A 71,890-nucleotide genomic window follows, 5' to 3' on the forward strand; every position below is an offset into this window, starting at 1 on the left:
CCATGATTGTACCACAGCACTTCAGCCTGGGTGAGATAGCAAGATACTGTCTCTAAAAAAAAAAGCAAAAAAAAAAAAAAATCGGCTGAAGTCACCAAAGTGGTAGATATTAGAAACCAAAGTAGTGAGTTGTGCAACAAATATATAGAAATTCCTTTTCTTCATTTTTCTTTTTTTTTTTGAGATGGAGTCTCACTCTGTCACCCAGACTGGAGTGTAATGGGTTGATCTTGGCTCACTGCAACCTCCGCCACCGGATTCAAGAAATTCTCCTGCCTCAGCCTCCCAAGTAACTGGGATTACAGGTGCGCACTACCACACTCAGCTAATTTTTGTATTTTTAGTAGAGATGGGGTTTTGCCATGTTGGCCAGGCTGGTCTCGAACTCTTGAGCTCAAGTGATCCACCCACGTTGGCCTACCCTTCCTTCTTACACCAAGAATATAAAAGAGTTGAAGAAATTGGAGACAGAGGCAGAAAGAAAATTTTGGGAGACAGGTGTGATGTGAATCCCACTTTCCTTCAGGGGAAGGGGTGAAAGAGCTTCACTGCAAGGCAAAGGAGAAGGCTATGCAGGGCCCACTCTGACAGCTCAAGATATGTCCCCTGCGGCGTAGAATCTAAAGGTCAGAAATTAGGCTGGGCCACTGCTGAGGATGAGGCCAAGCAAAGGAGGCTGATTAAGAACAAGCCCACACGCCAAAACTGGCCATGACAAAGGATGTGTGACTGCCTCCCATGCATAAGAGGGAGGCCATGCCTGAGAGGGAGCTGGAATGGCGCTGTGGCGACTTAGACCTGGAGGACTGATGTGTCCTTAGCAGAGTGACACTGGAGATGACCACCAGGTGCCTAGGAGCCGTTGAAGGAACAGGTAGCCAGGGTGGAGACACATAGACCTAGATCAAAGTTATTGCAAGTGAGGGCTCTCCCAAGAACCATTAAGTGCCCACAAGAGTGACAGCTGTGAAGAGTTGCCAGCTACAAAGAGTGTGAAGCCATCTAACCACAGGAAGGAAATTTTCTGTCCTCTTCCTCTCTTGTTCCTTCCACTCCCGGAAGGGTTGGAAACCAATGACTAAGTGGGAGAAAGAAAAAAGGGTTCACTTTCCCTGGGTGCAGGGTTTCTGCCTAGAATATGTCCTGTCTGCGATTACAAATAGAAGACTTACTTTTGAATGGAGATTGAAGTTTTGGTTGCTACCATACACTGGACATTCACATTTAAAATTGGGATTGTCTTTTGTGATTTAAAGTAACCATCTAGGCTGGTCGCAGTGGCTCACGCCTGTAATCCCAACACTCTGGGAGGCCGAAGCAGGCGGATCACTTGAGACTAGAAGTTTGAGACCAACCTGGCCAATACAGCGACACCCCATCTCTACCAAAAAATACAAAAATTAGCCGGGCGTGGTGGTGGGTGCCTGTAATCCCAGCTACTGGGGAGGCTGAGGCACAAGAACCACTTGAACCCAGGAGGTAGAGGTTGCAGTGAGCCGAGATCACACCATTGTACTCCAGACTGGGTGGTAGAGTAAGGCTCGGTCTCAAAAAAAAAAAAAAAAAAGGCCAGGAGTGGTGGCTTATGCCTGTAATCCCAGCACATTGGGAGGCCAAGGCAGGAGGATCACGAGGTCAGGAGTTTGAGATCAGCCTGGCCAACATGGTGAAACCCTGTCTCCACTATAAATACAAAAATTAGCCGGGAGTGGTGACATGCACCTGTAGTCCCAGCTACTTGAGAGGCTGAGGCAGGAGAATCGCTTGAACCCAGGAGGTGGAGGTTGCAGTGGGCCAAGATCATGCCATTCATTGCACTCCAGCTTGGGCAACAGAGTGAGACTGTCTCAAAATAAATAAGTAAATAAATAAAATAAAAATAAATAAATGAAATAAAGTAAAACAACCATCTAACTTTTTATTACTGACAAGTGTCCAGAAAAGCTATGAGACCATCCAAATGGACATCCAAGGCAAAGAAGAGAAACTAGCCCCCTTTATTTAATAAGTAAATAGAGGGGCTGAGGAGATGAGAATAACGTTGTTTTTCTGGCTACTCCTGTTCACACAAGTCAAGAGGAGAGGGATGCCTATAAGCAGCACAATAAAAAACACAGATTTTGGAAACAAAGAGAATTGAGTTTGTAATGTGGCTCTGCTGCTTCCCAGCTATGAGGCCTCAGGTTGATAATATATGTTCTCTGAGTCTGTTTTCTCCATTGGAAAATGCAGCTAGTTAAGCATATCTCTCAGGGTTATTTGGAAGGACTAAACTAGGTAACATTTGGAAAAAGACTTAAAAACATATTGGTTTTCTTCCTTTCTCCCCTTTGTCATAGGATGCTGTGGTTGGCTGGTCGGCCTGGATAAGCCAGGGAAGACTTCCTGCAGGTGGTGACTCTTGACACTGTCTTCCTCAAAGGACGAAAGAGAAGCAGATTGGCAGAGGTGGATCCTGGGGTGCTCCAGACAAAAGCAAGAGATGACTGGGGTTGGCAGATGAAATGCAGGATCCCCAAATTAAAGTTGAATTTCAGATAAACCACAAATAATTTTTTAGTAGAAAAAATGTTTGAGATCTACTGATACTAAAAAGTCATTGTTTACCTAAAATTCACATGTAATTAAGTGTCCTTTTTTTTTTTTTTTTGACACAGGTCCCATTCTCTTGCCAGGCTGGAATGCAGTAGTGCAATCTCAGCTCACTGCAACCTCCACCTCCAGGGTTCAAGCGATTCTTCTGTCTCAGCCTCCCGAGTAGCTGGAACTACAGGCGCTCGCCACCACGCCCAGCTAATTTTTGTATTTTTAGTAGAGAAGGGTTTCACCATGTTGGTCAGGAAGGTCTCGATATCTTTTTTTTTTTTTTTTTTTTTTTGAGACGGAGTTTCGCTCATTACCCAGGCTGGAGTGCAATGGCGCGATCTCAGCTCACCGCAACCTCCGCCTCCTGGGTTCAGGCAATTCTCCTGCCTCAGCCTCCTGAGTAGCTGGGATTACAGGCACGCACCACCGTGCCCAGCTAGTTTTATGTATTTTTAGTAGAGACGGGGTTTCACCATGTTGACCAGGATGGTCTCGATCTCTTGACCTCGTGATCCACCCGCCTCGGCCTCCCAAAGTGCTGGGATTACAGGCTTGAGCCACCGCGCCCGGCCAGGTCTCGATATCTTGACCTCGTGATCCGCCTGTGAGCCACCGCGCCCAGCCCTGAGTGTGGTGTTGTTTTTTTTTTTTTTTAAGACGGAGTTTCACTCTTGTTACCCAGGCTACAGTGCAGTGGCGCAATCTCGGCTCACCGCAACCTCCGTCTCCTGGGTTCAAGCAATTCTCCTGCCTCAGCCTCCCGAGTAGCTGGGACTACAGGCGTGCGCCACCATGCCCAGCTAATTTTTGTATTTTTAGTAGAGACGGGGTTTCACCATGTTGACCAGGATGGTCTCGATCTCTTGACCTCGTGATCCACCCGTCTCGGCCTCCCAAAGTGCTGGAATTATAGGCGTGAGCCACCGCGCCCGGCCGTGTGCTGTATTTTTACTTGCTCAATCTAGCAACCGTGAATGAGACAGAATTGGACTGCTTGGCTACAGTGGAGAGAATGGGCTGAGTGGCACACAATAGGACAAGTCTGATCCTTGTATCTATTTTTCTAGCTGTTTCGCAGGGTTCTAGTTGAGAGGCAGTGACTAAAGCTGCAGTATTGAGAAATTCAGTTAGACTGAGTTGAATTGAGAAGCTCTGAGCCATTTACACACAGAGCAAGCGGGCTGTGGAGGCTGGGCCCTTCGGACAACAGCTCTCCCAGCAGGTTGGCATCCTTTTATGCCTGGAAGCAGAGGAATGGATGACCTCAGAAAGGGCTTAGAAAGAAAGGCAGGCAAGTTTCTCCCAGTGCCTGCCCTACTGCCTTTTCAGGCCCAGCCAGGCCCTGGTTCCCCTGCCTGTTTAAAGAGGTAGAAAGGCACAGGGCAGAAAAACAAGATCCCGCAGCAGCAGCCCCTCATGGGGGAGGTGGGTGCAGGCTGAACGCTGACTAGGCCCTTTGCTTTGTACCCATTCTGCTTATTCCCACACAACAAAAGTGCTGCTCAGCCGCCTGGCCAGCTCCATTGTGCTCTTACCACAAAGTGCTGAGTCCAAGGGCTTCCCTGGCCCCATGACCTCACTCCCTCCCCACCGGCCTAGAGGCAAGGCCCGGGAGTCCAAGCCATCCACAAAATTCCATTAAGCATCTACGCTACTTGGCATGTAGCCCTGGTGTCCAGAAGCCCACAGTTCAAACTGCCCAGGTTACATTTGGGGAGCTGTCACGGTCCTCTTAATGTCAGACATCACCCCCAAAACTAAGAGTGCACCCCACTGGACAGCCAGTTGTCCCACTCAGTTGCACAATGAGTGTGCAGGCTGAGAATACGGTTTGCAATCTGTGTCCCCAATAGATCCATGCCCTTTAGAAAACTAGACTGACAGAATACACTGCTAAAAGTAAATAAAGAAGCATATCGGAAAACAAGAAAAATAAAGTGAATGTGGTCCAAATTCAAAGGAAACATTTTTTACCTGAATTTTTTTCTAAAATCTGTGCTGCTTGCTCCCACTTGTCTCTATGAAAATCTGGCAAAAAATGGTGTTTGACTTGGCAAAATCAGTAATGCAATTACAATGTGGCGATGAGTTCTGAGTACCTGGCTTTGCCCTAAACCCCTTTATTTCTCTTCATCTGATAGCAGTGGTTAAGGTAGGTATTATCATCCTACTTCATGCCAGGAGGAAACAAGATGGGCTTCGCAGTCAGGTAGACAGGTACTGAAGTTCCTGCTAGGTTCTCTGGCCCAGAACGTGGCCTCTCAGAACCTCAGTTAGCTCATCCATAAAATGGGTATTCTTATGATCTACTTCACAGCACTGTGGTGAGGATTACAATGGCACTGTCTGGTTTTGCAGTCCATGCTCAGTAAGCTATAGTTACCACTAATAAGGATGAACAGGAGTGACCCAAACCCAGCCTAGGAGAAGGGACTCCAAGCTGGTCACTCCCTTCATTCCCACTCCTTGAGTGGATCTGCTCTAACATTCCTGGAATGAGATGGGGCTGGGGGCTGCAGCAAGGGAAGCAGCAGTGCCAGACAATCAGAGAAGGAATCCCCTAACTCGGTTAAAAACTATACTGAGTTGATATTTAGAAGGCTTGGTGGTCAGTACCGGAGACCTGAGAATCCTCAATCTTTCGGGACTTACAGTGATTGAGAAAAGTGGATTGGGGCCAGATGAGGAATTATGACTCCAGGAATGTTTGATGGATATTTGTAAATTGTTTGCACAATAACCCTGATTCCCACCCAACCCCACTACAATTCTGCGGATGTGTCTTTGGGCTTTTCCATCAAACATAAAAGCCCCACTTCTCTGCAAAAATTAAAAATTAGCTAACTTGGTCTCCATGTACTAACAATTCAGTAGGATGTAAAGCCCCGCATTACGATGCTGATAGTATGTAAAGCACAAGCACGCCAGCTGTGACTGGGGTGAGAAGGCCAAACTCAGCTGGGTGCTCCTAGCAATAAGGACTATGCCACCAGAATCACAAAACCCAGTCATTCATTCATTCAAAATATACTTATTGAGCTAGAAGTTATGTTTAGAGCCAAAGAAACAATGAACTAGGCGGGGTGCAGTAGCTCAAGCTTGTAACCCCAGCACTTTGGGAGGCTGAGGCCAGTGAATCCCTTGAGTCCAGGAGTTCAAGACCTGCCTGGTTAACATGGAGAAATCCTGTCTCTGCAAACAAATACAAAAATTACCCAGGCGTGATGGTGCACACCTATTATCTCAGCTACCTGGGAGGCTGAGGTGGGAGGATCGCTTGAGCCTGGGAGGTGGAGGTTGCAGTGAGCCATGATCATGCCCCTGCACTCCAGCCTGGGCGACAGAGTGAGACCATGTCTAAATTTAAAAAAAGAGAAAGAAAAAAACCCAATGAACTAGATAGATGAGGCCCTTACCCTTATAGAGCATGGAGCCTAGTGGAAGAATTAGATAGGTAAACAATCAGTTTTATTTATTTATTTAATTTTATTTAATTTTATTATTATTATTTTTTTTTAGACGGAGTTTCGCTCTTGTTACCCAGGCTGGAGTGCAATGGCGTGATCTCGGCTCGCCGCAACCTCTGCCTCCTGGGTTCAGGCAATTCTCCTGCCTCAGCCTCCTGAGTAGCTGGGATTACAGGCACGCGCCCCCATGCCCAGCTAATTTTTTGTATTTTTAGTAGAGATGGGGTTTCACCATGTTGACCAGGATGGTCTCAATCTCTTGACCTCGTGATCCACCCGCCTCGGCCTCCCAAAGAACTGGGATTACAGGCATGAGCCACCACGCCCGGCCCTAATTTTATTTTTTTTTGAGATGGAGTCTCACTCTGTCGCCCAGGCTGGAGTGCAGTGGTATGCTCTCGGCTCCCTGCAAGCTCCGCCTCCCGGGTTCAAGCAATTCTCCTGCCTCAGACTCCTCAATAGCTGGGACTACAGGCACCTGCCACCACATCCAGGGTAATTTTTGTATTTTTAGTAGAGACAGGGCTTCGCCATGTTAGCCAGGCTGGTCTCGAACTCCTAACCTCAGGTGATCTGCTCATCTCAGCCTCCCAAAGTACTGGGATTACAAGCATGAGCCACTGCGCCTGGCCAGTTTTATTTTTTAAAATCACTTTAATAGAAAATAAGTTCTCAATGTTCAAATTTTAAAGATTACAGAAAAATATACTATGAAAAGTCTTGTCATGTCTGAGCCGCAAGTGCCTCAGTTCCCTCCCGACCCTTGGAAACCAGTATTTCTAGTTCCTACAGCAATTTATACAGTATGATCAATGTGATCTCGTGTAACTGGAAAAGCACAGGATGCCATGAGGACACACCGTGAGGCCTAAGCCAGTCTAAGAGTAGATGATTGAAAAAAAATGAGCAAATGAGTGTTTCCCGAAGACCTCAATTCTGGAGAGGAAAGAAAGGAGGAAGGGAAGGGAAGTGAAAGGAAAGAAGAATCACTAGCCATAGACAGCCAGTGCTTTAAGCCCTAGCACAGCCAGCAGGTTGCCAGAACATGCTACGATAACAAGAGCAGCTCTGTCCCCTGCCAGCCATCCGTCCAGACATCACAAATTAATCAAGGCATCAGAAGCATCCTTGGGGGATGTGCCATGCTTAGCATCAGACTTATATGTCTAGAGCAAGTTTGTTCAACAGGCAGCCTGTGGCAGGACAGCTCTGAATGCATCCCAACAACTTAATAAACTTTCTCAAAACATTATGAGATTTTTTTTGCAATTTTTTTTTTGAGACGGAGTCTCACTCTGTTGTCCAGGCGGAAGTACAGTGGCACGATCTCAACTCACTGCAACCTCCACCTCCTGGGTTCTACCAATTCTGCCTCAGCCTCCCCAGTAGCTGAGGCTACAGGCGTATGCCACCATGCCCAACTAATTTTTTTTTTTTTTTTTTTTTCTAGTAGAGTTGGGGTTTCACTGTCTTAGCCAGGATGGTCTCGATCTCCTGACCTCATGATCTGCCCACCTTGGCTTTCCAAAGTGCTGGGATTACAAGCATGAGCTACCACGCCTGGCCTTCTTTTTTTTTTTTTTTTTTTAAGTTCATCGGCTGTTGTTCAGTGTTAGTATATTTTATGTGTGGCCCAAGATAAATAATTCTTCTTCTAATGTGGCCCAGGAAACCCAAAAAATTGGACACCCCTGGTCTAGAACATTCTGCCCAAATCTGCAAATACTTGAATACATACCCGACCTCACTCTCTGATTTTTGGTTCTGAAAAGAAGAGGCACTGATGAAACTTAAGTCAGGGGCTGCAGAGATTGCAGAGGGATTGGGAGAACTTTCTTCTTCTCTCCAAGCTGCTATGACATTTTCTTTTTTTAATTTATTTTTTATTTATTTATTTTTTTGAGACATCTGGTTTCCAAGACATTTTCAATAGTATCTGTCACTAAAACGACAGTAGGGGAAGGAATCACCAGCCTACAATGTATCAGGCAGATATTCTCTCTATTTTTTTATTTTTATTTTTATTTTATTTATTTATTTATTTTTTGAGATGCAGTTTCGCTCTTGTTACCCAGGCTGGAGTGCAATGGCATGATCTCGGCTCACTGCAACCTCTGCCTCCTGGGTTCAGGCAATTCTCCTGCCTCAGCCTCCTGAGTAGCTGGGATTACAGACAAGCGCCACCATGCCCAGCTAATTTTTTGTATTTTTAGTAGAGACGGGGTTTCACCATGTTGACCAGGATGGTCTCAATCTCTTGACCTCGTGATCCACCCGCCTCGGCCTCCCAAAGTGCTGGGATTACAGGCGTGAGCCACTGTGCCCGGCCTATTCTCTCTATTTTTGAGGTTGAGAGAGGCTGAGTGACTTGCTTTAAATCTCCTAGCAGGGAAGCTGGGATTTCAACCCACATCTGCCTGGCTCAAAGCCCTCCACATCCATTGCAGCCTCTTGCTTCTCACAATATCTGTGATGCTTGAAGAACACATCTTCTCCTTCAGAGCCCCTGGGGAGGCCCACGATTCCCCTACTTTACCCTCAAGTGTCCCCAAGTTTCTGGGAGAAGTCATTTTACCCTTTAAGTTACCTTGGGCCTGTGAGATTTCCAAAGACCTAAAACAATACATTAAAACCCCAAACTTGACCAGGCATGGTGGCTCATATCTGTAATCCCAGCACTTTGGGAGGCCGAAGTGGGTGGATCACTTGAGGTCAGGAGTTCGAGACCAGCCTGGCCAACATGGTGAAAACCAGTCTCTACTAAAAATACAAAAAAAGTAGCTGGGTGTGGTAACAGGTTCCTGTAACCCCAGCCACTCAGGAGACTGAGGCAGGAGAATCACTTGAACCTGGGAGGCAGAGGTCACAGTGAGCCGAGATCATGCCACTGCACTCCAGCCTGGGCGACAGAGCAAGACTCCATCTCAAAAAGAAAAAAAAAAATGGTTTTGAAGGTGTAGATGGCGGGAATTCTCGCCCCTGGCCTGGGTGAGCTAGAGGGGAGAAGCAAGAACATCTAGGTCCCTATCACCGCTTGCCTAGACAACTTCACAGGGAAGCCCCTGGGAATCTGAGATGGAGCAGGTGAACCCTTTACATCTAGATGGTGAGTCCAAAGGAGATATTCAGAGGGTTGCCTTCTTCCCCTTCCTACTGCTGCCCAAAGATTACTCGCAGGTTGAAAGAGCCCTTTCCTCCTGGAACTGATGTGGGACATGGGCTGTTTGGGAGCAGAATGGTGAAAGCAATTAACATTGAAGACAAAGGGACAGACAGCCAAGATCATTTGAGGAGGAAAAATTGCTTCATTTCTAGGCTCCTTCCCCTTTCGAAACAGATAACTTGCATTCATCATATGCTCAGTGTTTATATGCAGAACTGCAGTTTAGCCAGGGAGGTCTCTTTCCTCTCCTGGAATTTTTTTGGGCCATTTCTGCATTACTCCTGAGGGAGGGCCAGTGCAGGGTAGTGACTTTGGGGTTGGTTAGAACTGGGTTTGAGTCTTGGCTCTGCCGTTATTAATATTGTGACCTTAGGCAAGTCACTTGATTGTTCTCCGTCTCAGTTTTTTCATCTGGAAAACGGAGGTGAAAACGGCACTGTTGTGGTGGTTGTGGAAAAGTATTTAATTCAAACTTTTCAAGTAAAAATATTTAGCACATGTCTAATATATAGGAATTATTCAACAAAAGGTTTAATTCTTTTAAAAAACCCTAAAGTTGGTGGGGGCACAGTGACTCACGCCTGTAATCCCAGCACTTTGGGAGGCTGAGGTGGGTGGATCACCTGAGGTCAGGAGTTTGAGGCCAGCCTGGCCAACATGGTGAAACCATGTCTCTATTAAAAAATAAATTTTTTTTTTAAAAACCCCTAAAGTTATGCTCCAAAATTTTAAAAGAAAATTGCAAAGTTAAAATGAATATTTAATAAAATAGCTACAGAGAGACTCATGTCTGCTAGTCAACTATAATTGAAGCCAACTCTTACATAGTTATATATAAATACAACATAATAAAGATTCCCAAGAATACAATGAACCGTTTTTTTTCTCAATAGAGTTCAGAATTATAATAATTCCTTCACATTTTTTAACAACAAGAAATGTATATCCTGTATGGAAGTGAGGTGCATTTTGATGTGTTTGATATGACATGGGGTCTCCCAGGGTCTTAGGAAGATCCTAAGGTGGTGTGAGGAATCTGGGGAAGGACAAGAGACAAATTCTCATGGCAGAGACCTCTGCCCTCACCCCCTAGCTGCTCTGAGATTAAGACTATAGCAGCCAAGGCCTGCAGCAGCCAGCCATGCCCGTAACAGTGGGGCCTCTCTGGATTTCTGTATCTCTGGTTTAAACAAAGACCTGAGGGATGCCTGCCCAGCAAGCTGAGCCACCAAAGCTCTGGGGATCAGGGGGAACAAAGACAGAGGGAAAGCAGAGTGCTGACAGGGCCAGAGGCCAGAGGCCGCAGGGCTATAAAGAGGGAGGCCACAGAGCAAGTGGCACCAGATGGAGACCCAGACTGTGCAGCAGGAGCTGGGTGAGTAAGGCCCTCAGGGTGCCCTTGCCCTTCTTCTCCTTGCCCTGCAGAGACATGCCCAGGAGAGGGCTCAGTTCTCCTGCCTACTGTGTAGAGCCTTCTAGGGTAGCTGGAGAAGAGTAGGGAACTCTGGGGGAAGGCAGCCTTCTCTTGTCATGTCAAGAGGAGTCACTTATATAGTAATAACCACTGCCCTAGCAACCAAGGCTGGGGGTGGGCATGGGCCCCCAAGAAATGAGCACGGAGAAGGTATGGGGGCAGGACCAGGAAAATGTTGCTTATTCAGATATTCCGAATGGAAAGATATATTACAGAGTTTACACACATCATTCCTGGGCCCGATACCAGCCAGATGGAGGGCCATGAATATCTTTCCTAAGTCAAGAAACCTGATACACAGATACACACCGGCCTGTCTTCCCTCTTCCCTTCCTCCCCGCTCTTTTCCTTCCTCTTTCTTGCTCCTGTCCTTCTTTTTTTTTAACTCATCTTACCATCTTTACTGTCTACCTAACCTCTATGAGCCTCAGTATCCTCATGTGTAAAATGGGGATAATGATCATTCTTAATTCATAGGCTTTGTGTGAAGATTAAATGGTGAATGCATGTAAAGCATTTAAAACAGGGCTGGATGTGTAGATAGCCATTGTTGAATGGTAACTATTATAACTCTTTTCTGTTGTTTTTTTTTTTTTCCTAGACAGAGTCTTGCTCTGTCTCCCAGGCTAGAGTGCAATGGTGCAATCTTGGGTCACTGAAACCTCTGCCTCCCGGTTCAAGTGATTCTCCTGCCTCACCCTCCCGAGTAGCTGGGATTACAGGCAACTGCCACCATGCCCAGCTAATTTTTGTGTTTTTTAGCAGAGACAGAGTTTCGCCATGTTGGCGAGGATGGTCTGAAACACCAGATCTCAGGTGATCCACCCACCTCGGCCTCCCAAAGTGCTGGGATTACAGGCATAAGATACCACGCCCGGCCTATAACTCTTTTCTTCTTCACTTTCCTTCAAGAAGTCTTTTCCAATGTCCCCCCATCCCCCATCCCAACATGTGCTTAGCACGTGGCTATACCAATCCCCCAGAAGACCCAGGCCTTGCCACTGAGGTGCTCACCAAGACATTCAACCAGAACACAGATTGGTACTGTGAAGAGTGCTAAAAATCAAGAAAGAAAGCAAGTGGCTGTGGGCTGGAGAAGGCAGGAAAGTCTCTGAGGAGGCAAGGTCAAGGCTGGGTAGGATCTAAGAGATAGAAAAGCAGAAAGGAGCCAGATGAAGATGAGACCATGAAGGGTTACGAGGGAGTTTGGGGCTTGGGAATCCTGGCATAGCTGGCTGTTTGGCCAGTCACATGAGGGGTCTGGCTTAGGTGGTTGCCAAAGAGTTTCTACTGCGGACAGAGGCAATACTGTCACCTGGAAGCAAATGAGAGGACAGGGTCACAATGCTTGTCAGTGCTTTACCTGCATGATTGTTTCTGATCCTTACAATAACTCTGCATGTTGAAGCTCTACCAATGGAAAAATTGAGGCTCAGGCTGGGCGCGGTGGCTCACATCTGTAATCCCAACACTTTGGGAGGCTGATGTGGGTGGATCACTTGAGGTCAGGAGTTCAAGACCAGCCTGGCCAACATAGTGAAACCCCATCTCTACTAAAAATACAAAAACTAGCTGGGCACGGTGGTGTGTGCCTATAGTCCCAGCTACTTGGGAGGCTGAGGCGGAGGATCACTTGACCCTGGGAGGTAGAGGTTGCAGTGAGGTGAGATTACACTATTGCACTCCAGCCTGGGAGACAGAGCAAGAGCCTGTCTCAAAACAGCAACAACAGGCCAGGCGCGGTGGTTCATGCCTGTAATCCTCTGGGAGGCCGAGGCAGGCGGATTGCCTGAGCTCAGGAGTTCAAGACCAGCCTGGGCAACATGGTGAAACCCTCTCTTTACTAAAAATACCAAAAAAAAAAAAAAAAAAAAAATTAGCCAGGTGTGGCGGCATGTGCCTGTAGTCCCAACTACTCAGGAGGCTGGGGCAGAAGAATTGCTTGAAACTGAGAGGCGGAGGTTGCAGTGAGCTGAGATTGCGCCACTGCACTCCAGCCTGGGCGACAGAGCGAGACTGTCTTCAAAAGCAGCAACAACAACAAACCCCTGAGGTTCAGCTAGTGAGTGACAGAGCCAGAATTCCAACCAAAGTCTGTCTTGCACACTTCAAGTCTCCTTTACCTTTCGAGGTATTTTCTCACCTCACCCTCCTCCCCAGAGGCCATATCACTTGGGTGTGCTCTATCTTCCAGAAACCCTTCCAACCACCAAGATGGCTCAGACCAACCCTACGCCGGGGTCCCTGGGGCCATGGAAGGTAAGCCTACCCACATCACGTCCAACAGGGCAGGGGTGAGATGTTGCACAGAGCAGGCCCCAGGCCTGCGCTCATCCATGAGGCAGTGACCAACCAGTAAAATCCCAGTCTGTAGGGGAAGGGTCCACACAAGCTCCAGGTGCTGTCAAAGGAAGGATCTCTAGGATGTCCCATTGGACAAAGGAAGGATGACTCTGGACACCAATGATGGGTGGGAGATGATATCTAGTTTCCTAACTCCTTTCTCCTCCCCACTGCTACAATCATCTTAAAATACAGCAGCCCAGCAAAGACTATGTCCATGGAGAAAATGAGGGCCCATAAAGAGATTTACTACTAGATCCTAAATATATCACTGGACTCAGCCTCCCAGCCTGAGGTTGGCTTTAACCATTGGCCAAAGTGGCTGATCCTCAGACCTCTCACTGGCCTCTCCCCAACACTCCCCACTCCCCTTTTGGGTCAACTCTGAGGCCACCTCACGGCTTTGGGAGTGGTCCTCTGGCCAGGCCCATGAGCCAGGTTTTAGTTCAAAGTACAAAAAGGGTTGACCACAACTCTCCTTTACACTCTAGGTTTCTATAGAAGGTGTGTCTGGAGAAGCTAAGAATCTATAGGAAGCTCCTCAGACTCCTAGAATCCTGGCCTCTGGGCCATGCTTATGAAGGAACTGTGGTGGAATAGGAATCCGTAAGTCCTTGGCCTGTCCATTGGTCTAGCTATTATCCTTGGCAGACCATTCCTATCATAAACCATTCCCTCCTCCACCTCATCCCTAGTCTGGGCATATGAACACCAACTAGTGGCATTAATTCAAACCCCTTCCTGCCCTGTCTACTCTGGAAGAGACCTCATCAGACATCCCAGGCTACAGCTGGTGACAGAAAACACAGTCAGACACAAGTTAAGGTGCTGAGTTGGGCCTGTTTTTTCTGACGTACCAGGTTCTAGCTCTCTTGAGCCATTCAATCCCATTTCAGATAACCATCTATGATCAGGAGAACTTTCAGGGCAAGAGGATGGAGTTCACCAGCTCCTGCCCAAACGTCTCTGAGCACAGTTTTGATAATGTCCGGTCCCTCAAGGTGGAAAGTGGCGCGTGAGTATGGACCTCTGCAGAACTGCAGCCCCTTATTTCAGGTCCCTTCAGACATGGGACCACAGGGTGGGGAGAGGGGAAGAGAGATGTTCCTCTAGGCTCTAATCATTTCTTGGAGAGAGGCCTCGAAAGAAATCACTACACGTGTAATTCAGTAAGCCAAAGCTAGAAGGAACGTGAGGTTCTCAGTGGCTTGGTACTAGATTTTGGGGAGTGGAAAAAGAAATACATACAATGAGGTGGGGCAATGGCAGTAATCAGAGTTTTGTTTCTGGAGCTCACAGGTTACTACCTAGGGTGCCCTCAGAACAGCCACAAGATCCTTGAGTTTTTCTTGCCTGCAGAAAATCGGTAGAGAAGAATTTGTCAAGTGGTGTGGCTGCCTCTTTATGGCTAACTCTCCTCCTGCATGTCCCAGAGCAGACACTGTTAGCTAATTTCTCTATGAAAAATGAAACCTCAACCCCACGACTCCAGAGACATGTTAGTTCCTGATTCATCTTTCAGGCAGTTTCTTGTTGATGGTTAATCTTGGTGAGGGAGACCCTCTCATTTCTGTCTTCTGACTCTTGGCAGGGTAAGCCTTTATCATTAGCCTGAAAACACCTAAGGAAAAGACTCGCCCTTGACCTAGGCAGAACTGGCCTTACATGTGAATAGGCTTCCACAAGTTGCTTGCCACCAAAATCAAGCTCTTCAGTCCTTTAAAACAAGTAATACTTTAAGGTGTCATCACTGAGACCCAATTGTTAAAAACTAAGCTGAGTGTTTCAATAAATTAAGCATAGGTAATGGGCCACTAGGAGAAAGAACTCGCAAGTCATAGGAAAAAAGAGACTAGTAACCCATCAGTTGCCTGTTCATCCCTGTGCTTTCTTAGGAAAAAGCCAACACATTTGGCTTGAGTCAAAGCAATAGTCCAGGGGTGTCCAATCTTTTGGCTTCCTTGGGCCACACTGGAAGAATTATCTTGGGCCACATATAAAATACACTAACGATAGCTGAGGAGCTAACAACAACAACAAGCTCATAATGTTTTGAGAAAGTTTATAAATTTGTGTTGGGCTGCATTCAAAGCTGTCTTGGGCCACATGCAGCCCTTGGCCCACGGGTTGGACAAGCTTTCAATAGTCAGTTATTAGATCCTGAACCAGGTAGAGAATAGGTGACTTGAAGAAAAAGAAAAAACATTTTTTTTTTTTTTGAGACAAGATGTCACTCTGTTGCCCAGGCTGCAGTGCAGTGGCGTGATCACGGCTCACTGCAGCCGCCACCTCCCAGGCTCAAGCGACCCTCCCCGCTCAGTCCCCTGAATAGCTGGGTCTGTAGGTGTGCACCACTACGCCTGGCTAACTTTTGAGTTTTGTAGATAGGCTTTCACCATGTTTCCCAGGCTGGTCTCGAACTTATGGGCTCAAGAGATCCGCTTGCCTTGGCCTCCTGAAGTGTTGGGACTACAGGCATGAGCCACCACACCCAGCCAGGAAATAGAATTTTAGATTGACTTTGCTAATACACTCCACTCAGACCAGTGAAGTAGATAGACCGTTTCAGTGATAATCCAAAAACAAATTATCACATTCACAAACCTGCTTAGTATAGCTGTCAATGAATTCCCCACCTCTTGTGATAAATTACTTTGCACAGCTCTACTGGGATTGGCTTGGTATTTTACCCCACTTATCTAAAACGAAAGATGCCTTCTCCCCAAGGCCATATAGGCTTTGAACACCATGAACAAACAACACTACATGTCTTTGGCAGCTGGATTGGTTATGAGCATACCAGCTTCTGTGGGCAACAGTTTATCCTGGAGAGAGGAGAATACCCTCGCTGGGATGCCTGGAGTGGGAGTAATGCCTACCACATTGAGCGTCTCATGTCCTTCCGCCCCATCTGTTCAGCTGTGAGTCTCTGAAATTTCCACTTCTGTGCATATGAGGGATGGGACAAGAGGGTGTGGACAGACTGACATTCATGTTATTTCTCATCAGTTATGCTGATTGTGGCAGGAAAAAAGAGAAAAAAAAAAAAAAGAAAACATTGCTTTCTCTTCTAAGCCTATTTGATTTTTCTGCACCAAGTGGTATTTCCCTTAAGCTAAAAGTAAGAGTCTTACAGGTGGCAATAAGTTGATACTCAAGAGCCTAGTAAACTTGCGAAACACGAGTAAATGAGTAAAAGTGCTTACCCTGTAGTAAAAAGTAAATCCTTACTGAGCAGTGTTTGAGGGGGAAAAAAAAAGAAAGAAAAAGAAATCCTTGACCAGTTAAATTTCAATCTGTGTAACATTTTACTGCAGAAACAGGGAAATGCTGAAGTAACCTTTCAGTAAGTGGGAATGACTGAAGAAACAGGCAAGTCATCCAGTATCTATCTACGTTGATTGATAATAATCATCTTGTTCCTAACACTTAAGTATTACTCCACAATGCTCCAGGCTGGGATGTTTCTGGTCTTTGGAAGAGTTCAAGCAGAAAGCAGAATGACCTTGAGGCGTATATTGAAAATGATCCCTGTATTAGGAGTGAGGCTGGGCTAGAACCTTTCCAAATATTCAGTCTATATGTGAGTTTCTCATGATTTTGGTTAATAATCTTACCTTGGTCCAAGTCTTGCCAAAATTCAACTGGTGGAGAAGTTAACCTAACTAGCTCTAAACCAAAAAAATACTTCCCTATCTGGAAGTGATTTCAATCTCACTTTTAAAAACATTTCATTTGCTCACCCTAAGGTATAACTGACATACAGTAAAATGCAAAGATCCTAAGTGCATATTCTCATGAGTTTTTAAAAATATATAGACCCATGTAACCAACACCCTAAACACGTAAGTAACATGCCATCATAGTTCCCTGGTGTCCCTTTCCACTCAATTGCTCTCCTACCACTTTCTATCGCCAAACAGTTTTGTCTGTTTCTGAAGTTTATACAGGTTAGTCTCTGCCTTTTAATGCTTGTGTAGTATTCATGTCCCTTACTGGACACACAGGTTATTTTCAACACACATACACACGCAAGCACACACATGCATATTTCGGCTTACTTTTTGTATTAATTTGTGAATGTTTTTTCACATTAGTGAATATTAGTCCCTTGGTTGGCTGCATCTTGCTAGTACTTTTTCCCACTGTCAAATTCTCATTGTTCCAAAATAGTATATCAGTTATTTGTACATTCTAAATGCTATGGTATTTAAATTGGAACAAAATTATGGTAACTTTTTTCTTATAAATCTGTTGCCTTAATCTTTTTAAAATCAGTAATCATGTGCATCCTTGTGCAACCCAAAAAATAAAGCGTTCCAATTTTAAAAAACATAAAAGAATGACAGCCATAGGACTAGTATTAAACATTTTAAAACAATTTCTGAATTACAGAATCATAAAGAGTCTAAGATGACCATCTTTGAGAAGGAAAACTTTATTGGACGCCAGTGGGAGATCTCTGACGACTACCCCTCCTTGCAAGCCATGGGCTGGTTCAACAATGAAGTTGGCTCCATGAAGATACAAAGTGGGGCGTAAGTATAAAAACAGGGTTGGAATAGATTTCAAAGTAATTCCCTGGGGTTGCATCCCTGGTCGTTTTTATCAGATTTCATATGTATCAGTATGTCACTTTCTAGTTATACAGAATTTTAAATCTCAAGTTCTTTACACCAACTACCCCTTAAAGTTACAGATTTTTCTCCCCCAGACATGCCTCTAAGGAAGAATTTATGTTTACTACTTACACCTCTTTTCAAGATTAAGGCTAATTAACTAGCTGTAGCCATATTATGCTTACAAATAGCGCCTGACACATTTAGGATGGCTTTTTCTAAGCCTAAAAGCATCCCATTTCATTGTGTTGAGGAAAGAGGTTCAGGTTTTGGGGTGTTAACCAGATTCCTAGTTTTAATAATGCAATGTACTTTGAATTTCCTAGCTGGGTTTGCTACCAATATCCTGGATATCGTGGGTATCAGTATATCTTGGAATGTGACCATCACGGAGGAGACTATAAACACTGGAGAGAGTGGGGCTCTCATGCCCAGACTTCCCAGATCCAATCGATTCGCCGAATCCAACAGTAATGGATTAAAAGCTCCAAGTACAAGAATTCCTTAAGGCATGAGACCTTGCTAAGCACTCTAGAATGAGTTTTATGTTCTGCTCACAGACATTGCTTTCAAACGTTAGCCGCTGAAATCCACAATAAATGTCATTAAAAAAAACACAAAACTTTGTAGACTGAATTAACTACCATGCTTCACATAAATCACACCTATGTGGATAATTGTTGTTGTTGAGACAGGGTCTCACTGTCACCCAGGCTGGAGTGCAGTGGTGTGATCTGGCTTACTGCAGCATCCATCTCCCAGGTTCCAGTGATCCTCCTGCCTCAGCCTCCTGAGTAGTTGGGACTACAGGCACCTGCCACCATGCCAGGATAACTATTGTATTTTTTGTAGGATGAGGGGGGGGTCTCACTATGTTGCCCAGGCTGGTCTCGAACCCAGGCTCAAGTGATCCATCCACTGCAGATTCCCAAAGTGCTGGAAATACAGGTGTTGAGCCTCTGTGCCCGCCTGGATGAGAATTTTTAAATTCTCATAAATCTCATAAATTCTCCATAAATCTCCACATTCTCTTTTGTGTCCTTGCAAGCCACTTACCAGGCCAAGGACAATTATTCCTTATCTCAAAGAATAAACCACATGACCTAAATGTTATCAATCTCTATAGTGACTGACACACTTTCAGTAAATGTTTTTATGTCCTTTGTCCTCCCGTCTCCTGCTCTTTCTAATGTTGAAGTTGGCACTGATTTTCCTTTCACCTTGTGACAAATCAGTACTAAAGAAACAGAATTTTCTCCAGTGTGTACTGCCACATATTTCAACATTAAGTTATGAATAAATTCAAATCCAGAATCTTGGCAGCTTAACATTCTAGTCGCTTAACTGCTTAGCTCAATTTTGATTTATTTCATTTGGAAGAGCATAAGGCTCAACGTCCTACAAAAATCCAGGATAGCTTTGGATTTTTCAATAAGCATGCCAATTCTAAGCACTGTAAAAACCTGAATGATTAAAAAAAAATTTTTTTTTTAATCATAGGACCATAGTACACTTAAGACTTAAATTCTTCATACATCTGACACTTTGGGAAAAAAATCATTATCAATGTCACAAACTTAGTTTCAGTATTTTTTTTTTTTTTTTTACGTTTTATCAGCTGCATTTAAGATTCATCACTAAGGACTTTTTTAAAAAAAATTAAAGCACACAAAAGATAACAAACACCTCAGAAACTTTAAAATTTTTTATTCAACAATGTACACTTATTGTCTCTCAATTTGATCTACAAATTTCTCAAGTTTTTTTTCTGATAAAATAAGTAAATCTGGGTATGGTTGTAGAGTGTTTGTAATTTATATTTTTAAAACACTGAACATGAAGTAAGACATCAATAAAGGAAGATTATCATGTAACTGACACTTCCTCAGAATCCATGACATCAGAAACAGCTATAGCAAATACCTAAGCATTTAGCAAAAGGGCAAATTTCTGGTCACTGTTCTTATATCTAGAAAAGACCTATCTTTGACTGGGCAAAGCAAATATTGAAACTTTTTTTTGAGAGGGGGAAGGGAAAACATCCTTTAACATAACTGTACTCCGCTTACTATCCATTCCCCTAGATTAAGAGGTAACTCAGCTCCTAAGTGCCTCTGCACAAGACAGAGAAATTACTTTGCTCTTCCAATACGTTCTAAGACTGAACACAAGTGAACTACTGACAGATGCGAAGAGGAACCATAGCCATCCAAGATGATACTTGCTACACACTTGCATTTCTGCCTTTTAAGGCCATGCAGTTATGGGTCACCTTTTGAGTCTTAACTGAATGACTTAGTTTTTAACTTCCACTATCAATGAAGATACATATAGAAGGGTTTTGCTGTGTCCTCAAAGTCAACAACATACTTGAAGAAGTAACGCTCTTCTGTATATTGAAAAAGCTATAAAATGGAAATAATTATTTTATATGTAGGAGCATGGGGAAAATGCCATCAGTAACATCTACTTAAACATATTAGCCTCTCCTACAAAGGTCCTGAAGCAATGACAAGAAAAAAAAAAAGACTTTATAAGTACACACACACACAAAGTAAAGCTATTTAGCACATGCAGACTGCAGCACTTGAACCAATTTCTAAACTTGCTATAATCAGATTAAGCAATTTTTGAAAAGATACATGTTATCTTTAAAACAACCTGTGCTTTGATCTTACAAACAACAGAATAATTTTAATCTCAAACCAGTCATTCAGTAAACCAAATTTATGCTAAAGCAATAAAGGTAAAAAAGGCTATCCTACCTTTAAAACAGCTTTAAGACATAAAATTGTCACCAAGTTCCAGGTGACAAAGGGTCTTTCATTTCAGTTTGAATTATCTTCCATTTCTATTTGATCAAATAAAACAAAATATTACTAAGGAAGAGCATCCAATGATTTGTAAAGCCGATAAAACTGCCCTGTTTCAAGAAAAGCCCTTTAATAGATACAAGTCAAGCTCTCATTTAAATTGAACTTTATTAAAATAGGTGCCAGTTTTCCTCTCTCCTAGTTCCACTGATGAGCTAGCCCAGAACTATATAACTTTAAGCCAAGTTTCCAAAGATGGTAAAGCTAAGAACAGCAAAGTAATAAGGACAAATAGGTCACTTTTGGTAATGACACACAAATTAAACTTTCAAAACATGTGCATAGCTTTATTCATCTACTTAGATCTAACCTTTTCACGGAGCTTCGGCAAAATTCGAGTGTGCAAAATGCATTTCTAAAACGTAATGCAAGCAAAGCTTTCACATTTACACTGGCAGGAAATACAGAGAGAAACTAACAAGTCACATTAGGGAGAATTCAGATTTTTTTTTTTAAATGACAAGAATTGCACAGTTTAATATTTTGAGACAATTGTTGCAGACATAAATATTTAAAATTTTCTAAGCAAGGTGCTTTTAACAACAAAAATTTTTTAAGTTGGAAAGAGCTGATAACTTGGATCATAGCTCACACAGAATTCCAAATTAAAGTGGACTTCATTATCTCCCTACATTTTGCAAACAATGCTTTGTATAACTTCTTTAAAACACTAAAGGAGACAGTAAGCTGAAACTTTTTTCAAAGCACACAAAAAATGGTGTCATCACATTACTTGAAGAAGGTGCTGAGGGGGGAAGAAAAGGGAGTGAAGAATCCTTTTACTATTTCCCACTACAGAACAGCCACTAACAGACTGAGAACAAAAAAGATACAACAAAAAAAGTAAAAGTAAATCACTTCCCCAGCTTATAAAATAGTTCCAGTTTGACAAGATCTATAACCTTAAACAGAGCACCAGTTGGGCAATAGAATGAGCATTTCATAATGCAGAAAAATTAGTGAGGTGGTAAGAATCATCAACTATCTCAGGCATTACTACATGGCCTTCCCAATTTTTTTTTTTTTTTAATATCCATGCAAGGCACATTGATATAAAAATAGACCTCTGGCCAACAAATATAATAAGCAAATTAAAATTTTGGCTTTGCAATAATATTGGCAACATCAAAATATAACCAGGTAGCTTTGGCCCACACATCCTCATATTCCTCCACCTCATTTGGTGTTTCCCACCCATTATTTTGAGTTCAATAACTTTCAAGTTTGGGTATATGCTTGAGAAATGACTTTTCTTTTTGTCAAGTAGCATTCTCACTAAAGTTTTCCTTTGCTAAGTAAAAATATACAAGAGAAACAGAATAGCTGGAGTTTTGATTGATTTGATTTAAACTAAATCTGATTGGTTCAGGGCAGCATTATTTCTCCTCTATATACAAACAAAAATAAGTCCCCAGCTTACATAGACAAACGTTTTCTAAAAGATCAGCAATAAATCAATGACACTAAGTCCTTTAAGCCATTCTTCTCAATTCCTCTTTCTGAGGCAGAGAGAGGGAGTAATTGAAACAAAGTTAAGATTTAAACTATTTTCAGTAGTAGAAGACATTTAAGGCCAAAAAGTGTACTATTAACAGAATTATTATGTTCCTAAGTTATTGTCCTTCATAGGCCAATACCAGCTAAGAATTAGTTACTTGTACTGATTCCCTCCCAAAGAGAATTTTATTATAACTCACTCTTGTTAGTGGCTGTGCTACAGGAAAGGTATCAAAGCAACCTATGGTATATGTATGATATATAGTAATGTAAAAAGTGCATCACATTCTTGATTTTCAGTTTCTCATAGCAGCAGCAGGATTAATCTAAGACAGAAAACAGTTGTATTTTCATTCTTAAAATGCAACAATATCTAATGAAATGTATTCAAGATCATGAAAGGATCCTCCTCTAATGAAGGATAAATGAACACAGACTAATAATAGACAAATGGGTAAACTAAAGGCATTCATTCATATTTACATATTAAAATCACTTTTGTTAACACCAAATCTTTACATCTAGCAAAAGAAATAAGCATTTTAAGAATAAAACAGACATTACTAAAGCAGTATCCATTTTCAGAGCCTTTGATTAGCACCTGAGGAAAAATGGGTATATGGAAAGCTATATAATTTGTCTCAAGTTAGCTTGTTGGTCTTAAGAGTACAACTTTGAAATGCACTGAAAGTAAAACTAAATTGGAAAATAAATGTTTATAGCTGTTTTAATAAGGCTGTAGAAAAGGGATACTGGCCAGGTGCGGTGGCTCACACCTGTAATGCCAGGGAGGCCGAGGCGGGCAGATTGCCTGAGGTCATGAGTTTGAGACCGGTCTGGCCAACATGGTAAAACCTCGTTCTCTACTAAAAATACAAAAACATTATCTGAGTGTGCACCTGTAATCCCAGCTACTCGGGAGGCTGAGGCAGGAAGAACTGCTTGAACCAGGGAGGTGGAGGTTGCAGTGAGCCAAGATGGCACCATTGCACTCCAGCCTTGGTGACAGAGCAAGACTCCATCTCAAAAAAAAAGAAAAAAAAAAGAAAAGGGATACTGCAGTATTATAAAATGAATATAGCTTTTCTATAGTTTCTAGCCCATAACTGATTTACCATTCCCAGTAATGCAAAAGCAATATACCAATCATGCTGCACTGGGTGTTTTTACTACAGACAACCGAAAATTCTATCTGCACTATTGCTGGCATCCTTTTATCTACTCTAAGATCTTTCTTGAGCAGCAAAATGATGTAAAATTTAATTTAAAACTCAGTAAAGCAATGCTTTTGAGTGGAGCTAATGATTCATCACTCTCCCAGGTGGTCCTGGTTCTCACACAGGTGATGTCTATTTTAAAAGAAACATTTATGATACCAAAACAGAAGCCCATTTTTTTCACCATGAAAGAATCTTGGTGCTCTGTTGATTAATTACATTAATAAAAATAACATTGATATTAAGAAGCAATGTTAAGCTATGTGCTTCTGGCAAGCTTAGAGGAGCTATTTATGCTTCTAGTCTTTTTTTCCTCTGCCTTTCCCTTTTAAGCAAAATTTTGTTGGGGGTAAGGGGAGAAGAGCAAATCCTACTTTTTCCTTTCAAATCCAACAGTTAAATCATGGGTAGGGTTATTAAGATACTACCCTATCACACTCTACCTTGACTGGTATGGCATCAACCAATCTGACCCTAAAGACCATTTTATTTGTCCTATAGCTAACTGTTCTGCACAGTTAACATATTTATACAAGAGGGATCAGCTGTTGTTATTTGAGAATGTGGCCCAGTGGCATAACTATACTCATAATCCCTGGAAATTAGACTTTTAACCTATTTCTCTGAAGAGAGCCTAGCAGAAATGACTCCCTTCTTATTTACAGTGGAATTAGCCATTTGATACATGACAACTTCACACTAAATGGCTTTTTTCTTTAAAAAAGTTTACAGCAATTACAAAAAATAAAACATTAGATGCTTCTGATGTGGGGAAGCAACAATCCTAACCACCAAGTATGAAACTAACGCTGCTATGAAATGTTTTTTGAAAATGTTGTATTGTGGACAACTCCCAAGGTTGAGGTTTGTCATATTTTCCCTAAAAACTGTTATTTGTAAAAACAATGCAGCACTTTTCCTTTATGAAGTTTCTGTAATTAAGTAATGACTAGGTAAGCAGATGAATAAGGAGGACAGCAAAATTCTAAAATGTAGAAACTCTCTGGCCATTTATTTCAAGGAAAAAAAAAAAAACCTGTCACTAAATTCCTAGTTATTGGCTATCCCCTCCTAGAAAGTAGGAGGAAGGGCTGACTACTATAGATGCTGTAAATACACTTTATGTGAAGGTTCACTGCTAAGGAGGTTAGAGCAAAGGCTATGTAACTAACTTCAGTTCAGCAAAGTGGGGGTGAATAAAGAGAAAGATAAATACACCCTGTGTATTTTGCAGGAAAAGGGGATTTAAGACACCTACAAGAGTGGTATGTGACACAGAAGCCTACAATAATCAAAACAGATTTAAAAAGAAATCTTTACCCATAATTAGTATCTTCATAGCTATTAAAAAAATAGGTCATAATTTCATTCTTAGTGCCATTTTTCAATACTACCCTTTTAAGGATTTAAACCACCTGACTTTTTTCTATGTAATGAAAACAAATGGCACAAAATAAATACAAGTTCATTCTCTGAATACTAATGTCTTATACACATTCATTTACTAATTTTTAATATCTCCATCTTTCCCTCACACACTCAACACATACATACACACATGCACACACACAAACACACACACCCCTTTTTCAGTCTTTATAATGGAGGGATGTTAAAAATTCCCTCTAGACTGTATTTGGTTTATGCTACAGTACTAATACTCTGAGTTGAAGGAAAACTCTTTATACCAAACAATAACACACGTTATTTAAATGTGCTAAATTAATCACAGCTGAAGTTTGTTTAGAAGCTTACACAAAATAATCAGAAAACAGATCGACTTAAGATTTTTTTTAATAAGTGCTCTGTAAGGAATTGTGTGAGGACCTAAGGAGAAAGATTGCAACAAATAGAGTTAAGTGTTACCAAACAGCACAAAGAGATTTGTCCCAAAGTCCTGCTTGTACCTAGGCAATTAAGTCTATTAACCTAATACCCCCAAAATACTGACAGTTAATATGATGGGGCACTAGGGTTCTCAGAAAGTTAACAGACATTCCTAACTATATACCTCTAACCATATAATCAAGGAAATTTCTGTGGAGAAATCAAAGTGAAATGTTGCATTGTTTCATTTAGAAGTAAGACTCTCAAAAACCTTTGGACAGACAGAGAAGGGATACATTCTCTTTTTGGCTTCTCTGAACACTGAGGTCTGAGGGATATGGGAGGAAATTAGGAAAGCAATAGCTTTCTACTAAAGACGTTTAATCAAGTGTTGCTTCTAAGTTAAAAAGCCTAATTCGGGTGGAGGCTGGGTTTGGTTTTTTTCCTTTTCAAATATATATTCATTCAACCTCTGTATATCACAAACCCAGAAAGTTTCTTGTGAGTTGTGAGACAGAACTTTAAAACTCCAGGCAAGCAAAATGGACATTTAAAAAGGGGGAGTGGAGAGGGGAATCTGGCCCTAAGGCGACAAGTGGTTACACAAGGCAATTGAACACACAGCAGAACTTTAAAACCTGTAAAACAAACTGGAGCCTTTTTTCCCTTTAATCAACCTTGTATGTCTTTTTTTTTTTTTTAACTTTTTGAAAATTTTTATTTAAAAAAACACAAAAACACAGACTTTTCACTTCAGTTATGTGGTATGTTGCATTTTCCAGTTTGTTCAATGCTTTAAAGCTCAAGGATGCCTCTGCTTTCAATTGTACATGGGCCTGAAGCATCCTAGCTTTTGGCAAGCAGGCAGGAGACTCAACAAAAATCAAAATAGGAACAAGGCAGACTAAATGCAGGGCACATCTGTAAACATATTATACATTTGAAAATTACAATATCAGTAAAAGTGATACAGTTTACAGGTGAAATGAAACTATCTGGAACTGGCCTACCACAAGTTTCTGAACCTGGACTGATACAATAAGTTATTATATATATATATATTATGTATAAAAAAAAGTTTTGTTTACATCAAGTGGAATTGGCAATCCATGCTCATACTTTTAAAATCTAAGCAGGGCAGAAATCCAGACTAAAAAGATATTTACTCTATGTTGAGTCCAACAGCTTCTTTCATGAACTACTTGTTAAAAGCCTCAAATAATCAACAAAACAAGAAAACCCATCCATACTACAGTCACTCAAAACTGGACATTTCTTAAGCAAAGGGGTAGAGCAAAAGTAGTTACTTTCTCCCCAAATACCCCAGGGGATCCCGTCTACTTTTATCAGAAGACTACAACTCTTTATATAAATGCCCTGCTATTTTAACCTGTATTTGACATACATGGATATACTAATTTCTGTGTGTGTGATGTGATGCTGTGTCAGGCCAGACAACTTGTTTATTATGCTACTAACATCACCCAATCTCAATTGGACCCTTAATTTCTGCACACACACACACAAATTTATTTTAGCATGCTATACACAAGCTGCAGTGCAACAGGATGGCAATGTAATGATAAGACAGGGCTACTGCTCTTCTCTGCCCCGAAGAAAATTTCCAGAATTTCACATTATTTTCCTTAAAAACCCATTTTGCTCTAGTAATAAAATATATTTATTAAGATATAATTAGAAGCTAATAAGCTCAGAAGTATAGCTTGCATGAAAACACACCTTCTATAGTCAGGGTTTAATACTTTCTCACTGGCTAAAAACATGAAAAGTTTTAAAGTTTTCATGGACTTTTTTCTTCCCCTTTTAGATTTTGCTGAGAAATTAAAAGAGAATTTACAGAAAGGTGTAAGTTTGTCTTAGATGTTTGATGAAAAACAAGGAAAACAGCACATTTAGTGTTAGTGACAGAGAGCAAGTCTGGAGCACCTACAGTTGAAAAGCAGAATATATTTTTGCTCCCAGTTATACAATTACATTAAAATATGGGCACAGGAATATTTTTCCAGATTGTATATCTAAGCCAATTGCTTGTTCTGCAACTTTTCTTTAAATGACACGCATGGATTCTTCAGTTGTTAAAAGTCCAATATGTAACCAAAGCCAAGTTAACTATGTACCATCAACTATTCCAGAATTGTAGAACTTCAATGCCCTCCCCAATCCCCACCCCACAAAAAAATAAAGAAAAGAAAGAAAGAATTTCCCCAACACCCCACAGAGGCTGCTTAACTCCTGGCAAGACATGCAAATCATATTCGCTAAAAAAATACACCCTGCTAACTTCAAGGCATTTATCCAGCATTCTCGCAGGGCTTAAAGTAAAACCAAAAAGATCAAGGGAGGAGTGGGGGGAAAATGTTGAATCATTCTGGGTTCCCCGTGATTAGTGTATCACTTTAGTCACAGAACAAGATAGAGATCTTTTGAGTGGATTTGCCTTTCCAGTGGGTCATTTGTTGCCCAAGTTGATGACAGCAGGAACTTTAGAACCACACTTGTTAAGTCTGTATTCATTAATCACTTGCATTCACACTTAAAAACAAAAACTAACAAAAGAAAAAAGAAAACCCTATTCAGTACCGGAGATTAAATAACCATGTGTAGTCTCTTGAAATAAATTTGATTCCTTAAGAAGTCTAATTACTTTCAGTTGCCTTTTTTTAAATAACTATATATATATATATGTATATATATATATTTGTATATATTATCCTGTGATTCTACTTATGGTTCCTCTGCTGCGTTGAAGATCTAGGAGCATAAAAGCCTTGTGTCCCCCATGAACGGTGGCTCTAATGCTGCAGAAAGGTTACGAATAGGCAGTCTGGTCCTTCATTGATCTGGACTATCCATGGCTTCATTGTAAGTGATTATCCTTTTGGGATCTAGAGAGACGGTTAAAAAATAAATAAAAATAAGGTCTAGAATCTCAAAATGCCCATGTTCCAATAACAAATCCCAAATAACCATCACTTAAACTGCCCCCTTTTTTACGAAAACAAAACTTCAAGCCCATTTCCTCTTTGTATGGGACACAACACACGTATGATCCAGTTTCTCAACCCAAAAGTAGTTGTTTGGAATTCCAATGAGTTCCAAGTACCAGGTCCTCTAGCCAGTGACAGCCTCAATTCCTAAAGATGAGAGACGGTTGGGTCCACTTAATAAGGGTTTTATGTACTTCTACTGATTACAAAAGCAGTGTAGTATTTGAAAACAGCAGCCACAGAAAAAAAGCTTGTCACCAATAATCCAATATTAAAAGAAACACTTGGGATTTTTCTTTTGCATTTTTCAGCAAATGAAGTCAAAATTTATTTTAACCAGTGTGGACTGCCTAACAAAGAACTATCTAAGTAAAATTTGTCTCCAAAAACTGGACAATTAGAGAGCAAAACTATCAATTCAGTCCTAATTAACACTTACTCAATTTCCCACAGTAACACATGCCTTAATTCTCAGCAGTAACAAATCTTCCAGATTCAAAACTTAAAACTGTTAGAATGTGTCTGGTGGGCAAAGACTCCAGTGTTATTCTAAATTCTTACTATTTAGCTGCATGATCCCCTCTTCTGGAGGGGCCCTGTCTTCATTATATATATATTTTTTCTCCCTATCCAAAGAACTTTTTCAAGTATATACGCTTAAAAATAAGGGGGTAGGGTAAATCAATATAACTTGTCACCTAATGGAAAATTTTAAAGGCCTAAAAATAATATTGGAAGAACTCAAGTCTACTTCAGCCTAAGAATCAATCTAGTTTAGTCCAGAGATAGCAGCCTGCCATGAAGAGCATGCTCACTCCTAACAGTTAATGGCCATTTTACAGTAAAGACAGGTAGGTCTCCCCTAAAGTGTTGCGACTATAGGCATGAGACACCCTGCCCAGCTGCCAGTGCCTTTTGATTGCAGTCATTAAATAACTGAAAATACAAAGTCTATTTGGTAAATTACTACCCATCTGTTAATCCCACCAAAAAATATGTCCAGTGATGACTGATCAGTGACATTTTAAGTAATCTAATCTTTCTTACCTTGCTTCTGTAAATTCCAAATAGATTCCATTTCTGCAAAGAAACAAAGAGAATTACATACTAAGTTTTGGTGAGCAAAGTCTGAAGCTATGCTTTTCATTTTAAATCTAAAAAATCCTAGACTAATTAATGCCAGACTGGAGGTAGGGTTGAAAATGGCAAAATTCTATGAAGCTCAGACAAAGCATTCACATTTTTCTCTAATTTTTTTCTTTTTGAAGAGACAGAACAAGTGGCACAAACATGGCTCACTGCAGCCTGAAACTCCTAGGCTCAAGCTATCCTCCCACCTCAGCCTCTCAAGTGCCTGGGACTACAGACATATGCCATCACACCCAGCTATTTTTTTTTTTTTTTTGGGTAGAGACAGGGGTCTGTTGCCCAGGCTTGACCTCAAGCAATCCTGCCTCAGCCTCACCAACTGCTAGGATTACAGGTGTGAGCCTGGCTCCTATAATTCTTAAGTGTTGTCTAGATTATTATTATCTGAAATCAAACTGCCAGAATAATTTTGTCTTTACAAATTGCAAAGATATGCAAGAAGCATGCTACAGATAAAATACTTCTCATAACAGCTTATCATGATTTAAAAACGCCAAGTACCGCCAGATGTGGCGGCTTGTGACTGTAATCCCAGCATTTTGGGAGGCTGGGGGCCAGATCATGAGGTCAGAAAATCAAGACCATCCTGGCTAACACGGTGAAACTCCATCTCTACTAAAAATACAAAAAATTAGCCAGGCATGGTGGCATGTGCCTGTATTCCCAGCTACTCAGGACTCAAAAAAGACAAAAAACAAACAAATAAAAAACCACCAAGTATTTCTTGGTTATCCATTGACTCCTCAATGAGGTGCCCAATTTTTTGAACAAAGCATTCATCAAATTTAACCAATTAAAATTGATTCTTAGTTTAACCATTCAGGCAAGTGGTTCTCTCCTCTAAACCATACTTCTTATTTTAACCTACAAGGACAAAATGCCAATCCACACCCATTATTAATGGCACACAATCCTCATTCGTTCCAATTCCATTTAAAATGTCTACAATGTGCTTAGTTTAGCATCTTACAATAAGAAAACTATGTACATGTCCAAACTGTAGTGACATACACAGAGAATGCAGTCAAAAACTCTACCTGTGATACATGAAAGCTTCAGGGGGCTATATATAGTCAACAATAGTTGACTATTATACAAGAACCAAAGAATTGGACCTTGAAAGGAAATATTCTACTTGGAGATTAAAACAAACCACTTAGGAATGAACTATAACAAATGTTAAGGATAAGCAGTATTTCTGTGGTAATAAAACTATTATTTTGAAAGGACAAAAGATCATTTTACCCCGTTTAACTAGTATGTGTGACTACATTCCAGTGTAACAGCAACCAATTATAATTAAAGAAAAATAAAACTGAAATTCATTAAGATGGGATACATCTGGATTTGGGTTACAGTTAAGGCACAAATAATCCCTTCTGAAGGACTAAAATAAGATACAGATCTAAAATTATGATTTTCTTATTGTATGTGTATGGATAGGGGCAGGGAATGGTAGAATCACACATAAACTCTCTCCACTCCTCCAGCAAAAAATCAGAACTGTGCCATTTGTAGAGATGGGGTCTTGCTATATTGCTCAGGCTGGTCTTTAACTCTTGGGCTCAAGCAATCCTCCCACCCCTCAGCCTCCCAAAGTGCTAGGATTATAGGCCTGAGCCACCAAGCCTGGCAATTTTAAAAAACATTTTCTGCAGTACTCTTAGCTTTTTGAAAATCTGTCAGATCTGGATATTTGGATCAATGACTAATTCTGAATGAACAAGGTAATTATTTAGATAAAATCCCATTCAAGGTATCATAGTGATTCCCTGATTAAACCAAATCTGGGAGTGCAGAACAACTGCCAATTGTCCAAGCTTAGTTGTATGGTATGGCCATCGAATCTCTGTGCAGACACCTAATCAGAGAAAGGCAGGAAAATTCCCTTTCTCCTGAGAGCTTTCAGAAGGGAAAAGTACTATAATCAATCTAATCTGAAACGAAAAAAAAAAAAAGATGACACTCGGGAATTCTAGTCACAGAAATCACAGTTATACTCCAAAATAATTTCTTTTTTTTTTTTTTTTTTTTTGAGACGGAGTTTCGCTCTTGTTACCCAGGCTGGAGCGCAATGGCGCGATCTCGGCTCACCGCAATCTCCGCCTCCTGGGTTCAGGCAATTCTCCTGCCTCAGCCTCCTGAGTAGCTGGGATTACAGGCACGCGCCACCGTGCCCAGCTAATTTTTTGTATTAGTAGAGACGGGGTTTCACCATGTTGACCAGGATGGTCTCGATCTCTTGACCTCGTGATCCACCCGCCTCGGCCTCCCAAAGTGCTGGGATTACAGGCTTGAGCCACCGCGCCCGGCCTCCAAAATAATTTCTTATTCCATTAGTTTCAAACAATAAGGAATAGTTAAAAGGTCTTCATTATCTTACAAATTTCTGGATCCCAGAATGGCCTATTTTAACAACTCCAAATGTAAGTCTTGTCTTGATTCACCTACTGCAAAAAAATTGATCCAATACAACCAGTATTTTTTATTTTAGTGAAAGCACAAAAATTTCACATTTTGCAGCAAATAAATTCCTGAGGAATTTTGTATACAGTAATTACTTGATACTCATTTTGTCTACTGCAAAGATAAATCTATATTTAGTTGTTTGTTGAAAAAAAAATTGGCAGGCTGTGGTGGCTCACACCTGTCATCCCAGTACTTTGGGATGCCAAGGCAGGAGGATCACTTGAGGGGCCAGCCTGAGCAACACAGGGAGACCTTGTCTCTATTATTAAAAAATAAATTAAAAAGAAAAGAAAAAAAGAAGTTAATCAAGCCTTTCATGTTAGCCCACCTATGAGCAACATTTTCTTTGTTCTTCCTCACTGGAAACTCAACCTGTCCCTGTACTTGCCCCGCTTTTTGAGAATACACTGCAGAGTCACAGTAACAACCACAATGCTTTAAAAATAAAGCAAACATACACATTTTAGAATACAGAAGACAAAACAACTAATTGCAAACACCCAATTTTTTTTTTTTTTTTTTTTTTTAAAGATGGGGTTTCACCATGATGGCCAGGCTGGTCTTTAACTCCTGACCTCAAGTGATCCACCCACCTTGGCCTCCCAAAGTGCTAGGATTACAGGCATGAGCCACCGCACCCGGCCAAACACCCAACTTCTTTAACAAGTTGAAGATACTTCTTTACTTCAGCTTAAGGTTTTACTCAAATATTATACATTTTTAAATGATTTATGGTAAGAAAACTTTATTACCCTTAAATGTAAGCTCTAATGAATTATCAAATAGAAATAGAAATAGGGATGTATGATGTAGCTGTAAAACTAGCCATGAAGCAAGTCTAGCTTGTAACCAAGAAATAAATCAGCAGAGGCCGGGCATGGTGGTTCATGCCTGTAATTCCAGCACTTTGGGAGGCTGAGGTGGGTGGATTACAAGGTCAGGAGCTTGAGACCTGCCTGACAACATTGGGAAACCACATCTCTACTAAAAATACACAAATTAGCCAGGCGTGGTGGTGCACACCTGTAATCCCAGCTACTTGGGAGGCTGAGGCAGGAGAACACTTGAACCCAGGAGGCAGAGGTTGCAGTGAGCCGAGGCGGGGCCATTGCACTCCAGCCTGGGCAACAAGACTGAAACTGCCAAGACAGACACAACAGACATGACAGGAAGGGAGGAAGGGAGGAAAGGAGGAAGGGAGGAAGGGAGGAAGGGAGGGAGGGAGGGAGGGAGGGAGGGAGGGAAGGGAGGGAAGGGAGGGAAGGAAATATAGCATGTTTTCAAGTAATTCTGAATTAAGGTACTTAGAAGTCACTACCTTTTCAGTAGGCCCCTTAACGAACTCTTCTCTGAAACTAAAACAAACCAGGGTAAGCATATATCCAGTCTACCCCTAAAGAGAAACTTGAAACTTATGTTAGCCTGGGCGACAGAGTAAGACTCTGCCTCAAAAAAAAAAGTAATCAGCATTACCCGAAATGCTGAACTAAGAAGTGAATGCAATTTCCCTTCCTGTTACTTAATATTAATTATTTCTTTGACTACTAGCAACTTCATTTCCTTGATCAAAATTTGTAAATGTCCACAAAACTCAAACAAGGTTAGGATCAGAAAGCGAAAATGCATCAAATAGCATTTGCATGACGCTATGCTTAACCTTAACAAAACTAACAAGAAACGACATCATAGATAGAACACATAAGAAAGAGCTGACATTACATTTGTCCTCTTTTAGATTACAAAAGTCTCAACTCAGATTTTGAATATGAAATGTGTTCGTTTGTGTAATTTAATGTTTTGACTATTCTGGGAAAAAGAACAAGTTAATAGTATAAAGAAGGCAATTTCAACTATACAAAATCATCATACACATACAAGTTGAGAATCCCTTATCTGAAATGCTTGGAACCAGAAGTATTTTCGATTTTGGAATGTTTTCATTGCACTATCAGACAAGGAACATTTCCTTTTTGAGTATCATGTTAATATTGAAAAAATTTTGGATCTTAGATTTTCAGATTTGGGATACTCAACTTCAGCAGTTGATTTTTCTTTTTTCTTTTTTTTTTGAGACGGAGTCTCGCTCTGTCACCCAGGCTGGAGAGCAGTGGTGCGATCTCAGCTCACTGCAACCTCTGCCTCCTGGGTTCAAGTGATTTTCCTGTCTCAGCCTCCCAAATAGCAGGGATTACAGGTGCATGCCACCATGCCCAGCTAACTTTTTTCTCTTTTTTTGGAGACAGTCCTGCTGTCGCCCAGGCTGGAGTGCAATGGTGAGATCTCGGCTCACTGCAACCTCTGCCTCCCGGGATCAAATGATTCTTCTGCCTCAGCCTCCCGAGTAGTTAGGACTACAGGCACGGGGTGCCACCATGTCTGGCTAATTTTTGTGGTTTTAGTAGAGATAGGATTTCACCATATTGGCCAGGCTGGTCTTAAACTCCTGACCTCATGATCCATCCGCCTCGGCCTCCCAAAGTGTTGGGATTTCAGGTGTGAGCTACCACACTGGCCAATTATTGTATTTTTAGTAAAGACGGGCTCCACCATATTGGCCAGGCTGGCCTCAAACTCCTAACCTCAGGTGATACACCCACCTTGACCTCCCAAAGTGCTGGGATTACAGGTGTGAGCCATCATGCCCAGCCTTGATCTTTTAAATCTGCTTTCTACACACACACACACACACACACACACACACACACACACACAATCTAACTTGCCAGTCCTTTTTGAAGAGTTATCACAGAATCTAATTATGTAAATATTTATTGAAAAATACCCATAGGGCCAGACCTCATAAAACCTAAGTAAAAGTTTTTGCTCTTAAGATATACCCAAGTAGGCAATTTTCTTAAAATTCTGTATTTTAAACACCACCACCCAATCTGAAACTTCTTAATATCAAAACTTATATTTAGCTATGCCACTCAAATGAATTCATGTTAAATTTTCTAGAGCAGACTTTCTATATCTGCTTGTGTAATACCTATCACAATGCTTCCTATAGTGAAATGTCCAGTTATTCACAAGTTCTCAATTCCAAGTTGATAAAAAAAATAATAAGTACTACTTACCAGGCTCAGGATATAGATGGAAAACCAAAAAGAGTCTGCCCTCTGTGAGCTTATTCTAGGTAAGCAACTTCATTGGGAGGGTTGGTTATCAGTAGGAGCATTAACAATGAACAAAGCCTGGTGGTAGGTGTGTGCCTTAACAAGGTGAGTTTGAGGAGGGATCAACAAACAATTATGATCCACCGTCTGTTTTTGCAAATAAAGTTTTAATGGGGACCAGGTGTGGCGGTTCACATCTGTAATCATAGCACTTTGGGAGGCAGAGGCAGGAGGATCACTTGAGACCAGCCTTAGCAGATGGTGAGACCCTGTGTCTACAAAACATTTAAAAACTAGCTGGGTGTGGTAACAACACATGCCTGTAGTCTCAGCTACTCAAGAGGCTGAGGAAAGAGGATTGCTTGAGTCCAGGAATTCAAGGAGACAGTGAGCTATGATCATGCCACTGTACTCCAGCCTGGGCAATAAAGTGAGACACTCAAGTCTTTTTTTTTTTTTTGAGACGGAGTTTCGCTCTTGTTACCCAGGCTGGAGTGCAATAGCGCGATCTCAGCTCACCACAACCTCCACCTCCCAGGTTCAGGCAATTCTCCTGCCTCAGCCTCCTGAGTAGCTGGGATTACAGGCACACGCCACCACGCCCGGCTAATTTTTTGTATTTTTAGTAGAGATGGGGTTTCACCATGTTGACCAGGATATGCCCGCCTCGGCCTCCCAAAGTGCTGGGATTACAGGCGTGAGCCACCGCGCCCGGCCGACACTCAAGTCTTTAAAAAAGAAAAGTTTTGGCCGGGCGCGGTGGCTCAAGCCTGTAATCCCAGCACTTTGGGAGGCCGAGGCGGGTGGATCACGAGGTCAAGAGATCGAGACCATCCTGGTCAACACAGTGAAACCCCGTCTCTACTACAAATACAAAAAATTAGCTGGGCATGGTGGCGCGTGCCTGTAATCCCAGCTACTCAGGAGGCTGAGGCAGGAGAATTGCCTGAACCCGGGAGGCGGAGGTTGCGGTGAGCTGAGATTGCGCCATTGCACTCCAGCCTGGGTAACAAGAGCGAAACTCCGTCTCAAAAAAAAAAGAAAAGTTTTAATGGAACACAGCCACACCTACAGTGTATGTACCATCTATGACTGCTTTTGAGCTATAATGCAGAACCAAGTATGGCGTGGTTGCAGCAAAGACCCTATAGTTCACAAAGCCTAAAATATTTACTATCTGGCTCTTTATACAGTAAGTTTACTACTGACCATGCTTTAGTGGCCACAAGTAATTCAGTAAGGCTGAAAGTCACCAAGAATGAGAGATTTAGAGAAACAACATTATTCAGGGGACAGAGTAAAAAGGTACATATGAAATAAAGTTTGCTATTTAATCACATAGGTGAAGGGAAGCCACTGAAGAAATCTAAGGTTATTGTACTAAATAGTGATGATTCTTCTAGGCAATGAAGAGAACAGATGAAGTGACAATATAGAGTCTCCAATAAATGTTAATAAGTCAAGAAACGAAGACAGTATCAGAGATAGGAAAGAAAAAAATGGAGATCTTAGAGAAATGACCCATATAATCTAATGACAAAAAATTGGGTTAATGCTAATTCACTAAGGGCAGGAAAGAAAAACGTTTTGGAAGAGAATGCATTCAGGTTTATATACACAGAACTGCAGTGGTGATATCGAATATAGATATGGTCTGAACTCAGTTTTTTTTTTTCTTTGAGATGGAGTTTCACTCTTGTTGCCCAGGCTGGAGTGCAATCTCGGCTCACTGCAACCTCCACCTCCCAGGTTTAAGCAATTCTCCTGCCTCAGCCTCCCAAGTAGCTGGGATTACAGGCATGTGCCACCACACCCAGCTAGTTTTTTGTATTTTTGTAGATATGGGGTTTCACCGTGTTAGCCAGGCTGGTCTCGAACTCCTGATCTCAGGTAATCTACCCACTTCGGCCTCCCAAAGTGCTAGGATTACAGGCGTGAGCCACTGCACCCAGCCTTTGAAGTCCTAAGCGAAGTATATATGCTAACAGAACTGGACAAGATTACCCAGGAAAACTGATGTTAACATGAAAAGAGAACTCAAGGAACAACATCTGAGAAACAGAGAATGACCCAGAAGGGTTATAGCGAGGGTATAGGATATAAGAGTTGGAACAGTCAAAGAAATTCAAACTAAGGAATTTACAGAAGCAATGTTCAAGTCTAGTAAATCTTAACCAAAGGTAAGACACTTTCAACTTTCTAGTCATCTCTTTTTCTCTAACCCAATGTCACTGCCCTGGTTCAAGTAGTAGTATCTTATGAACATTTACACAGTTGCTTTTTAACTGGCCTCTTTTGCCATTACTCAGGCCTCACCTTCTGTCTTCTACAACCTGGCTAACCATTCTTTCTCTTTAAAAAATGGAATCTGAAAGTGACCACACTGCTCAAAACTTTTCAATGGATTCTCACTGCCTATAGAAAAAGCTAGTAGCACTGTGAAACTGAATTTGTGTCTCCTAGCACTTGACACAGTAGCTAGTACATCAAGAGACAAATTAGATGACTAAGTTAAAGGACTTTAAACTTGTACCATTCACTTTCTTTTAAACAAAATGAATGGCTAGCAATCTTCAAACACTGATTTCCTCCACCTAAGGTAATCTTACTCTCCTTGCACAATAAACAGTCTAATGTCCACTTCTTTTTGGAATCCTGACTACCCTTTCCTCACCCTGCCCCCACCTTAGGGGTTCCAACTGCATTTGGCATAACCTCAGCTCATGGCAACCTCTGCCTCCCAAGTTCAAGTGATTCTCCTGCCTCAGCCTCCCGAGTAGTTGGAATTACAGGCATGTGCCACCACATCCGTCTAATTTTGTATTTTTAGTAGAGACGGGGTTTCTCCATGTTGGTCAAGCTGGTCTCAAACTCCCGACGACTTCAGGTGATCTGTATACCTCAGCCTGCCAAAGTGCTGGGATTATAGGCGTGAGCCACCATGCCCGGCCTAATTTTTGTATATATATATATTTTTAGGAGAGATGGAGGTTTCACCATGTTGCCCAGGTTGGTCTCTAACACCTAACCTCAAATGATACACCCTCCTTGGCCTCCCAAAGTGCTGTGATTATAGGTGTGAGCCACTGTGCCCAGCCAACAATAGTAATATATTTCTTTCCATGTTTCCCTATTAGACCAAGTTTCTTAATAACACAAACCCTCACCTTTCATCTATTTAACACTACTGCTTCCCACAGTGCTTCAATAAGTACATACTGATTTGAATAAATACTATTCGTAAATCATCCAGGAAGTAATAATATAACTGTAAACAATGGGTCTACTAGGTAGACCCATTTGGCATTGCTCACATTCAAATTCTTTTGACCTATAAAAACAGCAATTTTATATGGTCAAACCAAACAGATACAGCATTTAATTATTAAATCCCTCAAGGAAAAAGACTGAAGCTAATAGGGCTAAAGCCAACTTGAAGCTTACTTTTTGCATTTAAAATTGAATGATACTATTGTCTCAGCTAAAAGAACATTTGTTTGTTTGTTTGAGATGGAGTCTTGCTCTGATGCCCAGGCCTGGAGTGCAGCAGCACAATCTCGGTTGACTGCAAACCTCTGCCTTCCAGGTTCAAGAGATTCTCCTGCCTAAGCCTCTCGAGTAGCTGGGACCACAGGCATGCACCACCACGCCTGGCTCATTTTTATATTTTTAGTAGAGGAGGGGTTTCACCACACTGGCCAGGCTGGTCTTGAACTCCTGACCTCAGGTGATCCACCCACCTCTACCTCCCAAAGTGCTGGGATTACAGGCATGAGCCACCATGCCTGGACCTAGAACATCTTTTAAAAAATAACATCTAAATTAAATGGGTCCCCCAGATAATACAGAATAAATCAAAGATAATGCCAAACAAACAGACTCCCACAATTGAGAACCCCCAAATCAATTTAGCACTAATCATGCCTTCCAATCCTTTATTAAGCATTTTAGATCAAATCCTGTAAAATTTGGCAAGGGTGGTGACATGGTAAATCAAAATTCTGCTTTTCCTCTTCTAATTCAGATTTGCCCATCTTTTGGATGATTACAGGCTATTACACTATGTTTTGCTGCTATTCTGATTTCCTTTTTCTCAACCAGTCTACCATACTTGCGTATTCTTTTACAAAGAAGCTTGTCAGAAATTTCTACCACGTTTTACTTTTTCAGTTTGACAATACCTAGAGAGAAATACGGCACGTTTTCAGGCCAGGCGTGCAGTGGCTCACGCCTGTAATCCAGCCTGGGCAATAAAGTGAGACACTCAAGTCTTTTTTTTTTTTTTGAGACGGAGTTTCGCTCTTGTTACCGAGGCCAAGGTAGAAAAATCACCTGAGGTCAGGAGTTCGAGACAAGCCCGACCAACACGGTGAAACCTTGCCTCTAATAAAAACACAAAATTAGTTGAGTGTGGTGGTGCATGCCTGTAATCCCAGCTACTCAGGAGGCTGAGGCAGGAGAATCACTTGAACCCAGGAGGCAGAGGTTACAGTGAGCTGAGATCGGGCCATTGCACTCCAGCCTGGGCAACAAGACTGAAACTCTGTCTGAAAAAAAAAAAAGAAAAAAAGAAAAAAAAGAAAGAAAGTAAAAAAGAAATATAGTATGTTTTTAAGTAATTCTAAATTAAGGTACTTAGAAGCCACTATCTTGATACCTTTTGAGATAAGGGGAAAAAAATATAAGCCACTACCTTTTCAGCAGGCCCTTAATGAATTCTTCTCTTAAGCTACAACAAACCAGGATAAGCATAATTATCCAGACTACCCCTAAATAGAAACTTGGAACTTAAGTTGTTTTTGTTATTTTTCTCTTTTTTACTACTCTACTTATTCTAATCCCATGTACTTTATAAGAGTAAAATATAAAATTCAAGTTGCTTGGAATGAAACTGCTACTACTATGACAGTAATAAACAAGCTTTTGCTACTACCATTATAATAATAGTGTCTGCTCTTCTTACAGCATAGATGGTTATTTCCCTCTCACTTAGGACTTAAGCTAGTGAAATCCGGAAGTTAAATTTTAAGTTCCATAAATTCCTTACAAGTGACCTTTCAGACCAGTATCAAGGTGAATGTATTATTATTGTATTCATAAAGCAGACATAATGAGACATCGAGCAGCCAGTATGGGTGCTAAACAGCCAGTATGAGTTCTCTCAGTGGGAGAAAGAGGACCTTATACCGTATAATTATTTGTTATATTCATTTGTATATGTCGCACATTATTATATCCCCATAAACAGGGATCCTTTCCAAATCTAGGGAATACAACCAGGGCTAAAACCAAAGCGAATCTTCTTAAAACTGTCAAATTTGCAGGTGCACATTAATAAGATTATTAGACAGCTGTGATGTCATAGGCATTCATGAAGCAACTGTAATAAAATGCAGTAAACATGAAAATAATTATTCGCATTGTGTTTAGAAGAGAAAATTTAATATTCAGATCCTTCTGTGAACAAATGTCCAAACTGTAAACCTAGTCCCTGTCAATTTTATGGATTAATCTTAATTTGTCTCTTCATATCCTATTTCCCAAATCTTGCTGATGTAATCTCATCTGTTCCCTTATGCCCCTTCCCTATCTAAAAACTTTTTTAGAAAATAAACTATTTTTTTAAATTCAGATCATTTACATGGTTTCTTGAAAACACAAAGCACAAGATCTTTATTATTATATCACTGCCTGTACTATCTTCTAGTCACCAGAAAAATGGCTTCCAGTCTACCCAAATTGGTGCCATATTAATCTCCCTCAACACAGATCTGTAAGCAATTGCTTAACACCAAAACTCAGTTTTTTGCTTTTGAGATAAGGTCTCACTCTGTTGCACAAACTTGAGTTCAGCAGCATGATTACGGCTCACTGCAGCCTTGACCTCTCAGGCTTGGTGATACCCTTTCCATCTCAGCCTCCACATGCTACAATGCCCAGCTAATGCTTAAAATTATTTTGTAGAGATTGGGACTCGCTGTGTTGCCCGGGCTGATCTCAAACTCCTGGGCTCAAGCAATCCTCCTGCCTCAGCCTTCCAAAATGCTAAGATTACAGGCGAGAGCCACAGACTACTTTTATTTTTGTTTTTTTAAGATGAAGTCTTGCCCTGTCTCCTAGGCTGGTCTCAAACTCCTGACCTCAGGTGATTCACTTGCCTAGGCCTCCCAAAAGTTCTGGGATTACAGTTGTGAGCCATGCCTGGCCCCCAGCCTATTTTAGTCCAAAATGTCAGCATTTCAAATGCTTCATATCCTCCAGTGCAATAATAGCCATGCAAAACAGATCAACCCAACTTAAATTAGCACTTTGACTAAACACACAACTCCTATTAATTATTCTTATTTCAAAAGACTTGTCTTCAAATGACTTTCAACCATTTCAAAATCAAGTTTATCTCAAAAAGTTAGGACCTAGTGTTCAAAGCTTTTGAAGTCAAGTCAAAGAGAGTCAGAGTCTTGCTAAGCATTCTGAGATAACTACTTTGAAGGAGGCACAGTTGTATGTCCCACTTATGTACACCAAGAGCCACCACTAGCCAGGCATGGTGGCTCATGCCTGTAATCCCAAAACTTAAGGAGGCTGAGGCAGAAGGATGGCTTAAGGCCAGGAATTCCAGACCAGTCCAGACAACATGGGTGGTAGTGCATACCTACAGTCCCAGCTACTCAGGAGGCTGAGTTGGAAAGATTCCTTAAGCCCAGGAGTTCAAGGGTGCAGTGAGCTAGGATCGCACTACTGCATTCCAGCCTGAGTCACAAGGTAAGATAGTCTCCTAAAAAAGAGCCGTCACAGCCAGGTGTGGTGCCTCACGCCTGTAATCCCAGAGCTTTGGGAGGCGGAGGTGGGCAGATCACTTCAGGTCAGGAGTTTGTGACAAGAGTGGCCAACATGGTAAAACCCCGTCTCTACTAAAAATACAAAAATTAGGCCAGGCACAGTGGCTCATAACTGTAATCCCAGCACTTTCGGAGGCAGAGATGGGTGGATCACTTGAGGTCAAGCGTTCAAGACCAGCCTGGCCAACATGGCAAAACCCCGTCTCTACTAAAAATACACTTGAACCCAGGAGGCAGACGTTACAGTGACCCAAAATCACACCACTGCACCCTAGCCTGGGTGGCAGAGCAAGACTCTGTCGAAAAGAGAAGAAAAGAAAAGAGAAAAGAAAAGAAATGAGAAAGGGGAGGGGAGGATAGGGAAAGGTAGGGGAGGGAAAGAGAGGAAGGAAGGAAAGAAAGGAAGAAAGAAAAGTTAGGACAGGCATGGTGGCCCACACCTGTAATCCTAGCCCTTTGGGAGGCTGAAGCAGGAGGATCCCTTGAGGCCAGGAGTTCGAGACCAGCCTAAGTAAAATACTGACACATCATTACTATTTTAAAAAAATACCAGTGGCTCACGCCTATAATCCCAGCGCTTTGGGAGGCCGAGGGGTGGATCACGAGGTCAAGAGATCGAGACCATCCTGGTCAACGAGGTGAAACTCCGTCTCTACTAAAAATACAAAAATTAGCTGGGCATGGTGGCGTGTGCCTGTAGTCCCAGCTACTCGGGAGGCTTAGGCAGGAGAATTGCTTGAACCCAGGAGGCGGAGGTTGCGGTGAGCCGAAATTGCACCATTGCACTCCAGTCTGGGTAACAACAGCAAAAACTCCGTCTCAAAAAAAAAAAAAAAAAAAAAAAAATTAGCCAGGCATTTCAGTGCACACCTGTGGTCCCAGCTACTCAGGAGGCCGAGTCAGGAGGATCACTTGAGCCCAGGAGTTCAAGGCTACAGTGAGCTATGACCACACCACTGCACTCCAGCCTCAAGACCCTGTCTCAAAAAAAAAAAAAAAAAAAAAAGCAAAGTTAATAGTGTAACGCATATCAAAAGAGGCCAGGCATGGTGGCACACACCTGTAGTACTAGCTACTCAGGAGGCTGAGGAGGGAGGAGAGCTTGAGCCCAGTTCCAGGCTGCAATGAGCTATGATAGTGCCACTGCACTCCAGCCTTGGTGAGAGAGTGAGAGACTGTCTCTTAAAAAAAAAAAAAGACTCTCTCAAAAAAAAAAAGTCTAAAAGAAAAATCCCAAGAATTAGAATCCACACAAATTCCCTTTTTTGTGTTCTTTTGTATCTTCACTTCATATCCTCAGTTGTACTTAACACTCAAATTTTTAAAAATACATAGTATGCTTAAGGTTCCAAGTAACTAATCTAAAAACTTCCTGTATTAAAAAAGTCCTTGCCAGAAGCTGCCACCGTGGCCTTGGACTTCCCAGCCGCCAAAACTTTGAGTCAAACAAACACGTTTCTTTGCCTGGCGCGTGCAGTGGCTCACGCCTGTAATCCCAACACTTTGGGAGGCCGAGGTGGGCAGATCACAAGGTCAGGAGGTCAAGACCAGCCTGGCCAACACGGTGAAACACTGTCTCTATTAAAAATACAAAAATTGGCCGGGCGCGGTGGCTCAAGCCTGTAATCCCAGCACTTTGGGAGGCCGAGGCGGGTGGATCACGAGGTCAAGAGATCGAGACCATCCTGGTCAACATGGTGAAACCCTGTCTCTACTAAAAATACAAAATTTAGCTGGGCATGGTGGCGCACGCCTGTAGTTCCAGCTACTCGGGAGGCTAAGGCAGGAGAATTGCCTGAACCCAGGAGGCAGAGGTTGCGGTAAGCCGAGGTCGCGCCATTGCACTCCAGCCTGGGTAACAAGGGCAAAACTCTGTCTCAAAAAAAAAAAAAAAAAAAATTAGCCAGGGGTGGTGGCGCATGCCTGCAATCCCAGCTACTCGGGAGGCTGAGGCAGGAGAATCACTTAAACCTGGGAGGCGTAGGTTGCAGTAAGTGAAGGTCTCACCACTGCACTCCAGCCTGGGTGACAGAGGGAGAGACTGTCTCAAAAAAACAAACAAAAACACCTTTATATAAATTAAAACAAATATATAGTGCACCATTCCTAAAGAAGTGACATAATGCACCCTCTTACCCACTAGTTCCAAACTAAGTTGCTGAAGGGCTTATTTTTGAAATCAGGAGAAAGGCAGAGAACTTCCAATTTTAAGCCCAATTTCAACTCACTTAGAGATTACTACTGAACATTTGAAGACTACATTAAAGCACTAATAACACAGATGTTCTTAAAGGATATTCCAGTAAGCCCAACTGATTATTACTTCTTTTAGAGTTTAACTTAAAAAAAAAAAAAAAAAAAAAAGGCCTTCACTTACAAAAGACCTGCAAATTTAATTCAAGTAAAGAAAAATGAGTGGGCCAATGGACCACTAATGGACCAATCAACATTTGGCAAGAATTCAAAGAACTTGCTACTTTGGAACCTAACTGAACTGAACGTTATCTACTTAAGTTTGGGGGAAAAAACACTGATGCCAATCTGATTAATCTCCAGTCATGTCCAAATACAAACCTCAAGATGATGCACTTTACCTAAAGCAAATTTTTTCATTAACACCAGCAAAACTAAATATAACTGCACCTATATAGGGGTATTCAGCTCATCTAAATACCACTGATTTAATATATAGTTAGCCCATGGATAGGGAAAATGCATACAGAGTAAATACAAGTTAACATTACCATTTAAAAATAACCCGCAATTCACATAATGGAAATTGTCCATAAAACTACTCAGAGACCCTGTCTCAAAAAAAAAAAAAAAAAAACCAATAACGTCGGATATTTTCCATTAGGTGACTGTTTGGTAGTTTTATGTCACCTAATGGACTATATCCCATGTTTTTGGTTTTTTTTTTTTTTTGAGGCAGTGTCTCTGTTGTCCAGGCTTGAGTACAGTGGTGCAATCATAGCTCACTGCAGACTTGCCTCCCAGGCACAAGTGATCCTCCCTCCTAAGGCCTCCCAAGTAGCTGGGGCCACATGTCGTTGCCCAGGCTGGTCTCAAACTCCTGAGCTCAAGTGATCCTCTCAACCTCCACCTCCCAAAGTGTTGGGATGACAGGCACGAGCCACCACACCTGGCCTCCCACAACTTTTTTGGAGGTGGTAAGAGAACATAACACAACCAGATATCCTCTCAGGTTTACACAATGATCATCAGTACAAAATACTTTGGTAAACAATTTCTCGTATAGTCTCCAGAGGGCAGATGGCACAGAAAACAATACCAAAAAACCCAACTCTCCTGGCACAGACTAATATATAATACATGTCTTAAAAAACTAAGCATTTCTCTTTTTGCCCTAACTTTCTTAAAAACAACCAATTCTTGTATTTACCTCCAAAGAGTAGAGCTGGAGAACAAGCGAAATCAGGTAAATTTTATGTGAAGATTCCTGTTCTTAAACTTCCATTAAGCAATTCTACTACTTACTTCCATTTTTAAGGAAGAAAAATGATATTAAAAGGACATCTGTTTATTATACTAAATGTCTTCCAGCTTGCAGATAAGGAAGGGTATTCAGACTAGAAAATTTGCTTAAAAGTCACATAAATCGCTTTGTTATTAATCTCTGAGGCAATGATTTCTTCCAGGGAGAATACGGTAACCTCATTCCCACAATCTGGTATGTTCCCCCTTTCCTGCAGTTTCAAGTCACTGACTAAATGAGCCACTGTTAAAATGGGAAAGTGCACTATGTAATAAGTGTGTACATGCATTCATGGAGTATAGATTTCTGTTAGGGGAGGAAGATGTAGGAAGGAATGGGAAGACTGAAACCCACTGTTCTCAAAAGCAAAAGGATATAACATCATTCACTAAACTTCATTATTTGCTCTAAGGATTTAGATTACAGTTATGCCATACAGCAAATTTTTCTTTAAGACATAAACCACATTCTAATAGTTACTAGCATGAGGCCAGGTGCGGTGGTTCACACCTGTAATCCCAGTACTTTGGGAGGCCGAGGTGGGTGGATCACCTGAGGTCAGGAGTTTGAGATCAGCCTGGCCAACACGGTGAAAACCCATCTTTACTAAAAATACCAAAATTAGCAAGGCATGGTGGCAGGCACCTGAAATTCCAGCTACCCTGGAAGTTGAGGCAGGAGAATCGCTTGAACCTGGGAGGCAGAGGTTGCAGTGAGCCAAGATCACACCACTACACTCCAGCCTGGGCGACAAGAGGGACACTCCATCTTAAAAAAAAAAAAAACTTGAAAACTTAGCATGAAACTTGAAAGATACCTGGTTCCCTTTAAACTAGGGCTTTGGGGCTATGAAAAGGAGACTCCCAAGAGCCTGGTCTCAACCATGCTAATCATACTTGCCATTGTAATTTGTCTAAATTATTTTCTAGTTACAAACTGGCATCCATTACTCCTTTTAAGACTTTTCAGACTCCTCTTCAAAAACACTGCTTCTACTCATTTTAAGCAAATTAGAATTATTAAATTAGCTGACTAACAAAGAAGCATATGATATAAAAAGCAAAGGAGAGGCTGGGTGTGAAGGTTCAAGCCTATAATCCCAGCACTTTGGGAGGCCAAGGCGGGGGCGGATCACTTGAGGTCAGGAGTTCGAGACCAGCCTAGCCAACACGGTGAAACCCGTCTCTACTAAAAATACAAAAATTAGCTCAGTGTGGTGGCGCATGCCTGTAATCCCAGCTACTGAGGAGGCTGACGCAGAAGAATTACTTGAACCTGAGAGGCAGAGGTTGCAGTTAGCCGAGATTGTACCACTGCACTCCAGCCTGGACAAGAGAGAGAGACAGAGTCTCTCTCTCTTTTTATATATATATATATAATAAATAAAAGCAAAGGAGAAACAAAAAAGCAAAGGAAGGGTAACATGTTTAGAAAAAATTTTTTCCAAGCACTCTTAAGAGTGGTCAAGAGAAAATATAACGTCAACACCTTTAAGCAAGTACTCCTCACCTCTATTCTTTGAACCAGGTAGGTCAATTATGTTTATATTTTTAAAAATCCTTTTGAACGTTCCTTCTAAACTTTAATCAAACTAGTTCCAAAGACCCTGAATTAAGTTTGATGCTAGCTGCTTATCCACATTGTCATTCTCAACTATTAAAATATTCTTATAAACAATATACTAAATTGGCCAACAAAAATCTTTGTATAGGAAACAAATGATTTACCTTTAGTGTGATATACAATAGCAGCCCTCAGGTCAAAAGAACCCCAGCTATCATTCCTTTCTAGGCCTCTCTGGTATCTCTGTTCTTTGGCGGAGCCTAACAAAGTGTTCGTAGGAGAGGCCAGAGGATTTTGATTTTCTATCTCGTAGTCCTTTGAGAGAAACACTAAAGCACCTTGACTACTGGTGTCTGCTTTCTGCAGGTCACCTATATGACTGGATTCCAAGGATAAGGCTCCACTCTCACTAGCAGTCCCAGATTTTAGAATGCTACCCAGAACTTGAGGACTAGTCCGTTTCTCCAGCTCATAAGCCTTGGGAAACACAGGATGCTCAGTTCCTGAGGGAATTATTTCAGCACCCTGTGAAACCAAAGTGGCAGGATATTCTCCTTGAAATGTCACCTCCATCACTTTATGCTCTGATGACTTCCCAATAACAGTCTCAGGGCCAGCACTGGGCTCATTTATGAATGATAAACCCCACTGATTCTGGAAGATATCCCCCAGGTTTTGCTGATCTGTCTGAGAGGGCAGATCCACTTGTGCTGTGCTCAACAGCACAGTTTGCATATTTGAAGGGTAGATAAAAAGGCTAGTCTTAATTTGTTCAACAGCTGCTGAAGTTAGACTCATGTCCTGGAGAACTGAATCTGTCCCAGAAGAGATGGGTGTTAGAGTATTAGCAGCAGTAGTTAGCAGTGGCTGACCCCCTGGAGGATAAACATTTGTATCAGTCCCTGCTAAAACAGGCCCATTAGAAAAGCTGGCAGAAGTAACAGATTTCAGCGCTGACATAGGGACCTGGGATATGCGACTTGATGATTGGGTCTGAGTTTCCCCAGTAGATGACGAAGATGATGAAGATGAAGTTGGTGACACCGAAGAGTTCTGTATAGTTTTGTTGAGGTTTTCCTTAACTTTGCTTGCATAACTTATTTTAGGAACTATTTTAGCACTGCTATTGTCCACTGGAAAAACTGGAGGTGGTTTAAATAGGGTCCACGAGTCCTCTTTGGAGGCAACAGCTGAAGCATGCTTTCCTTTGGGCCGATCATCAAACTTTTTGCTGCTCACACCAGGTTTACTATCTGAGCTTTTCCGAAGCATATCACTGACAGCAGGTTTTCCTCGACTTGTTCCTCCAGGCCCAGTTTCATACTTCCAAATGGGCTTTGAACCATCTACTCGATTTCCCTTTTGTTCACTATAGTCAGGCTTGAAAGTTTCAAGTCCCTGTTTTAAGGTTGGGACACTGGTCTCTTGTTGCATTATTTTGTCCTGCATTATATTAAGGTTTTCACAACCCTTGGCACTATTGCGCCTAGCTTTCCTTTTTTTAGGAGTTGTATATCCACTCTCAGATCCACTACCATCATTATCTGCTCCTTTACCCATATAACCATTAGTAATGTAGCCAGAATTATTTGTTACCACACCATTTGGAATTGCTATAGTATCAGACTTATCTACAGACTGGTTCTCTCCAGATTTATTTTCATAAGACTTCCCATTCTTTTTGTCCATACTGTTTTTCTGAATGAAATTCTTGGTTTTAATTCCTGATTTCCCAAAGGTGTTAGCCTTTACAGTCTGCTTCAGGCTAGTGTCTACAGCTTGCTGGTTGCCATTGAAGACCCTGGAAATAGGGTTGGTGGCTTCATCAGAACTTAGGTTCTTTAAAGATATTTCTCTTTCTCCAGCAGTACCGTTTAGTTCACCATAGCCTAGGGAAGGAAAAAAAAGTTTTGTTTTGTTTTTTAAATCACAACATGTAAATTACACCAATACCTAACATTTAAGAACTGTTTATTTACTGTATACTAGACACTATGCCATGAGCTGTAACTTTATATTATTTCACATCTCTATGAGAAGACACTTGCCAGCCCCATTTTACAGACTATCTACTGCTAAGCAAAACAAGAGGTAGAACTGAGCCAAGATTCAAACCAAAGTCTGAGGCCAGAGAAAACATGACCTCTTAAGCAGTATACCAAATACCTCTCATCTAACAGAATCAATCTACCCATCACTCTCACAAGGCTGTTATAAAATTTTCTTTACAATTCAGGGCATAGATACCCTCTGGCCAAAAATCAAGTTTTACTGAAACAGTAATTATTACAAGGAAATTAAAGACTTCATTTCTACAAAACCATAAATAGCTGGTAGCCACCATCAGCAATTTCCAGTCCATCTATCAAGCATCTAATACTTGTGAACTTTTTCTAAAGTAGTCTTAAACTTCATTTTGACATTTACCAGATATTAGATCACACTGTTAATATGTGAAAACAAAACATCTATGTACCAATGTTTCTAACCCTTTTAAAACATATTTTCTTCATTTTACATTTAGATAAACAGATTTGCAGAAAGATGAAGTAGCTTGCTCAAGTCAAAGTGGCAGAACTGGAAATCTGACCTCCAGTCTATCTGCAATCCATGGTTTCCTACCACTAAGCAATACTGCCTTGACTCAAAAGATGCAATGAGAAAATATTTACTAACAAAATCACAATAAAAGCATCTAATTAAAAAAAAAAAAAAAGAAAAAAAAGCATCTAATTTTTTGTGTTATAGTATTCAGGTTTAATTAAAAACCTTCAACTGTGCAGTGGCTCATGTCTGTAATCCTAGCACTCTTAAGGCAGGCAGACTGCTTGAGTTCAGGAGTTCAAGACTAGCCTGGGCAACGTGGAGAAACCCTGTCTCTACTAAAAAACACAAAAATTAGTTGTGCACGTGCCTATAGTCCCATCTTGGGAGCGAGGGGAACTGAGGCAAGAGGATGGCTTAAACCCAGGAGGTCGAGTCTGCAGTGAGTATGCACTGAGATGGCACCAGTGCCTTTCAGCCTGGGGATTAAAAATCTTCAACCACCATAAAAAGTCAACTCTTATTACTATAAGTGATTCAAATAGTTTTCCACTATTATAAAATGGTGCTTTTAGTTATCTACCTTTTTATGAAATGTTCACAAAAGCATCTTGGGGTCATTAGAAATAGACATATATACATACAGAGGTCAGGAGCGTGGCTCACGCCTGTCATCCCAGCACTTTGTGAAGCCAAGGCGGGCAGATCACGAGGTCAGGAGTTCGAGACCATCCTGGCCAACATGGTGAAACCCTGTCTCTACTAAAAATACAAAAATCAGCTGGTGTGGTAGGGGGCACCTACAATCCCAGCTACTCGGGAGGCTGAGGCAGGAGAATCGCTTGAACCAGGGAGGTGGAGGCTGCAGTGAACCAAGATTGCCCCATTACACTCCAGCCTGGTAAGAGAGCAAGACTCTGGGGAAAAAAAAAAAAAGAGAGAGAGAGAAACCCAGTCTCTACTAAAAACACAATTATTAGCAGGACATGGTGGAACATGCCTGTAATCCCAGCTACTCTCCAAAGGCTAAGGCAGGAGAATAGCTTGAACTTGGGAGGCAGAGGTTGGGGTAAGCCGAGATCGTGCCATTGCACTCCAGCCTGGGCAATAAGAACAAAACTTGGTCTCAAAAACAAAACGAAACAAAAAAAAAAAACAGAATACGAAAAATAGATATACAGGCCCAGCAGGGTGGCTCATGCCTGTAATCCCAGCACTTTTGGGAGGCCTAGGCAGGCAAATAAGATCATTTTTAAGATCAGGAGTTTGAGACCAGCCTGACCAACATGGTGAAACCCAGACTCTACTAAAAATATAAAGGATTAGCGGACATGGTGGTGTACGCCTGTAATTCCAGCTACTTGAGAGGCTGAGGTAGGAGAATGGCTTGAATCTGGGAGGTGGAGGTTGCAGTGAGCCAAGATCGTGCCATTGCACCCCGGCCTGGGCAACAAGAGCAAAACTCCATTTCAAAAAAAAAAAAAAAAAAAGATATACAATAGAAGGAACTCCACACACACTGAAGGCAGCAGAAATGAGGGGTCTAATAGGAATACTGCTATTTTTAAAAAATAATGCTTAGTTAGAAAGTGAGTTTTCAAAAAAAATAATAATGTAGAAGTCTAGAAGATTCACAACAGGACTTATTCATTCTACATTAGAGAAAAAGGTGAAAATACTAAAACTGAACAAATAAAGGCATTTTCTACTACCGTATGAATTAAAGTAACTCAAGTAAACATACTCAAAGCATAGTAATTCCTAAAACAGACTGGCATAAAACCTGTACCATTAGAGAATACATCTTATATTCTTTATTTTTGTTTTGAGACAGATTCTCGCTCTGTTGCTCAAGCTGGAGTACAATGGTGTGATCCCAGCTCACTACAACCTCCACCTCCAGGGTTCAAGGATTCTCCTGCCTCAGCCTCCCAAGAGTAGCTGAGATTACAGACACATGCCACCACGCCCAGCTAGCATTTTTCTATTTTTACTAGAGATAGGGTTTTGCCATGTTGGCCGGGCTGGTTTTGAACTTCTGATCACAAGTGATCCTCCCACATTGGCCTCCCAAAGTGATGGGATTACAGGTGTGAGCCACCACATTTGGCCTCTTATAGGAGTTCTTAGATTCCACAGTGTTACATTATTAAAAAATTTTTGGCTACTGGAAAAGCTATGACAGCCAATCAAATCAAATTTTTGGTGGCATAATTTTAACTATGAAACAGGAAGAAAGAGATAATTGGTTAGGATGTTTTCTAAACGCTTCTTTTTTCTCAGAAAAAAGCTGGGCATAATGGCTACATGCGTAATCCCAGCACTTTGGGATCTGAAGCAGGCAGATCACTTGAGGTCAGGAGTTCAAGATCAGTCTAGCCAACATGGTGAAATCCCGTCTCTACTAAAAATACAAAAAAAAAAAAAAAAAAAAAAAAATTAGCTGGGCATGGTGATGTGCACCTGTAAATCAAGAGGCTGAGGTAGGAGAGTTGCTTGAACCCAGGAGGCAGAGGTTGCAGTGATCCAAGATCACTGCCACTGCACTCCAGCCTGGGCCACAGAGTGAGACTGTCTCAAAAAGGAAGGAAGGGAAGGAGGGAAGGAGGGAGGGAAAAAAGAAAAGCAGAAAGTTCCTAAATAAAGGCTCTCATTTTTAACAGATATATCTTTATTCCCTTACCTAACTCTGGAGGGAATACAAGACCTACCTATACCATTTAACATGCTAACAGGTTAAACAAAGATTTGTATCCTTGGGCCTATTACTCATAACTTTTCAGATTTCAATTAAAGGTGAACAATCTGAAATAGCAAAAAAACCAATCTCCAAACTAAGCTGATTCAAAGCTAACTATAATAATTCTTCCTAAGATTACTAGTATGTACAGACTCAGATATTGGACATCACCAAACAATGAAAAAATGGCTTAGAAACCACTGTGCTCCCACCCTAAAGTTTTAATAACAGAAAAAAAAATCTCCTTTAACTACATAAAGTTTTTCTCATGACAACCTTGTTGATATTTTTAAAGTATGCCAGAGAGAAATTTTCTTTTAAATCTTAGATATTTTAGAAAAATGTAAACACTATAGAATAAATTTAAGAAATTAAAGGACTCCTGGCATTTTTATTATTTAAGGCTTCTACACTAACCCTACTTCCAATAGACTCAGCAAAACTCGAGTCTTGATAAATCTAGCTTTTGAATTACAAATTACTCAACACATTTGGCCTTCTCTTGCGCCCTCTTCTGGATAAAAAACTGTTCCTCCTTAGATTTGTGAGTAATGGGCTACAAAAGCCTACCTCAACATGTTACAGATAAATTTCAAAAATATTCTAATGTTTTCTTAGTTATTAGCATTATGCATGTCAAAGTAACAGTACTGTGGCCAAACCATACACTCGCTCAAAATTGTTTACATTCTGTCAAAACTGCTCGTTTGTTTCCTCCTCCTTATTATCCACCACCCCCCTCTTCCAAGATAACACATATTTGGAGGAATACCACCTTGAATGGTTTTAGGGGCTGCTTATATAGAGAAAGAAGTCCTGCAAGAGTATATTAACCTGACCGATAAAACTAAATTTCCAATCTCAACAGTAATATTGTCTTATATAGCCATAATATGGTAGTATTTCCTCATCTTTTGAACAAGATCTAATGCTAAAAAGATCTAGTTATATAGTCCCTGACAGTTTTTAAACTGCTCCAAATCCTTAGGATTAAACACCTAACTCGTATGTGTTCACTTCTATTGCATACCATCGGTCCCTACCAACTCCCAAAACGGAAAATCTGACATTCTAATTTCAATCTTCAAGTTATGATCTGCAATAAAAAAGCAGTTTTCCTCCAGCTCTCAATAATTCCTTCTATCAAATTTAATACGCTGGGTTTAACATATGCTTATGCTTCTTTTCTCTTTGATTTATAAAGAGCCCTTATTTTTTAAAATCTGCGTGGGTTATAAACTTTCAACTCCTCGTGAAATACTTTCTTATATGACTTTTACCTCAATTTCTCGTTTAAGATTAGTTTGGGGATCAATATCGGCTTTAAAATATGAAAAACACCTTTCTTTTTAACATGGAGAGAAGCCTCATCCGAGGCAAGATGGTAGTAATCTAACCTCATGGATGAGCCACTCGGGTTCACCCTTAAGGACAAGAAAGAGGAATCAAAAAGCTCGCCCTCTTCCCCATCCTAACACTTTTTAAAATCCCTCACCTCAGACACTGCCCAAGCTCAGAAGGTAAGTGCTGGGTGGGGAGGGGAATGGAGCAAGGTTTGGATTTGTTTTTTTTTTTTTTTTTTTTTGTAGAAAATGAGCTGTTAGAAGGAAAGGGCCCAAGTGAAAGCCTCAGAGGCGGAGTCGTGAGCGAACCTGGCAGGAGACGAGGTTCCTGTGGCAGAGAAACTCGTGACCGGGGAGCTGGGTTCCCGCTGGGTACCCCACCCGGCCTCAGGCACCGCCTCTACCCAAAATGAATCCCCCTGCAGCCCCTCCAAGGCCTCCTGCCCCGAGGAGCAGCGCGGCCGCCACCCGCGGCCTCCTTCCCCCCCTCAGCTCTGCTTCGAGGCCGGCTCCCCGCCCCGACTGCCCGCGCCTCCCGCCGCACCCGGGAGCGGGAAACGCGGCCGCTGGCGCGCGGGGCCCGACGCAGGCCGCTCCCCTCGTGGCCGCTTCCCTCCCCCACCCCAACCGCCCCCGCCCCTCACCCCAGGGACCCGCCCGGGGCCGCGCGCCGCCACCGGGTTACACAACCCCGGCCGGCGACGGGGGGAGGGGCGGCCGCGGGGCGGGGGTCGGCGGCGCCCCCGCAGTGCAGGGGGCGAGGCGGCGGCCGGTGGTGATCCCGGGTCACCCGGCTGCGCCGCGCCTTGTGGACCTCGACACCCTTCCCCCTCCGCTCCTCAGTGGGCCGGAGTCGGTGACAGGAATCGGCTTCCAACATGGCGGACAGGAAGCGGCCCCGCGAGGAGGAGAGAACATTCCAGCCGCGCCGGCTCTGGGGGGAGCGAGCCCGGGGCGCCGGCCTCGGGAGGAGCCGCGGGGAGAGACTGCAGGGTCCGACGCCCAAAAAGGGCGTTTAGTGGTGGAAATGACCCGTGAGACAAGGGGTCCCAACAGCCCCCCCAAGACAGGGAGCCCCAAGGCCACAGGTGGGCTTGGGGTGGCGGGTGAGGGACACTTCTTCAACTCAGCCCACCTACCCGCTCCTCGCCGGCTGCAAAAGGGTGTCGCGACACCACCTGAGTCGGGATTCGCTAGGCCTTCCTGAGTTCCACCTCGATGGATTTTTTTCGGGGGTAGGTTCACCCCCACTCAGGGCCCCCAAATTGAGGTAACTCCAGGGCCGCAGGGAGGTGAATGGGAAAAGAATAATAAGCTTGGACTTGCAAGGCCAACCCAGCGGGTCTCCCTTCAGCCGGGGCGGGGGCCGGGAAGGTCACGCTGGCCTAGCTGGGCCTCTCCCATGCTGGAGAGGAGAGGGCGCTGCAAACCCCATTGCCCAGCCCGAGCTCTAGAATGAAAGAAGGCATCCCCAGAGCCGGAGGGGACACACACACTCCCCCCGACCCCGTCCGCGCTCTTCGGATCCGGCCCCACCCCCATCTCCCCTGTCCTCCACCCCCAACCCCCTTCCCCCACCCGTCCTCCCTCCCAGACCTGTTTTCTTCTTCGGCGTTTCCTGGTGCTGCTGGAGGGTGTGTTTCTGCTCATGTTTCAGCGGCTTTGGCTGGGCCTTGGGGCTGCCCTCGGCTCCATGCTGCAGGTATTGGTGAGGCTGCTGGTGATGGTGGTGGTGGTGGTGGTTGTGGCTGTGGTTGTAAAAATAATAATGGTGGTGGTGGTGTGGCTGCTGCTGCTGCTGCTGCTGCTGGGGGTGATGGTGCGGATGGTGGTGGCTGTGATGGTGCTGAGGCTGTGGCTGGCCGGGCTTCTCCTCCATTGAAAGCGGCTGGGACTCCCTGGCTGAGGCTGCGGGCTGCTGCACCGTCAGGATCTGAGACTGCTTCTCAGGGCTCGCTCAGTATATCTGAGCGCGTCTCGCCAGCGCACTGGTTAACCGAGCTATTCTGCAAGATTGGCAGTCGCGCTCCAGCAATCAGGAGCCACGCTGCGCCGCAAGCCCCGCCCCCAGCTCAAATCCTCTTTCCTTCCCCTTCGCCGCTGCCGCCTGGCCAACGCCACTTACCCTGTGCAACCTCACAGGGCCGGGCCTTCAACGTCAGCACTATGGCTCTCTCTTCTGTCGCTTTCTCTCCTTCACCACGCAGTCTGCGAACAGCACTTTCTACACGTTTCGCCGGCAAGCAAGTTCGTGTCGAGTGTAGCAGATTCCACTGGCGATTCCACTGGCGCTGGGAGCCATCTGTTGGTTTTGCACCTCTTAGAATCTGGTGTTTTTTGGTTTTTTTAAAATCCTTTTCCGGGTAACCAGAAAGGGAAGCTCAATTCCCTTAACCCCGCGACCACTAAAGGGGCAATACAAAAAGAGGAAATAAATACATTTTTAAGAATACAAGAGCTTCCCAATCCAGTAGATCATTTTGTATTCTGGATTCATTTTGCTTTGTATTCATATGCTAATCTCTTCCTTTCCACGAAGGGATTATTGGGTTCCACAATGGGGTATCTGTGTAATTTTCTAAAAGGGCACAAAGGGTTTAAATCATTGTTTCTTTGTAGTTGGAGGCAAGGGAGAGCGGGAGGAATGAAAATCTATACTGAAGGTTTTTTTTTTTTTTTAATTAAACTCTGCAGGTGAGGTCAACTGTGGAACCAAAATAGGTTTTAGAATGTGAAGTTTCAAGAGCACAGGAAGGGGAGAAAGAGCACTTAAAAGTTATTAAGTGGGTTGTTGTGTGTTTTTTTTTTTTTTTTTGCACTTATGGAAAAATTGGAATTTAAGGAACTATTCTGTGCCGTTTTATAGTGTTGATTTAACTTATCCTGCATTACCACATCACAGTATGATTTTCAAAAGCAAATGTTAGAGCCATGATAGTGGTTAGGAAGGAAGAGGGTTGTGATGGGGAGGGACACAGGTTACTCTGATAATTTTTGGGACCAGGTGGTGATTGTACATATATTTGCTTCACAATTATTTGTTAAACTGATTATACATGTAAAACGCACTTTTCTCAATGCATGTTATAGATTGGGGGATTCTTTTAATTGTAAAATATTCATTGTATAAAATTTACCATCTTAATATTAAGTGTACATATGGCCAGGCATAGTGACTCACACCTGTAATCCCAGCACTTTGGGAGGCCGAGGCAGGCGAATCACCTGAGATCGAGAGTTTGAGACCAGCCTGACCAACATGGAGACACCCCGTCTCTACTAAAAATAAAAATAAAAAATTAGCCAGGCGTGGTGGCGCATGCTTGTAATCCCAGGTACTCGGGAGGCTGAGACAGGAGAATCGCTTCAACCCGGGAGGCCAAGGTTGTGGTGAGCCGAGATTGCGCCATTGCATTCCAGCCTGGGCAACGAGCGAAACTCGGTCTCAAAACAAACAAACAAAAAAATTAAGCGTACAGTTCAGGAGCATTAGGTACATTCATATTGTTGTGGAACCATGACCATCATTCATCTCCAGGACTTTTTCATCTTTCCAAACTGAAACTTCATACCCAATAAAATAACTATCCTTTCCCTCCACCTCCCATCCCTCGATAACCACTGTTCTGTTTTCTGTCTACGAATTTGACTATTCTAGATACCTCATATAACTGCGATTGTACCATATTTGTGTTTTTGTGACTGGCTTTTTTGCATAATGTCTTCAGAGTAGCATATGTCAGAATTTCCTTCTTTTTTAAGGCTGAATAATATTCTATTATATGTATATACCACATTTTGTTTGTTCACTCAGCAATGGATATATGGACTGTTTCTTCAATGTATGTTACATTTTAGAATTTTTTAAATGTGGCTTGAATTCCTACAGCAGGACAACATTAAAGGAAGAAGAAACTTAAAAGCAAAAAGTTTATGCTAATGAAATTAATGAATGTCAATGCAAAAGCTTATTTAAAACATAAAAGCCACTTTCCAACAACAAATGTCACTGAATCCAGAAAACCATGACCAAACCTTGGCATATTCTATATAGTGAGGATTTGTGTTGCCTTGCTAAATTTTTTTTTTTTTTTTTTTTTTTTTTTTTTTTTTTTGAGACAGTGTCTTGCTTTTGTCACTGAGGCTGGAGTGCAATGGCACCATCTCTGCTCACTGCAACCTCCACCTCTTGGGTTCAAGTGATTCTCCTGCCTCAGCCTCCCGAGTAGCTGGGATTACAGGCGCCCTGCACCATGCCTGGCTAATTTTTGTATTTTTTAGTAGAGACAGGGTTTCACCATGTTAGCCTGGCTGGTCTCAAACTCCTGACCTCGTGATCCACCTACCTCGGCCTCCCAGAGTACTGGGACTACAGGCTTGAGCCACTGCACCCGGCCAAGTTTTTTTTGAGACGTAGTTTTTGCCCTTGTTGCCCAGGCTGGAGTGCAATGGCGCAATCTCGGCTCACCGCAACCTCCACTTCCCAGGTTCAAGCGATTCTTCTGCCTCAGCCTCCGGAGTAGCTGGGATTACAAGCATGCGCCACCACACCTGGCTAATTTTGTATTTTTGGTAGCAATGGGGTTTCTCCATGTTGCTCAGGCCAGTCTCGAACTCCCGACCTCAGGTGATCCACCCGCCTCAGCCTCCCAAAGTGCTGGGATTACAGGCGTGAGCCACCGTGCCCAGCCAGCCATGCTAAATTTTAAAGAAAAACCTCTTTGGGGGTACATTTATCCAATTTTGAGAATGAAAACCCTAATAATAATATAATATCACAATACATAAGTCTTTACCATTGAATAATATTCCACTACTTTCCCAATTATTAAAGAAAAAACGGGTCAGGTGTGGTGGTTCACACCTGTAATCTCAACACTTTGGGAGACCAAGGCAGATCAGTTGAGCCCAGAAGTTCAAGACCAACCTGGACAACATACAGAGACTCTTTATCTACAAAAAAATTTTAAAATTAGCCTGGCATGGTGGTGTGTGCCTGTAGCTGGGAGGCTGAGATGGGAGGATCACTTGAGCCCTCAAGGTAGAGGCTGCAGTGAGCTGTGATTGTGCCACTGTACTTCAGCCTAGGCAACAGAGTGAGACTCTGTCTGAAAAAAAAAAAAAAAAAAGGAAGAAAGAAAGAAAAGTATATAAAATTTAGGATTATGGTGATTTTTTTTGTTGAGGTAGACATTTAGTTGGAAGGCTTGAATTTCAGAGTTGTGACTTCTCTCTCCAGGTTTTCTACATTATAGTTGCAGGCAAACCAAAAGTACTCATTCTGTGTTTCTGATTTATCACACTTTTCCTGTCTTAGCTTTTCACTTACGGTTGTACTGACTGAGTTTAAGAAACTAAATCTTATTCTCAGATGCTCTAGTTACTAAGAATGTTGCCTTAGTAGTATGCAGTAGTATGGAGAAAGGCTTATGATATAATGTAAGAAAAAGTGCAGAATATTACATTCTCGTATACACTAGAATCATAATCTTGAAGAAGGTGAATTTTAAAAATAAGAATGGAAATACAACAAAACATAGACCTTTTTTCTTGATTTTTCTGAAGTTGTTTTATATAAAATATATTTGAGATTTGCCATGCATGTGAAATATTCCGTTATAATAATGCCCTAATACTAAACTTCTGTGAAAAGGAAATAACTGGGTCTACTTACTTCAAGCAGTTTTTATAAAATGGAATCTGCATTAACGAAAAAAACACAAGAAGGAAATATAGCGTAAGTCTGATGAAATTATAGGTGTTCTTTTTTTCTTTTCTCTATTTTCCAGATGTTCTGTAGTCGTTGTTACTTTTCATATACATTTTTTTTTCTTTTTTGAGGTGGGTCTCACTGTGATGCCCAAACTGGAGTGCAGTGATGCCGTCATGGCTCACTGCAGCCTTGCCCTTCCTGGCTCAGGTGATCCTCTCATCTCAGCCTCCCAAGCTGGGACTACAGGCACATGCCACTAGGCCTGGATGATTTTGGTTTTTTGTTTTGTTTTGGTTTTTTGAGACATTGTTGCATTCTGTTGCCCAGGCTGGAGTGCAGTGGCACGATCTCGGCTCACTCCAACCTCTGCCTCTGAGGTTCCAGTGATTTTCCTGCCTCAGCCTCCTGAGTAGCTGGGATTACAGGCACATGCCACCATGCCCAGCTAATTTTTTGTACTTTTAGTAGAGATGGGGTTTCACCATGTTGGCCAGGCTGGTCTCCAACTCCTGGCCTCAAGTGATTTGCCCATCTTGGCCTCCCAAAGTGCTGGGATTACAGGCGTGAGCCACTGCACCAGGCCATAAAAGCATTATGTTTAGAAATGAAATTAATTAAAAAATATAATCTGTACAATCCTTTGAAATTCATTTCACGCAGTATTTTACCTACCTACAGTCAATATGGGAAGTTTCAATGGAGAGACAGAGGTTCCAACACTTGGTAGCATGTTTTGACTATCCATATAATAGCTAATATTTACTGGGAGCTTACTATATGTCAAGAACTATTCCAAGTATTTTATCTTCATTTGTCTTTGTAATTCTTTGAGATTGATATTAAGCCCATTACACAGATGAAGAATTTGACGCCTGAAGAAGAGACTTGCTCATAATTTAAAAGCCACCACATTTATAGTGGAGCCTGAAAGAGAATCCAGGTCCAGCTGTATAAAATTTCTAACACTATCAAAGGGTAATGTACACTTCCAAAATTTTAGTAAACCTCTATTAGACGTTATATATAGTAATATATATTCTAATATTCATATGTTATATATAGTAAATATCCAAGCTATTCGTAACAACCATGAGGATGATGTCTGGTTATTAACAGAGGCAGCTATACTGTGAAGCTAATGAAGATTCAGGGCCTCTCATTGCACAGGCCCCTTCAAAGCCCTAGAGGGGCCCTAGAAATAGTGTTTTGAAAACTAGACTTTTTTTTCATTATTTTGTAGAAAAAAATTTTTTTTTGAAACAGAATTTCGCTCTTGTTGCCCAGACTGGAGTGCAATGGCGCAATCTTGGCTCACTGCATCCTCCACTTCCCGGGTTCAAGCGAGTCTCCTGCCTCAGCCTCACAAGTAGTTGGGATTACAGGCATGTGCCACCACGCCCAGCTAATTTTGTATTTTTAGTAGAGATGGGATTCCACCATGTTGGTCAGGCTGGTCTCAAACTGCTGACCTCAAGTAATCCAACTGCCTCGGCCTCCCAAAGTGCTGGGATTATAGGTGTAAGCCACCACACCTGGCCTTGTAAATAATTTAAAAGTAATCTATTTTTGTATTTTTTTCTTACTTTTCCCCAAAGATATCACAAGTCAATTTTTTCTTTAATTTCTGTTGACTAGAATCCAGAAGTCATTAGAAATTTTTGCTTTTTTTTTTTTTTTTTTTTGCGATGGAGTCTTGCTTTGTTGCCCGGCTGGAGTACAGTGGCCCGATCTCCGCTCACTGCAACCTCCGTGTCCCAGGTTCAAGCGATTCACCTGCCTCAGACTCCTGAGTAGCTGGGATTACAGGCGTGTGCCACCATGCCCAGCTAATTTTTGTATTTTTAGTAGAAACATGATTTCACCATGTTGGCCAGGATGGTCTCAATCTTTTGACCTCAGGATCTGCCCGCCTCAGCCTCCCAAAGTGCTGGGATTACAGGCATGAGCCACTACACCTGGCTGCATTTTTAAATTTAGTTTTATTTATTTATTTTTTAAAAAGACAGAGTGTCACCATGTTGGCCAGGCTGGCCTTAAACTCCTGACCTCAGGTGATCCGCCTGCCTTGGCCTCCCAAAATGCTGAGATTACAGGCGTGAGCCACTACGCCCAGACTTTTTTATTTATTTATTTATTATTATTTTTCAATGCATTTTTTTTGTCTTAATGAGGGTTCCCCAAAACCTGGACTCACCTCTACTTACTGTCATCTTGGAATTTGACTTAGAAGTATTGTAACTGCAGTAAGCACTTTAAAGAATTATATTTTATAATAATGTGGAAAAATGTGGACATCAATAACTCAAGTACAAAAAGCAAAGCAACAAATATATATATATATACACACACACATATATACACACATATACACACATACACATATACACATACACACATACACACATATATACACATATACACACATATACACACATACACATACACACATACACATATACATAGACATATACACACACACATATATACACACATATACACACATGTATATACACATACACATATGTACACACATGCACACCCACATACATGCACACACATATACACACATACACACACACACATACATACACACACATATACACACACATATATATACACACACACACGCACACATATATATGTAGTATGACTGCATATAAAATATAAATTCAGGCCTGGTGCTTTGGCTCAAGGACCGTGAGAGAATTTGCAAACCGAAAGCAATTTTTGTGAGAGGAAGTCTCGCTCTTTTGCCCAGTCTAGAGTAAAGTAAGTGGCTCAATCTTGGCTCACTGCAACCTCCACCTCCTAGGTTCAAGCAGTTCTCTTGCCTCAGCCTTTCCAGTAGCTGGGACTATAGGGACTACAGGTGTGTGCCACCACGCCTGGCTAATTTCTTTGTATTTTTTAGTAAACTCCAGGGTTTCACCATGTTAGCCAGGCTGGTCTCCAACTCCTGACCTCAGGTGATCTGCCTGCCTCAGCCTCCCAAAGTGCTGGGATTACAGGCATGAGCCACCGTGCCTGGTTGCAATAAGTTGTTTTATTCATTTGTTCACTCACAAATATATATTATACAACTTTTATGTACCAGGTATTACATTTAAAATTTTTTTTCATTTATCTTACTTACACAGCTTAAGAAATTGGTTAAGTATATTTGCAAGACAGTCTCAATTATCAAATGAAAACTTTCACAGGCCATTAATTTTATACTTTATGTACTATGACAACCTAAAAGAGACAAATATTTAACTCCGTGGGCTTCAGTTTTCTCATCTATAAAATATGGAGGATGAGGTAGGTAGTCTCTAAATTTGTTTCTATTCTGGCATTCCATGGTCATATTCTCTACTCTTTCTTCTCAAACCACTCATTTATTTCATTATAATAAAACCATACAACCACAGGAAATTTTGCTGAAAAAAACCTAGTTTTCAGCTGTAACAATTGCCTATAACTTTACAGAAATTATAATCAGAAACAGTATTATGTAGTTTTATATAAATGGAAATTGGCTCTCTGATGATAGTTCCAGTTTCAAAATGAGGCAAATCACTGGTAACATTCACTGTTTTATTTTAGCAGGAAAAGAATTTTATTAATGTATATTTCTTTTAGATCTTAAAAATTTTGCCTGGAGACACTAACTTCAAAAACTTTTAAAGGAATGGTACAGAGGTGTGGATAAATTAGGTTGGTCTTTTAATAACTGGAATGTGACGACTTTTCTGACTATGAAAGTTTTTTTAAATGATATTTTGCTTTTATGAAAAAGTATAATGGGAAAAAGTTTGAGGGAGAAACTAGCAGAATGGTGTGAGCACAAATTTTATAGCCAAACAGAACTGGGATGGAATCCCTTTAATGAGACTCCTTATCTTTATGATCTTGTTTGGTCAGATTACTTAACCTCTCTAAACCTTAGTTCACTCATTTGAAAACTGAGGTTAATATTAGTACCCAACACACAAGGTTTAGTGAGGTTTAAATAAAATAATGGAAATAAAATTGTCTCGTATAGTACTTAAAACATCAGTAAGTGGTACTGAATTTTTTTTTTTTTTTTTTTTTTTTTTTTTTTTGAGATAGAGTCTCACTCTATTGCCCAGGTTTGAGTGCAGTGGTGCAATCTGGGCTCACTGCAACATCCGCCTCCTGGGCTCAATCAATCCTTTGACCTCAGCCTCCGAAGTAGCTGGGACTACAGGCACGAGCCACCATGCCCGACTAATTCTTGTATTTTTTATTTTAATTAATTAATTAATTTTTTTTTTTGACAGGAGCTTTGTTCTGTTGACCAGGCGGGAATGCAGTAGCGCAATCTTGGCTCACTGCAACCTCCACCTGGTTCAAGTGATTCTCCTGCCCCAGCTTTCCGAGTAGCTGAGTGCAGTGAGATACAGGTGCCTCCCATCATGTCTGGCAAATTTTTGCATTTTTAGTACAGACGGGGTTTCACCATGCTGACCAGGCTGGTCTCGAATACCAGCCTCAGGCGATCCACCCGACTCAGCATCCCTAAGTGCTGTGATTACAGGCGTGAGCCACCGAGCCTGGCCTATTTATTTACTTTTTGAGATGGAGTCTTGTTCTGTATAGCCCAGGCTGGAGTGCAGTGGTGTGATCTCGACTCTCTGCAACCTCCATCTTCCGGATTCAATTGACTCTCCTGCCTCAGCCTACCAAGTTGCTGGGATTACAGGTAACTGCCACCACACCTAGCTAATTTTTTTTAATTAATTAATTTTTTTTATAGAGACAGGATTTCACCATGCTGGCCAGGCTGATCTTGAACTCCTGACCTCATGATCTGCCCGCCTCAGCCTCCCAAAGTGCTGGGATTACAGGCATGAGCCACCGTGCCTGGCATTTTTTTTTTTTTTTTTTTTTTGAGACTGAATCTCCCTTTGTTGCCCAGGCTGGAGCGCAGTGGCTTAGTTTTGGCTCACTGCAACCTCCACCTCCCAGGTTCAAGTGATTCTCCTGCCTCGGAGTAGCTGGGATTATGGGCGCTCGCCACCATGCCCTGCTAATTTTTGTATTTTTACTAGAGACAGGGTTTCACCATGTTGGCCAGGCTGGTCTCAAACTCCTGACCTTGTGATCTGCCCACTTTGGCCTCGAAAAGTACTGGGATTATAGGCATGAGACACTGTGCCTGGCTAATTTTTGTATTTTTTAGTAGAGACAGGTTTTACCATGTTGGTCAGGCTGGTATGGAACTCCTGACCTGAGATAATCCACTTGCCTCCACCTACCAAAGTGCTGGGATTACAGGTGTGAGCCACAGCGCCTGGCCTAATTTTTGTATTTTTTTTTTTTTTAAGAGATAGGGTTTTACCATGTTGCCAAGGCTAGTACTAAATCTTAAATGTTTGTGATACTGAGTCATTAAATATTAGATATATAAAGCTAAACTTTCAGATATTTCATTAAGGAAACTGAGTTTTAAAGAAATCAGCTATCTGGTTAACCAAGTATAGAGTGTTTTCCCAAGTTTTGAAAGACAGGCAAATGCTGTCAACTGAAATTCAAGAGCACATTCAGTTGGGGCACTGTGGCTCACGCCTGTATTCCCAGCACTTTGGGAGGCCAAGGCAGGCAGATCACCTGAGGTCCGGAGTTTGAGATCAACCTGGCCAACATTGTGAAATCCCATATAGAAAATTAGCTGGGCATGGTGGCGGGTGCCTGTAATTCTACCTACTCTGGAGGCTGAGGCAGGAGTAATCACTTGAGCCTGAGAGGCAGAGGCTGCAGTGAGCTAAGATGGCACCACCGCACTCCAGCCTGAGTGACAGAGTGAGACTCCATCTCAAAAAAAAAAGTACATTCAACCTCAATAGCAGTCCTCTCTAAGTGGCGGATTCAAAGTGACTTTTGGCCAGGGGCAGTGGCTCACATCTATAATCCCAGCACTTTGGGAGGCCGAGGCGGTGGATAGATCACCTGAGGTCAGGAGTTTGAGACCAATCTGGCCAACATGGTGAAAACTGTCTCTACTAAAAATAAAAAATTAGTCGGACATGGTGGCATGCACTGTAATCCCAGCTACTTGGGAGGCTGAGGCAGGAGAATCGCTTGAACCCAGGAGGCAGAGGTTGCAGTGAACTGAGATCTCACCATTGCACTCCAGCCTGGGAAACAAGAGCAAACTCTGTCTCAAAAAAAAAAAAGTGACTTTCACTTTCCTTTTTTTGTTTATTTCTCTAAATGTCTACATTAAACATATATTTCTTTTCTGTAAAAAGAAAAAAGCAGTTTTATTTTGTCTGTGTTTTTTAGAACCCAGGAACCTGGGAGGCGGAAGTTGCAGTGAGCCGAGATCGCGCCATTGCCCTCCAGCCTGGGCGACAGAACAAGACTTCGTCTCAAAAAACAAACAAGCAAACAAAATAAAGACCAAGGGAATTAGTATGCCATTTTGGGTGCCATTTTTGAGTCTCCAGTAGACATGATGAATTTATGTATGAATCAATCAATACATATTTAGTTGTCAGTATATATACACAGCATGTTGGAGTCAATAGTTAGATTCATCCAGAAGTTGGTCTATAGGTGGCCCCTGAAAGTGAAACTATTAAGACTCAACATAAACTGGATTAAATTAGCCACTAATAAGGAATCTAGTCAGTATGATTTGATGTCTAAGAAGCTATAAAAAAAACTATAACTGGCCAGGCATGACTTTTGGTGGTGGCTTATGCCTATAATCCCAGCAATTTGGGAGACTGAGGCAGGTGGATCACAAGGTCAGGAGTTCGAGACCAGCCTGGCCAGCATGCTGAAACCCTGTCTCCACTAAAAATACAAAAAAATTAGCTAGGGATGGTGGCATGCGCCTGTAATCCCAGCTACTTGGGAGGCTGAGGCAGGAGAATTGCTTGAACCTGGAGACAGAGGTTGCAGTGAGCCAAGATCCCGCCACTGCAATCCAGCCTGGGTGACAGAGCAAGACTCTGTTTCAAAAACAATAAACAAACAAAAACTACAACCTATTGGCCAGGCATGGCAGCTCATGACTGTAATCCCACACTTTGGGAGGTGGCGGCAGGTGGATTGCTTGAGCCTAGGAGTTCAAGACCGGCATGGGCAACATAGTGAAAACCTGTTGAAACCTATCTCTAAAAAAAAAAACAAAACAAAAATTAGCTGGGCATAATGGTGTGTGCTTGTAGTCCCAGCAACTTAGGAGGTTGAGGTAGGATCGCTTGAGCCCAGGAGGTGGAGACTGCAGTGAACCATCATCATGCCACTGTACTCCAGCCTAGGTGACAGAATGAGACCCTGTCTCAAAAAAAAAAAAAAAAAATACAACCTATTGATTTTATTTCCTTCCTCCATTCTATTTTAGTGCTTCAATTTAGTATTTCAAATCATATGATTGGTATTGTTAGTTAGTTATTGCTACTAACAATTTACCCCAAAACTTAGTGCCTTACAACAACAAACATTGATTGTCTCACAATTTCTGTAAATTAGGAATCTGGGTGCTGATTAGCTGGGTGCCTCTAGCAAGGTCACTCATGAAATTGGTAGGAAGATCTATTTCCAAGCTCACCCATGGTTATTGGTAGGACTTAGTTTTAAACCCATGAAGTGTTGGAATGAAGGCCTCAGTTCCTCATGGCTTTTCACTGGAGGTTTCTCCGTAGAGCAGCTCATAACATACTAATTGTCTTCCTCAGAGCAAAGAACGAGAGAGAGTTTTCAAGAAGCTACTGTCTTTTTGTAATCTAATCTCTGAAGTGACATCTTGTTATTAATATTTCTATATCCATATGTTAGAAGTGAGTTATTCAGGCTGGGCACGGTGGCTCATGCCTGTAATCCCAGCATTTTGGGAGGCTGAGGTGGACAGATTGCCTGAGGTCAGGAGTTCAAGACCAGCCTGGCCAACATGGTGAAACCCTGTCTCTACTAAAATGCAAAAATTAGCCAGGCGTGGTGGCACATCTGTAATCTCAGCTACTGAGGAGGCTGAGGCAGGGGAATAACTGGAACCCGGGAGGTGGAGCTTGCAGTGAGTTGAGATCTCGTCACTGCACTCCAGCCTGGTTAACAGAGTGAGACTTCTTCTCAAAAAAAAAAAAAGTGAGTTATTCAGTCCAACCTATATACATGAGGTTGGGAGTTCGAGACCAGCCTGACCAACATGGAGAAACCCCATCTCTACTAAAAATACAAAAATTAGCTGGGCATAGTGGTGGGTGCCTGTAATCCCAGCTACTCAGGAGGCTGATCCTGAGGTCAAGAGATTGAGACCATCCTGGCCAACATGGTGAAACCCCATCTCTATTAAAAATAGAAATATTAGCTAGGCATAGTGGTGGGTGCCTGTAGTCCCAGCTACTCAGGAGGCTGAGGCAGGAGAACCACTTGAACCCAGGAGGCTGAGGTTGCAGTGAGCCAAGATCGAGCCACTGCACTCCAGTCTGGCGACAGAGCAAGACTCCATCTCAAATAAATAAATAAGAGGCCAGACACGGTGGCTCATGCTACAATCTCAACACTTTGAGAGGCTGAGGCAAGAGGATCACTTGATCTCAGGTGTTCAAGACCCAGCCTGAGTAACATACTGAGATCCTGTCTCTAAAAAAGAATTTTTTTTTTTAAATTAGCCAAGCATGGTGTTGCATGATTGTGGTCCCAACTACTCAGGAGGCTGAGGTGGGAGGATTGCTTGAGTCTGGGGATCACTTGTGCCTGGGAGATCAAGGCTGCAGCGAGCTATGATCACACCACTGCACTCCAGCCTGGGCAACAGAGAAAGACCCTGTCTCAAAAAATTAATTAATGTTTAAAAAGAAAAGATCCCTCTCCTTAAAAAGTTTCTTTTAAGACAAAGTAAAGAGATGCGAATACTTATGGAGCATTTTGTCAAGCATGAAAGTTATGTCTACATACTTACATAAGGAAAAATGAAACTGTTTAGATCAAAGTCACTGTTGTGCATCAAAAGGAAAATCATGGGTAACTTAGCAGTACAGCATGGAAATTACCACAGCCATTTGGTAAGATGGCAGATTTACCATTTGTCAGTTATTTAGTAAATGTTCCTCCATCTATATATCCATGTATCCTTATATCCATCCATTCATCCAAGCATGTCTTCTATCTTGAATTTGCACACCATTGTCACTTTCTTGTCTGTCCATCAAATCTCCCTCTGTCTGTCTCACTCTTACAGACACTTGCCATTGGATTTAAGGACCACCCAGATAATCCAGGACAAGACTCCTATTCTCAAAATTCTTTACCACGTCTTTTCACATAAAGCGATATTAACTCTTTTGCCATATGAGGTGATATCCATAGGTTTGGGGAATTTGGACATGCAAATATCTTTCTGGGGGTCAACATTCAGCCCACTACAGGGGCATTATCTATAGAGAATTTTACAATAATAGTAAAACTGACCAAAAGTCCATCTACTCTTTATTAACACCATGTGCAGGCAATTTTATTTATTTCTTTTTTCTTTTTTTTTAAATAATAATTTTAAGTTTTAACTTAAAAAAATACGGAATGCTTCACGAATTTGCGTGTCATCCTTGTGTAGGGGCCATGCTAATCTTCTCTGTATCGTTCCAATTTTAGTATACATGCTGCCAAAGCGGGCACAATTTTATTTATATTTTTATTTGTTTTTGTTCATTTATTTGGAGATAGGATCTTGCTCTGTTACCCAGGCTGAAGTGTAGTGATGCGATCTTGGCTCACTTCAGCCTCAGCCTTGCAGGCTCAAGTGATCCTCCCACCTCAGCCTCCCAAATACTTGGACTACAGGCGTGGGGCACCATGCCTGGCTAATTTTGTTTATTTTTTTGGAGAGATGAGGTCTCACTGTGTTGCCCTGGCTTGTCTTAAACTCCTGAGCTCAAGCAATCTTCCTGCCTCGGCCTCCCAAAGTACTGGGATTACAGGTGTGAGCCACCTGCTCAGCTGGCAATATATTTATTTTATTATTATTATTATTTCAAACAGAATCAGCGAGATGGAGTCTTTCTCTGTCACCTAGGCTGGAGTGCAGTGGTGAGATCTCAATCTCTGCTCACAACAACCTCTGCCTCCCAGGTTCAGGTGATTCTCCTGCCTTAGCCTCCCAAGTAGCTGGGATTACAGGCATGCTCCTCAATGCCCGGCTAATTTTTGTATTTTTAGTTGAGATGGGGTTTTGCCATGTTGGCCAGGCTGGTCTCAAACTCCTGACCTCAAGTGATCTGCTGGCCTTGGCCTCCCAAAGTGCTGGGATTACAGGCCTGAGCCACCTGTGCCCAACTTCCAACTGTTAATTTTAATTGTCAGTGATAAAATACTCCCCATGGGAGCAGACCACTCCCAACCACCTCGCTTCTTGGTGCACCACTACTGAATATTCCAATACGAGCTATTTGGCCTGCCTTAGCTTTTCAGGGCCAAATACTGCAAAAGACAATTTGGTTCCTCATCACTCCCTAATCTTGTTATAACTGACTCTCCATCCTTCAGGAATCAGTAAATGTCACCTCCTCAAGGAACGCTGCCCTAAATATTCTATCCAGAAGCTAAGTACCATCCCCTGCTTATTTCCTGTATTTGTTTCTTTCACAGCACTCACCAAAATTTGTAGTTATTTTATTTGTAAGTTTAAGTTTTTTCCATCTCCCTTAAAAGTCTGTACACTCATATACTTGTCTGTCATGTTCTGAGTTATCCCCAGAGCCTAGCACAGTGCCTGGCACATGGTAGATGCTCAATATATGTCTGTTACATTGTGTTCTCCTCAGTTTCTGTGCTGCCAGCAAAGTGCATTTGCTCAACATTGGACAAATCCTTCTTTCTTCATCTCGTGTCCATTACTAAAATAAAATAGCTGCTTGTTGTCTAAGATTGGTGAAATAGCCATTTTGCAGCATAATTCAGAAACAGCTGCAGCGTCCTGGATCTTAGCAAAGTTGTTTTCTCTCATTCCAAACTCCAACTCAGGAATGATTAGGGATGTTTTATTCTGAAAATTCATGAAGATACCATAAGACTGAATCATAAAATAAACTATAAATGTAGCATTAACATTTGAAAAGGAACCTATATATTTTGCTCAGGCACCACACTAGGAACAACAGGAACCCAGTCAGGACCCCAAACTTGTCAAGTTCCAAACATAAGTCATCAGTTTCCTTTCTAAACCACATGTTTCTCTTAATTTCTTTCAGCTTTTCTTTTCGAGAAGGAGTTTCGCTCTTGTTGCCCAGGCTGGAGTGCAATGGCACAATTTCGGCTCATCACAACCTCCACTTAGCGATTCTTGAACTTAGAATCGCTAAGTTCAAGCAATTCTCCTGCCTCAGCCTCCCTAGTAGCTGAGATTACAGGCATGTGCCACCACGCCCGGCTAAGTTTTGTATTTTTAGTAGAGACAGGGTTTCTCCATGTTGGTCAGGCTGGTCTCAAACTCCTGACCTCAGATAATCAGCCCACCTTGGCCTCCCAAAGTGTTGGGATTACAGGCGTGAGCCACTGTGCCGGGCCTCAGCATTTCTTTTCGGTAACACAACTGTTCATCTGGGTAGTTCTCCAGGTTCAATTCTGGGATTTCTTTACTTTTTTCCCCTACCCTCTCATTGGTGCTGGTATGGGCTCTCTTTTCTACTCTCTACGTTGTCTTCTTAGATCTTACCAATTTTCAGGGCTAAAATATTATCCCAGTAGTGTTCACTCCTTTTTTTTTTTTATTTTATCAGTCTCCGTAGAGACTGTCAAAAATTGCCAGTGCCGACTGTATTGCAAATTGTCATGGCGGGGTATTGGGAAAAGTTTTCAATTAGCAATAATCCCGCCTCAGATAAACCTCATTGGCTATGATACTGCCACTGCACAAAGCTGTGTTCACTCCTAATATGTCTTCATTCCTCTCCTCTGAGCTCCAGACATGCAACTGTCCAGTTGTGATATATTGTTACATACATCACAGGCATTTCAAATTTATCATGTCCAAAACAAAACTCTGGCCAGCTGCTGTGGCTCATGTCTATAATCCCAGCACTTTGGGAGGCTGAGGCAGGTGGATCACTTGAGGTCAGGAGTTTGAGACAAGCCTGGCCAACATGGTGAAACCCCGTCTCTACTAAAAATACAAAAATTAGCCAGGCACAGTGGCACCCCAGCTACTGGGGAGGCTGAGACAGGAGAATCCCTTGAACCCAGGAGGCAGAGGTTGTAGTGAGCTGAGATCATGCCACTGCACTCCAGCCTGGGCAACAGAGATTTCATCTCAAAAAAAAAAAAAAAATCACATTCTATGTGATAAAAGTAACTATGAAGTGAATATGTAAATATGAAGCCTTGAGTTTATTAACTCAAGGTGGTGCACACTGGTAATCCCAGCTACTCAGGAGGCTGGGTCAGGAAAATCACTTAACCTGGGAGGCAGAGGTTGCAGTGAGCTGAGATCGTGCTATACTGTAGCCTAGGTGACGAGCAAAACTCTGTCTCAAAAAAAAAAAAAATTCTTAGGTTTTCTTCTCCAAATCCCTTTCTCTCTGATCTTCACCATCTGTAATGACACCACCATTCCCCCGTGACTCCAGAAACTTGGGAGTCGTACTTGATTTTTCTTTTTCTCTCACTGCCCTCCAACTAGTTCATTGATAAGATCTATTGACTCTACTTACAAACATATACTAATTGGATTTCCTTCTTTCTATCTGCTCTACCTCCTAATCCAAGCTACTACAATAGTCTCCTAACAGGTCTCTCTACTTTCATTCTTTTCTCCCCCTCTCAGTCTTGCTGTCATCCTATCTACTTTCATTCTCAAACTCCTACCCATTCCCCCTCAAAACAGGTGGAGTAATTTTAA

The 71,890-nt window shown here is 42.0% G+C and overlaps 2 protein-coding genes and 2 non-coding genes across 4 annotated transcripts; 1 reads left to right on the forward strand and 3 right to left on the reverse strand.

Annotated features, from left to right (window-relative positions):
- Nucleotides 1-10,555: 10,555 nt before the first annotated feature.
- Nucleotides 10,556-18,259, forward strand: CRYBA1 (crystallin beta A1). Its single transcript, XM_012449315.2, has 6 exons — nt 10,556-10,591; nt 12,885-12,949; nt 13,930-14,048; nt 15,813-15,954; nt 17,429-17,571; nt 17,979-18,259. The coding sequence occupies exons 1-6, from the start codon at nt 10,561-10,563 to the stop codon at nt 18,124-18,126; spliced, it is 648 nt and encodes a 215-aa protein (XP_012304738.1). The 5' UTR covers nt 10,556-10,560; the 3' UTR covers nt 18,127-18,259.
- Nucleotides 18,260-19,339: 1,080 nt separating this feature from the next.
- On the reverse strand, nt 19,340-55,313 carry NUFIP2 (nuclear FMR1 interacting protein 2). Its single transcript, XM_012449314.2, has 4 exons — nt 54,930-55,313; nt 46,871-48,595; nt 29,122-29,154; nt 19,340-27,972 (listed from the first exon to the last, which is right to left on the reverse strand). The coding sequence occupies exons 1-4, from the start codon at nt 55,210-55,212 to the stop codon at nt 27,920-27,922; spliced, it is 2,094 nt and encodes a 697-aa protein (XP_012304737.2). The 5' UTR covers nt 55,213-55,313; the 3' UTR covers nt 19,340-27,919.
- A 13,253-nt stretch (nt 55,314-68,566) lies between these two features.
- On the reverse strand, nt 68,567-68,673 carry LOC135271012 (U6 spliceosomal RNA). The gene has a single exon (XR_010339165.1). It is a non-coding gene; the product is annotated as a U6 spliceosomal RNA (small nuclear RNA).
- A 2,099-nt stretch (nt 68,674-70,772) lies between these two features.
- Nucleotides 70,773-70,913, reverse strand: LOC135271001 (U4 spliceosomal RNA). The gene has a single exon (XR_010339156.1). It is a non-coding gene; the product is annotated as a U4 spliceosomal RNA (small nuclear RNA).
- Between the last annotated feature and the right edge of the window lie 977 nt (nt 70,914-71,890).

Source organism: Aotus nancymaae, unplaced genomic scaffold (assembly GCF_030222135.1).
Source record: "Aotus nancymaae isolate 86718 unplaced genomic scaffold, 86718_ANA_hifiasm-v0.15.2.pri h1tg000072l, whole genome shotgun sequence".
NCBI lineage: Eukaryota > Metazoa > Chordata > Mammalia > Primates > Aotidae > Aotus > Aotus nancymaae.

Coding starts and splice junctions, on each gene's coding strand:
- CRYBA1 (XM_012449315.2), top strand. CDS start 10,561: ATGGAGACCCAGACTGTGCAGCAGGAGCTGG. Junction 12,950..13,929: donor GGTCCCTGGGGCCATGGAAG/GTAAGCCTACCC, acceptor ATCCCATTTCAG/ATAACCATCTATGATCAGGA. Junction 17,572..17,978: donor ATGAAGATACAAAGTGGGGC/GTAAGTATAAAA, acceptor TGAATTTCCTAG/CTGGGTTTGCTACCAATATC.
- NUFIP2 (XM_012449314.2), bottom strand. CDS start 55,212: ATGGAGGAGAAGCCCGGCCAGCCACAGCCTCAGCACCATCACAGCCAC. Junction 29,155..46,870: donor TATTGTATATCACACTAAAG/GTAAATCATTTG, acceptor GTTTCTTTGCAG/AAATGGAATCTATTTGGAAT. Junction 27,973..29,121: donor TTGGAATTTACAGAAGCAAG/GTAAGAAAGATT, acceptor CCGTCTCTCTAG/ATCCCAAAAGGATAATCACT.